The 57,150-nt window shown below is 40.7% G+C and overlaps 3 protein-coding genes across 6 annotated transcripts in view; 1 reads left to right on the top strand and 2 right to left on the bottom strand.

Moving 5' to 3' along the window:
- Positions 1-6,695: 6,695 nt before the first annotated feature.
- LOC308410049 (uncharacterized protein) lies at positions 6,696-7,835 on the bottom strand (the record flags this gene model as incomplete). The annotated part of the gene is made up of 4 exons (XM_080903138.1): positions 7,612-7,835; positions 7,402-7,513; positions 6,997-7,085; positions 6,696-6,883 (listed from the first exon to the last, which is right to left on the bottom strand). Exons 1-4 carry the CDS (start codon positions 7,808-7,810, stop codon positions 6,696-6,698), a joined length of 588 nt encoding a protein of 195 aa, XP_080759264.1. The 5' UTR covers positions 7,811-7,835.
- A 4,034-nt stretch (positions 7,836-11,869) lies between these two features.
- LOC308396381 (uncharacterized protein) lies at positions 11,870-31,031 on the top strand. Of its 4 annotated transcripts, none has more exons than XM_080881638.1 (8): positions 11,870-12,130; positions 13,137-13,224; positions 18,621-18,965; positions 19,056-19,181; positions 19,361-19,693; positions 20,562-20,903; positions 25,854-26,186; positions 29,904-31,031. In XM_080881638.1, the coding sequence occupies exons 2-8, from the start codon at positions 13,188-13,190 to the stop codon at positions 29,990-29,992; spliced, it is 1,605 nt and encodes a 534-aa protein (XP_080737764.1). In that variant the 5' UTR covers positions 11,870-12,130; positions 13,137-13,187; the 3' UTR covers positions 29,993-31,031. The 4 variants fall into 4 exon arrangements, with proteins under 4 accessions (XP_080737764.1, XP_080737763.1, XP_080737766.1 ...); XM_080881639.1 differs by lacking the exon at positions 11,870-12,130 and adding an exon at positions 12,623-12,938; XM_080881637.1 differs by lacking the exon at positions 13,137-13,224.
- A 19,319-nt stretch (positions 31,032-50,350) lies between these two features.
- LOC308410040 (uncharacterized protein) overlaps positions 50,351-57,150 on the bottom strand; it is a 14,670-nt gene continuing 7,870 nt past the window's right edge. Inside the window, exons 6-10 of the mRNA XM_080903129.1 lie at positions 52,946-53,287; positions 52,536-52,871; positions 52,120-52,204; positions 51,716-51,779; positions 50,351-51,599 (exon numbers count right to left, since the gene is read on the bottom strand). Of these exons, the coding sequence (XP_080759255.1) occupies positions 51,737-51,779; positions 52,120-52,204; positions 52,536-52,871; positions 52,946-53,287 (806 nt within the window). The 3' untranslated portion in view covers positions 50,351-51,599; positions 51,716-51,736. The remainder of the gene's footprint in view (positions 51,600-51,715; positions 51,780-52,119; positions 52,205-52,535; positions 52,872-52,945; positions 53,288-57,150) is intronic.

The raw sequence follows: 57,150 nt of genomic DNA, 5'->3' as shown, positions 1-57,150 counted from the left end.
TGTCATCCGCAAACTTGATGATGATGTTGGACTCGTGTTTAGCAACGCAGTCGTGTGTGAAAAAAACATGAATGAGGAAGACTGTGCAAATGTTGTAAAAAATGATGCCAAAAAAAGCGAGCCTGTAGTTGGGCTGATACACGAATTACAAAGCCAAAAAGCAACAACTGAGATCAGACTAAGGCTGCGTTCACACTGCAGGTGAAAGCACTTAAATCAGACTTTTTTGACCCTGTGCGACCCATATCTGATCATGGTATTACAGTTTAAACAGCACAAATCAGATATTTTCAAATCCGACCTAGGCCACTTTTGTATGTGGTGCTGAATCCGATACATATCCGATGTTTTAGAAAGCGACTGCTGTTTGATGGTCATGTCGCATTAAATCCATCTTTTACATCACTGACACAAGACAGACGCCGATTATCAGCGCCGGAGAAGACAAATGAGAAAGCATGGCAGCGGAAACTGGAGACGGAGCGAATCTGGACTTGATTTGTTTTCCCTGATCAGAATCAATTTATCTGCCATAAGATCACAGAAAACATTAAAAAGTTCAATCTTAAAGTCTCTGAAATGTTTTCTTTTATTCTTTCAGTGAAACTGGACCAAACATCCAGTGATTCTTCAGATGAATCAACCGCTCTACAGAAAAATCTCTGTTCCAACCATCATAAACATCTTCACCTCTGACACAAGTTAAACATACATGCAGAAATAAGTGGCTGAAGAAACATACTGACCTAAATCCTCTCAGAGACTCCAGCAGTTCATCTGTTGGACAAACAGCTGAGATAAATCTGTGTAAACTCACCATCATAGCAGAAGAAAGGCTTTCTTTGGTCACATCCAGCAGAGCTCCATCTTCCTGATCTCTCTAACAGAGTCGTAGCACATGTCCTGTTGTTTAGTCCATCATTAAATGAGTCCATGTCCCAGTATCTGAAAGAGAAGTTACTCCCATCTGACCACCTCCAGCTGTCTCTGAACAGGCCGATCCACAGTTCTTATCAACTAATTTGTCTCATTCTTCAAAATGTCACATTTAACCTCCTAGGACCTGCGTCCACATATGTGGACATCACATTTTGGGTTATTTAGACCAGAATACTTAATTTTGCTCTACAAGGGCCTGATATCCACTTACGAGGACATTATGCTGCTACTGTTCTATTAAAATTTTAAACGAATATCCTCATATGTGGCTCTTATTTTTCTTAAAAACAAAACTAAGATAAAAAAAAAATCTGGTAATTTTTTGTTTTTACATTCACCGTTCCCCAATATGCCCGTATATCAAAGAGAAATTAAAAATGCATGCTGTGGAAGAGTTCAGGTCTTAGGAGGTTAAAAGTATATGATATAACACAGATTATTAATTAATTATACAATTGTTAAATATTGTATTATTACATTACTGCCCACACCGTTTTAGCAGATGAACTGAAATGTGTGAGTACATGGGTACATGTACTCACACAGTACATCTGTTTTGAAATTTACGTCTGGTTCTTCTCTGGTGTTCAAGCAGACAGCTCTGCAGTAAATAACCATCTGTACTAACACACTCTCTCTTTGTACTCGGTATTTGAATATGAACATTTCTCCCCCTGACTCAAAGACACAGTATAGGTATGGGTTATAAAAGGACTTGTTTATATTTTGCTATCTAAAAAGGAAACACTGTGGACTGTCCAACAAGCAGAAACAGGAAGTTACATTCTAACATCTAAATATGACATCCTTGTTTGTTTGGTGATGCGAGCACAGGGGAGGGCTATGACAGCAGAGGTGCACCTGAATAGGTCACCATTCTGTGACAGTGATACACTCACAGGCTGGCAGGTTTTTAACACCAAAACCAAAATTTGAAAAAATATCAGCAGCCTCTGTTGGTCATTAATGTCAGACCGTGTTTGGTTTTCTCAGGTAAACATTAACAAAATACAGACACATGGTTTTCTCAGAGCTCTGTTTTAGTAACTGTGGCTGAAGTAATGTTTAAAAACTCTCAAAGACTTTTTGTGTGTCCTGATGCAGCAGTCACACCTGTTCACGCCCGTCCTCCACCATCATCATCACCAGGTCGTCAGCCAACATTGAGGTTGTAGAGCTCAGGCCTCGTCTCCTTGTTTGTGCCAGATAATCAGCTGCAGTACCTAAAACAGTTCAGTCACAACCGTCTGCCCACTCTCACCCAGCGACTTTCTCCTGCTTGGTCATAGATTCAGAGTGCATCCTCCGACACTTGTCTGTGTTTGACTTTGTTGTGGAAAAATTAATGGAGCACTGAAACTACACTGGTTTGTTTGTAGAAACCTGCAAGTCCACCAGCCTGGCTGTTTAAACACGTCTGTGTTCCTCGTGGGTGACTCAGACTTCCACTCTGCACTCACTGGTTGGACAAGGGAGACTTGCTCTGCATCAGAAAATCCACAAGGACAACGTCTGACCATCAGGTCTGAAGGTCAAAGCACTCAGAAAGCAGGAAACACAGCAGCAAGTCCACCTCCGAATGGCTCAGAAAAACCAGTGGCCAAGTCAAAGTGTGGAATTTGAGGCTGAGAAGCTTCATCCTTCCTTAAACCGTCGTTCCTGCTAGGAAACCTCCAATGTGTCCCAGTTCAAACCATACTTCAAAGAAGAGAGGACCAAAAGACATGCCTAGTTGCAAGGTACAAACCTTTGCACACAGGTAGGTTTGGATAACATTTTCCCTTAATAGAATAACCATCTTTTAAAAACAGAATTTTTATTACTCAGTTTTGACGAGGTGGTAGCAAATACCTTTTAACAGCACTGCATGCTGTGTCACTTATAGACTCACAATTACCTTTGCTCCTCAGTAACACCACCTGCATCCATAAATGACACTTCTGCTGCTCTGCAAAGGAGCTGATATCACTTAATTCAATGATGCTCACATTCCCAATAAAACATTCAATCACAAATATTATTTTCCCAAAATGCAAACCCATTTTCTTCACACAGGGATCATTTGAATAGGAAACATTTAAGTCTTTTGAGCCATCATTTTTCAGCCTCCACACAGCGTCCTGTGAAACAGTGAGGCAGAAAAACGTATTACAAACTGATTATTAATAACTGTGATCACCACGTGTTATTGAGAAATCCTCACAAATACAAGGAAATAAAAATATGAGATTGCCACAGACAGAAACCTGTGACTGTAATGATCAGTCGGCAAAATTCTTGCTGTGTTAACATTCATGCTGATAACAATAAAATCAGTTTATGAAGTCAAACACAGAGAGGAAAGACTGCTGTGTTTACTGTGATGACCAATCATAACAATCCATTTCACCCGCATCTTTAACCCTCTACAGCATAGCGTTGCCCTGAGGCAACAAACCACATTTTCATGCCTTACACTGGCCCTTCAAAAAAAACCCACTTTTTTTTTCAGATAATGCTACCAGACACATCTCTTTCCAATAAAATGATGAGTTGAAGGTGGTGTGACTTTCATTTTAGGGGGAGGACCCCTTTCTGCAAGCTGCACTACATGAGGGACATCTCCATTAGGAGTCAAGATAAAGATCACTATTTTACATGTTTATAGTGAAATAAAAATACTTGTATGTGCATGAATATGTTAAGAAGCATATTTGATTGTTTGTTCTACTTTTTAAATTTATTTATACAGTAAAACTGTTAATTTTCATTCGTTGCCTCAGGGGCAACACTGCGCAGTTAGCCCAATTTTTTTCAGGCAATATAATGCAGAAATATAACTGGCCATTTTTGACTCCTTTTGATTTTACATTTGTGTTTCACCTTCAAATTGTGCCATTTTATTTTTTTCCTGCCTTGCTTGGTATCATTTTTTCAGCTCAACCTCACTGTCTGAATTTAGCTGTTTTTCATTGACATACTGTTTTAATATTACTGATCTGAAATCACTCAAATAACTTCCTAGTAATCCTAGTATTTTTTTTACTGTCAAACAACAAACCTGTTGAGGAAATTATTTTTATAACTTGAAATGCAAATATAAATTGTACACTTGAAAACATTTGTAAGCATATTCAACTATTTATCTAAAAATGCAGCTAATACACCTGCCGATTTTTAAATTTTGTACAACCATTTAAAAATATTAATAAAACTAACATAAGAGAACAGTCAGCTGTCACAATAAGATGTCCCACAAATGATGTGTCCCAGTAAAAAAAAATTGTTAGTCCACCACAAGACAGAGGAGAACAGCACAGGGATAGACCTGTAGGCCTGACAACAGGAGGTGTATCACTCCGCTGGTTTTCTACTTAGTGACAGTGTTTACGTTGCAAATGTGCCTTTATGACATTCATCAGTGCCCTCACTGACACACAAAACAAAATGACTACACAACACACTAACTATGCAATCTATGATTAATTGGTTGACATGGTACACCACCGATAGGAAACAGGCGGCTTTATTTCCCCCTTCTTTACTGTTTTCGCGATGTCCTTAGAAAACGCTTGAAAAAACCAGTGACGACAGTATTTAAAACAAAGCATGGCTTTATATATACCCAGATAGCAAGGAAACATTGAAACACTGTTGAGTCAATATCAGGCTGTGTCATTGAATCAACGTTGAAGTGTGACGTTGACCTAACGTCACTCTTGCACCCGTTTTTAATGTTGAAACAACGTCAGGTTTTGATGTTGAATCAATGTTGAAACCTGACATTGATTCAACGTTGTATTTTCTAATACTGTTGACATTGAAACAATGTCAGATTCTGATATTGAAACACTGTTGAGCTATGGTGTTGATTTTCCACCTCTGTCGCACAGTGGCTTTTTATTAAAACAACAGTTAAATCATGACTGGAAATCTACCTTTCTTTATAGGTATTTTAACCAATACTAAACTACTGCATGTTTCCATCAATACTTAAACCACCTAAACACATAATTGTACTTATTCCTCAAATTGGACACCCTTTATAAAAAACAAAAACAAATGTCTCACGATGTATCATGTCAATATAATTATCCTAAAATAAGAAAGCATTGCATGTGATGTAACAGAGAAAAAAAATAAACAAAAAAGGTCAATAGGCATGTTTCGTTTGCTAAATACTTTATTAAAACACAGTTTTCTATTTACATTTATGTTTAACATAAATTTGTAATTTTTTACTCCGGGATGGGGATGCATGATGTGCGTCCTGCACCACCCAAACGATCTGGGGCGTACCGGAGCCATTTCTGCACTGCTTGTGCAAAGACAAACTCGGACATAGAGTTTGCCCCTAACTGCTGCGTCAGGCAATCTAGGACAAAAATACACACACACACACACACACAAAAAAAGTGAATTAGAGCACATGAATAAGCTCATGTTATAGCACATGATAAATACTTTTTTGCCCCACTGTAACTGTCTTCAGCGGGGAGAAAGTATGTAAACTCCTAGGCTGATAAACATGAAAGTCACCAGGCGTAAATCTGCAAACTGCCGCATTTGATTCCCAAAGAGCTATGAGCGGAAAAAGTGATAAGTCTTAGCATGGTGTGCCGTGTATCCTTTAAAACAAAATAAACATGGGGTCCTTGGGCTGTACAAACTACAACCCGAGGACTAAACAAGCCAAAGACCAAAGACTCCATCTCCAGATTAACCGGACATGAAAGTCTTGTTATTAAGAAAGACAAAGTAATATAGCAAAAAAACGGTAAAACTTACCAAATATGCATTTGCAGAGCGCTGTATCTTTAAATGCCCTTTTTTGCTTTGTCTGGTCCTTGGTTTTTTTCCCTGCCCAGTTTAGTACCGAGGCCAGCTCGTTTGTAATGGCATAAGCCATTACACGGCGGACTCGCACCTCCAGTGTGGTCCCTCCAATCAAGGCAAGGCGTCTCACCTATAGACACATTTCAATAGATGGAATTAGCGTGTCTCATGTCTTAAATGTGTATGCAAGTGCTTGTGTGTTTAATCAACAGGCCGTTGTTATGTATTTAAATCACAGCTATTACACTTTATAGTTACAAAGTGTACATAAACTTTATATACTTACCATTGCCTTATTTGCCTCTATTGATTGAAGAGCTGCCTCTGCATTGTTTAGCTCCTCCATGTTGTGCAAGGGCAAATCCAGAGACAGTACCCCAGCATCTACCGAATCATTGCAGCCGGTATTGCGGATGGCTCTGACCTCATCACGCAGTTCGTTCACAGCTCTCGTCAGGTCTGACAGCATAGTTAATATCTTTTGTGAGGTCGCATCTGTTTAAAAAAAACAAAAAAACAAAAAACAATTCTAGAAAGATTAATGGCTTAAGCAGTGAGAGGCAAAAAATTAATATATCCATAAGTGACGGTGTAACATTCTGCATTCAAGTATAAGTTGTTCTAACTCACATATATTTGATATTTGTATACGGTATGTAGCTTGCCATCACCAGTGCGTGAATTATGTGTGAATGGATGGATGAGTGAATGTGTAAAGCGCTTTGGGGTCCTTAGGGACTAGTTAAAGCGCTGTACAAATATAGGCCATTTACCATTTATACCATGTAAAATGTGAAATTCCAAGATTTTCGAACTTGCCTTGTAATAGTGGCCTCACAGAGTCTCTGGAATCTACAGAAAAACAAATCACAACAAGATGACATTCAGGAGTATAAACTGGTGTTTTGAAGATAAGAGTACAATGACATTGTGATTCAGCTTTAAAAGTATTTTAAAAGCATACTGTCTACAGGGAAGTCCTCGACATCAGACTCTGCATGCTGGGGAGATCGCAAAGCTGTGTCGGTTTGCGTGTTGTGCCGTGGTGGCGAAAGGTGCCGGAAGCTGGGTGGGGCATTATGATGCCTGCTGTCAGTGGGCTGGGGGGAAGACTGCGGAGTGGTGAGGGCTGTTTAGAAAAAGATAATTTTTTTTAATTATTTAAGAATACAGACAACTTGTCAAACGTTTCCTTGTGTCACACACAGATATGTACAAAGACACTAGACAGTATTTTATTACCTGGTATTTTCACTCGAGGGGCCTGGGGAAACCGTTTTTTTGTGGGCTGCTCATCCTCTGAGTCACTATATGTGTACACGGGATTTGGTCTAAAGAAAAAAAGTTGAAAACGGTCATAGGTAATTATAAATGTGTGTTTGGAATATTTTTTCCTAAAGTTACAGTTTGATTTCTAACAACACACACATGAAACGGAGATGTGCAAGAAAGTACAGTATACAAGGAATTTTTGAAGTGCACAAGTGTACACGGCTTCGCGTTTTTAAAAAGTTTACAAGCTTCCACTTTTTTGGACTATATTATGTGGTGATATTGCAGTATGCAAGCACCACAGATAAGTATAAAAGACAAGATCATAAATTCTTAGCAATCACAGATATGTTTGTGAAATAAAAAATTTTTTACTTGTGCTTTCTTTTATGACTGGTCGGAGTTTCAGCTTCGGACTGAAGGTCAGACGTATCACAGTGTTCACTTAGATATTTCTGAAGACTGCGTTCTGCTTCGTGAAATGTGTCTGGAAGTACAAAACACAATGTATAGGCAGACATAAATTAGGACACGAAAAACTTGTTATTGTTGCAGTTATACAACACCAATCCAGTTGATACCCACCATGGCTTATTAGAAGTCGGACTGGTGCATAGGTGAGCCATGTTGCACCAGGATGAACTCTCCTCTTTACTGCGGCATGGATCCTGAATGTGTCTCGCGGAGGATATGGAGGCCATGACAATTTCTCCCCATTTATCCATGTACTAGGGACTATTTCTGTACCACCAGTGCTGAACTGCACAATGCACCAGTCTTTCATTTTTATCTTTTTTTTTTGGAGTCCTTTTTGCCCTGTCTAGTATAAACAGGAAACAGATAATTATAATATAAATTAAATTCAAATTCAAATTCAAATTTTTTTATTTGTCACGTACACAGTCATACACAGTACGATATGTAGTGAAATGCTTGGACAACTGCTCGTGACCTAAAGAAAACAAAAAAGGAAAAGGCTATGAATAAGATAGGAAATAAATATGAAAAATTAAAAAGGGTAAATTTAACTAGGAAGGAATAAAATATAAATTAAGGTTAAAAATGAAATAACTGTACAACACAAATTAGAATGAAGGGTAAATTTAACTGGGAAGAATAAGATAAAATATATAAATTCAAGTTGAAAATAAAATAACTGTACAACAAAATACACAATATAGAACTATATAAGAATGTATGAAGAAATCTAAATCTAAATAAATATATACACAATAACAGCAGCTGTACAAGTATTAACTGGAAATGAAGAATATAGTGACCAGTGTTGTGCAAAAACAATGTCCAGAAAGTCCAGTGTGTGTGTAAGAACTGTATGTGTGGGTCAGTACTGTGTGGTGGTGTGATTGAGAGACCGTATCGCCTGCGGGAAGAAGCTCCTCCTCAGTCTCTCTGTGTTGGTCTTCAGGGAGCGGAATCGCTTTCCTGACCTCAACAGAGAGAACAGTCTGTTGTTGGGATATATTTTTCATAGTCACTACAAAACTTGATCTATTGACTGAACTAAATAATAAATAATAGCTTAAAATGTATATAGGCAACTATTACAAGCACACACGATAAAACAAACTTTTTTTTTTATTGACTATGCATGATTGGCAATGCAATGAAAGCTGTGTTGTCTGGACAAAGAAAATATTTGGCAGTAATATTATTGAGCTTTGTAATGCCAGGTCTGCTGTTCAGCTGCGACACTCTGTAGCATCCAATTCTGGATGACGGTAAGGGGTACTGAAAGTAAGACTCTTTGTGACAAAACTTTTGGAAAATAACAAATGTGTCACCATCTACTTTCACAATGTTGCGGATTAAAGCAATGTCATCGACTACCTGCACACAGTTGTCCCCATCCCCAACAGACAAGATGTACTTTTCTGTCACTACTTTCTTGTACTGCTCTGAATGGTGTATCGGAGCCACAAGTGGACCATCATAATGCTGATGCATTAACTTTTGTGCTTTTCTTTGTGGTGCTGGCTTCACATCCGGTTTTTCAGAAAGTCTTTTTACAATTTGTTGTAAAGGCAAGTGAGGCTTTCGCAAGAGATGTTTAATCTGGCCTAAGTAATTTTCATAGGGGAAAGCAGCAATGTTATCTAACGGGCCAAAGAGTCGATATTCTTCTGACAGGTGTGTCAGCTGGTGTACGTTGTATGTGATTTCATCCCTACCATACAATTCGCCGAAGTGAGAAACAAATGACACCAGGAATTCTTTGGCACAATCGACCATTTCATTAGACATAGAGGGGGATAACAGCAGATGCATTGCTACAGAAAACAACATAAAGTTATCATAGAACTCAACTGGAATGCTATTCCTAAGCACTACGGGCCCTGTGTACAACATAAAATTTCGCAACTCTGTTGCTTTCCATCTATCAATTTCAGACAATTCCCTTGGCTTGCGGTTAAACTCATTTGGTGTATAAGGTCGCAGAGCTTTCAACTTTTCTGAAATTTCACCTACTGTTCGACTGGACAGCCTTGTTGCAAGTACTTTGCCCTTTATCCACAAGTATATAAGTTTTCTTGTGACTCCAAGACAACATAGATGCATATAATCCAAGGGAAACATTGTTATCATCTTAACCATACCAGCTAAAGGAGACAATGTTTGATTCAAGTGGTGGTCTTCATCAATCATCAACTGAAAATCTGCATCCATTCTAAGCTTTGCATTAACTTCTGGGTACGTCATTTTGTTCTTCCATTCACCTGCTTGAACACATTTATCACAACCAGAATAACCATTATGAGCCTTTATGTTTTTAATGAAAGCTCTTGCAGGTGCATCACACACAAATGAACATACTTTAACTGTTATCTGGCAGCTATTGTAGATAATGCCATACTTCAAAATGTGCATGAGGTCCTTCACAAATGGGTCCAAGAACTGAACTACACTTTTTGGCTTACCCAGACCACAGTAGAGACCAACAAGGAATGGTGATTTTGTGTAGTCAACATTTGCAATTGCAAGAATTGGCCAGAACTGAAGTTTACTGCTTTTGAAAAGGGGTAAACCATCTATATTAAACTGCAATTTTAAGTCGTTCAACTTGGCAGGCAAGATCAAGCATTTGAGTCGAGAGACCAACCCTTTAGCCAAACCAAAATGATGGTATTCCCCACCATCCATTTTTATTGTGTTTATTTGACCTTGCGTTCTGAGAACTGTCCTGGCATCTTTTGGTAGGTCTGGGTGAGATACACGCAAAATTCCCAAGAGTGCTGTTACTGCCACCAACGAGACTGAAAATGTAGAAGCCCAGTATCTTAAACTTGTTATTAAGAATTCAGTATTTGGCGCTTTGTCATCAGCTTCAGCATCACTATTATCAGAATCAAACGGTGGAGCATGGCAACCAAAGCTGTCAAAACTAAAGTCACAGTCATTATCCTTGTCGGGTGATACATAGGTCTCACATACTTCTGAAATCTGCTCATAGTGACTGGTAAATACTTGACTATCTATACCTGGGTGACAACAGTGGGACACACCAGACTCTTCTGCAACCTGCGGTCGCTTAACTTCGACTTGTGCATTGCTGTTTTGTTTGTGTTTTTCAGCAACCATCTCTTTAAAGTGCCTGAGTATATCGGACTCTGCTGCCTCAACCATTTTCCGTAATTTGCGCCTCCTTGACCAGCGTGATGTCATTGTCAGTGTATATCAGATTAAACAAATAGTGCTATATTTGGAAATAGCCAAAATAAGCAAATTGTTTAACACTAGGAATTTGAGGACGTGAGCTTCTTACTTATCGATGGGTGGATGGTAGTTACCAAATCAGATCTGTAAAAAAGAGGGGAAAAGGGAACAATGTCAATAAAGAGGGAAAACTAGATACAAAGACGGCTCAGAGAAGCTATTTTCTAAAACTCCGTTTTTTGTATTTACGTGTGGACGAGAAAAACAGAAAAAACGCAGCGTCAAAGGTGTGCGCCTTTTTTGACGTCACACTGTGCACCACGTTATTGTTTCGGTGAAATGAATTTCTACAATACTGTTACTGTTAATTGTTCTCTCTGCAGTGTTTACATGCTTACATATACACACACAGTTACTGTCCGTCCACACATACAACTCGGTTCTGCTTCTATGCCCCATCTTTGTTTACCATTTCCCACCGAGGCCTCTAGACTTCTGATTGGCCAACATTTCTACACGGTTAGGAATATAGCGCCACCTGTTGCTTTGGCATGTTCATAGCAGCGTTTTCCTTCATTTCTGCCTTTATGTGTGGACGGGATTATTTTTTAAAACGAAAACGGAAAATCTCAGTTTTCAAAAAGTTTTCAGCGTGGAACGTAAAGTCTGAATTGAGTGCGAATCGAAGCGGGTGCTCACCAATCATTAAAAGTAACAAAGTCATTGAACACATTTATACAGTACCTTTACGTTTATCAATCATATATCACAGATTTACAATTTTTTTGTAGTACTATGCTAAAAAGCAACTACAGAGTGAAAGTCTGGGTCAAGCGCCGAGGCGACGGCAAGAACAAAGGAACCCTCGAAGCGTTAAAGCTAGTTTTGTAAGGGAATATAACAGAAAAGTATGAAACGAAAATGTTTTCTTTGTTGATAGACTTTGTTCGCAGTGCAATTTACTTATCCGCCCCTGCATGACTGGAGAGTATGTGATGGTCTTTATCCACAGTATAATAATAATAATAATGACAGGGTCTTATTTCCCTAGTAATAATTAGAAGCGGTAGCATCAAAAATTCAGTGAAAACTAGTGAACTGGGTGTCTGGACGAGTGTTTCGTAATGTCTTTACCTACACAGGTCTCTACCTGTGCAGTAGTGAGGAAAGAATGCGGACGTCAGAGACTGTGCCCGTGCCTCAGCCCCATTCAGTCCAAACTGTATGAAGACATACAGTTTGTGGTCAAACGAGCTTTTATTCTGACGGTCCAGAATTCGCAGTTCTTTTCAAGTCTAATGTTTGTGTTGTGAATGCAGGGGTGAAAACTGGAGTTCGTTCGTTCACGGGTCAGTCTTTGCGTGTGAGTCCAGAGCGGCTCAGCTTTTTATGAGGACGAAGATGTTGCTGACGTGCTTGCTCCTCGGACTCGGTAAGAACCCGCTCTGTTCCTCTGTGTGTTTGCGTGTGTGTGTTTAAACAAGAAAACTTGTTACAAGCACAAGCATGTTAATCATTGGGAGTAGCAGTTTTTGATATGGGCGGCATCATGGCTTTGGCAAAGAAGTGTCTCATACTGATGCTACGTCATGCCAGCACATTTTGGGGATGGGTTGGGCACCGATCGGTTTTCTATCGCCCATTTGAGGGTAGTAAAGGCGCCCTCCGTTTGCAGGGTGCGCCTGCTTGCTGTACAGGGAGGAAAAGGGCAGGGCGGTGTTCCAGATTAACTGGCGTTGTTGAACAGATGTGTGGCAAACTTGCTTTTTAGGAGCTGCTACCGACAAACCAGCAAATAAACACCAAATCTTTCATCTGTGACCTTTGTGAGGTTACGTCAAACACACTCTTTCAGTCTTGTTGCTGTTTACTTGTAAAATGTATATAAATGCCGTGAGTTTACCTGGTGATATGTACGAGGCTACAGCAGGGGCGGAGCGTGGGGGTGGCTTACTGGGCTTAAGCCCGGGTTGTTTTGTCAGAAGCCCGGGGTCTTTTGGAGTGTAATTTTTTCATAGTTAGATGCCTGGCTGACAACTGTATAAAACAAAAAGTACACACAATATTCGAAGCACATAGTGCACACTGTGGGAATTTACGACTGTGCGTGAATCCCCCCTGATATTGGTATGATCCGAGCTCAGGCACTAAGCGACTGAGCGAGGGGGCGGGGCAGCTGCTGCCTGTCAGTGTTGGAGAAACGGAGCCAGCCATACTAAGGAGAGCTGAAGTTTGACCAGGTACCAAAGCAAATCATTCATACCGTACAAATAATGTAAATATGACGGTGAATCACGAAAGATTGATATCAAACTGATCACTTGACCAATATTACGTTACTTGCTCTTCAAGTGAATCAACAAATGGCGAAATGAAAAGCCGAAAAAATGCTATTTTTTTAGAGTCTTAGCTTACATGTGTTTATTTCATATTTTCAGTTCTTACCCTCCCCGACTAAATCGGTTTCAGTTATGTACTGAAATATAAGAATGGACATTAGAGGCTTCTTTCAAAGAAAAAACTCAGGTAAATGTTATTTTATATATTATGCTTTGTATGTTGTTCAGTATATTTCTATGCAAAACAAGAGGGATTTCAGTACACAGCAGGATATTCACATTTGTAACCAGATATTTACACTTTAGGGAGAAAACATAAAACATTTTTACTGTACAACATCAATTTAGAGTAAACTTTTGTTTTAGATAAATATTGATATATCTTTTGAATTAGTTAAATGTCAGAATAAAGAGACAGAGCTTTCTGTTTTTTATCACTTTGATCAAATTTTGGAGTACATGTACACTAAGTTTATTGTTAATTAATAAGAAACTCCAGATGATTCCATTCTGAGCTGAAGAAGCTTCTGATAGGTTAGTAGAGTCCATGTGAGTAAACTGGTGGCACAGCTGTGGATGCATATAAGGCAAAACACAGAGCCTGTTTCTGTGACATGGGAACATCAGGAGATGTCAACCAAAACACCAGGAAAAGAACTGTGGAGCTCCATAAGTGTGGCTCAATTTTGAATACAATTTGGTGCCATTTGCAATTAAGAAATACAGATAGTTTCTCTCTTTACTCTTAAAGTTAACAAATATGTTTTTTTATATTTATCAATCTAAAAAAATAAACATTTAGTCTGATTTGATGTTACAATTAAAAAAGTGTTTGTGTTTTGATCTGAAGAGTTTGTAAATATCTGTATATTTGATGATTGTCAGCACAAAGAGGGAGAGAGAGAATGAGGACAGAACAGAGATTGAACAAGAGCAGGGCCCTATTTCAGGAAGCCGGTTTAGAAAACTCAGAGTGAAAAACGATACTCAGGGTTGAGTAACCCCGAACTGTCCAACTCGGAATATTCGGTTTCAGAAAGACTGATAACAAGTAGTTCAATCAACGCGGAGTTGCTTTAACCCCAAGTTAAGCGCGCGCACGAGGATACATAAAGCCCTGATTAGTGGAGCACAGATTAAGCGAGTCACCATGGAGACGGAAGGAAAGAAGGCGCGGTCAATGTATTTTACAGCGCTTGAGGCCGAAATTCTGATGGCAGCATATGCCGATAACATGCAAATTTTGCAGAAAAAAAGTAACACAGCCTCAGCTGCAAAAGAAAGTGAGCATGCATGGCAAAACATAGCCGACAGAGTCAATGCGTGAGTGTTAATATAAACATTGATCGAGGGATTTCCACCCATTTAACACGTTATTTTATTATATCTTATTTTTTATTTTATACATTTTATTTTGTGATGTGATGTGAGCGCAGGTGCAACCCAACAGGCCCCAAACGTTCCTGGCAGCAAGTAAAAATGAAATATAAAAATATAGTCCAAACAGGTAAGGTGTAATTGTATTATGAGCCATAGTGCTTGGTCTGTTTGTCCCATGTAAACCAATTGCAGTTAGAGGCTACATTAATTTCCCCTCTGTAAGCACTTATTGAAATTATCTGAGCACATTACAAGTACATATTTGCTTACTCTGTATGCTCAAATGTGGCCCGTTATAGCCAACAGAAAAAAAGCGGAGGCCCGAAAAACAGGTGGGGGTCCTCCACCACCACCACTCACAGAGCCTGGCCACTTGGCTTCCACATTTGTGATAATGTTGGCAGCATCACATATGATCTTCACAGTGCAGAGAACACAAATTAGCATCCATTACTATAATGAAATAATTTGTTAGTTTGAAATGCTACAGGGAACTATGTACCTGTACATTAATGCTGCGGAAAGACTTCCTGTTCACATAGTCTCCTTCATTTACTGAAGGAGCAATGATTGGAATGTGAGTGCCATCTGTACAGCCAATCACGCCTGGGAACCCTGAAAATAAATGTGAAATTTAAGTAGTAGTTCAAATATCACCACATCATGAATTAAGTTTCGTTCATCCTGATACCTGCAATTTTGTGGCATCCCTCTTTGATAAATCTTGTGGGTCTATGACCGGGGAACACCACAAACGAGTGCAGGAGACGTTTCAGTGCAACTGTAACATTCCTGACTGCCCGACAGACGGTAGCCTTGGAAACGTGCTCAGCGTCACCAATATTATACAGAAAGCTCCCGTTTGCAAAAAACCGAAGTGCAATACAAATAATATGTACAGAACTGAGAGGATGTCCGCGATGTGTCACATGCGTAATATATGGCCTGAGGATGTTATTCAAATAACTTAGAGATTGTGCTGAGAAACGGTAACGTTCGCACAGAAAATCATCAGGAAATGATAAAATGTCCAAACGCGCTCTGATCACTCTCTCCCGGCGGAGAGCTCTGCGGAGAATTTGGGCTTCAACATCTACTGGCTCTTCAAGGAAGGAGCACGCCATGTCTGACACTTCCTACAGTCAGGTTTCCGACACAGAGGCGGAGACAGTCAGGGTTAGTTGAAGTAAACCTGCTAGGGGGCAGGTTAGCTTCACGGAGTGTGTCGTCATAGTGACTCACTCAGGATTAATCTAAACTCGCTTTGTGAAACTGAAAACCCAGAGTTTTCGTTAACTCAGGGTATACTTACTCAGAGTTTGCACTAAACCGGCTTCCTGGAATAGGGCCCAGGTGAGACACACATGTTAGTCAAATGGTTGTTTACCAAAAGTATCACCGTATCATAGGTCCTCATGTATCTCGTACCTAGTGTTTCTTTTTAGGTTTGCTATTTTTCAAATTCTATATTTTTTAAGTTATGCAGCTTGTTTGCACAACAAGGATAAATAATTATATAAACTTTTCTCAATCTAAATATTGTACTTTGGTAGAATTAAAAAAATAAGTGTAGTGCAGGTCTATGATGATTTTTAGTGCTGCTATCATCTAGTTCTGATTCTGGTTCTGTCTTGGTTAAATCCTCAGTAGTCCTGATTTTGAACTGTTGTAGTCCTGTTTTAATTCCGGATCAGTTTTGGGTCTGGTTGAATTGGGGTTAGTCCTCGTGTCTTGATACAGGCCTGACTTTGTTCTGCCTCGCTGCTTAATTAAAAAACTAGTTTAAGGTGTCCTGCATATGTGATATATATTTTTCCCTATATGAAGTCATTCTTTTTTGAACAAAACTCAAAACAGAGCCTATTAATCTTTCAGTCATTTCTACCCCCCCCCCAAAAAAAAAAAAAAATCCCATATGCATACTACCCTTTAGGGCTAAGCCCCGGGTGTTTCAAATGTCTGGCTCCGCCTCTGGGCTACAGCAAACTCCATTTGAGTACACACAGTGGCGTGTCTAGAAAATGTTTGTTGGGGGGGGGGGGGGCAGGTAGGGGCACTAATTTGGAGAAGGGTGGCAGATGTAATGTTAAAAAAAAAATTTTTTTAAATTAAATTCTAAAATTCTACCAACCGTTAACCATAATTCAATAATCCTATAAACCTAATAACCGAATGCGCTTTTAACTCTTATTAGAATGAGATTTTACCACTACGATGCAAAGTTTTTAGATACTGCGTTGATAAATCTGTCAGTGTTTACTCAGCATTCAAGGACAGCAATATTTGCATAGTATTTTTACTGACATGTAGTGCACATACGTTTTGGGCAAAAACATTTTTGAATATTAAAATACAAACATTTGTAACAAACAATTGACAAATTAGCCAATGCCAATGCAAAACTTTATCTGCCTGTTAAAAAAAGAAGATAATCTTCTCACAAACTGGTGTTTGATTTTGAAACAGGAAAAAAGTGGGGAAACAAATGAAAAGACTAACATTTGAATAAAACCTGAAAGCAAGTAAATACTTTCTATGCTGCCTTATGGTAAACTTTGGTAATATTGATAAAGAACAACACTGGCTGATGATGAAATACAGTCAGCTGGCATGGTGACACTGCCAGTATTAACCTGCAGGGCTGGACTGGGACAGAAAATCGGGCATTTTGACTACAGACCGGCCCCCCAGGTAGTAAAGCCATAAAGCCTTTGAATGAAAACAAACCCTGTTGTGACAGTGATGTAGTCTTGTTGGTATATGTATGATTTCTATACTTTTTACGTCAGATAAAAACTTTGGTTGTAAGATTCAGATAATTATTTAATAAAAGCTAGATATTTTAAATGAGAATAAGAAAGAAAAGTATTTATTTGTGCCCCCCTCTCCCTGTTAATGCCCTACCTGGCCCCCTGGCAAAACTTTGCTAGACCCGCCCCTGCACAGTTACCAGCTGTCAGCTGCTTAGAAAAGGATCCTGGTTTCAATCCAGTTTCATGATTGAAGTAGCAACAGGAGAAGGAGGGGGAGAGACTGACAGAAGAAGAGGCAGCTGTGCAGCGTAACGACAGAATAAATCCAGCTTTGTGTCTTTTTTCCATTCTAGCTAAAGTTCGGGACAAACTGCGTCTCTTCTCAGCTCAATATGAAACGTGTAATATTTTCTCTGAATGAGGGACCATTCCATTTTTTAAGGAGCCGTTGGCAACTCTACTAACTAACCTTATGAATAAAATAAAGTTCACTATCAGTAACATCATAGCACCACCCAGCTGTATAGAAACTCCGTCATGCTAGCTAGAACGCAGTATGAGTTATTGCAACTGACGGTAAAAAGTCAGCACAACGAAAATAAACTCCACCTAAACTTAGTTTATATCTGACCCAGATAGACTGCAGGTCATAACTTCTTACCTGAAGTTCAGTTCACCTGACACTCGGACCGGTGGCCGCCTCGGGTCTCTCCTCCTCCTGCCTTCCCTTCCCTCATCCACCTGCTGGCCTCTGTGGAAGCCCCGCCATAGCCACCACCAAACAACTGAGTTATTTTCACACATCGGCCAGCATCTGGCCAATCCACCACCTGTTCATGCGTTACAAAAAAAAAAAAGTCATCAGCCCACCGGTATGCCCGGTATGCCCGATGGCCAGTCCAGCTATGTTAGCCTGCAACCAAATCTGCAGCTCCATACAGCAATGTTACGACTTAGATTATATCTTATAACTCATAACTCTTATATTAGCTGCCCTCAGTAACCTACTTTCTGAAATTTTCGACGGCTGCAATAATTCTTTAAGTGTTATTTTTTCCTTGGGATTCTAATTTCACCGAAGTTTACTAAACTCAACAAACTTAATATTACTTACCGGGACATTTATTCTGTCCTCATTTTCTTTCACCGAAGAATTGTTTGCTGTTTTTGCGATAGCCTCGTACATGAGAATGTCACCAGGTAAAATCACGACATTTTTATACATTTTACAACAGCAACAAGACTGACAGAGTGTGTTTGACGTAACCTCACAAAGGTCACAGATGAAAGATTTGGTGTTTATTTGCTGGTTTGTCGGTAGCAGCTCCTTCAAAGCAAGTTTGCCACACATCTGTTCAACAATGCCACTTGATCTGCGATGCTAGTTAATCTGGAACATCGGTGTTTCAGATTAACTGGCACTGACCACATCCTCTCTTTCTCTTGTCAGTTTCATCTCATGCATCAGGAGTGGAGGTATTTGTGGGGGTGGATTCTGTCCTGCTGCCCTGTCAGGTACCAGCTAATGTTTCCAGAAGCTCCACAGCAGTGGTCTGGGACCGTGATGAGTTCAAGATCCCAACAGTCCACATGCGTCTGCATACCGGAGATGATCTGAAAGATCAAAACCAGCGTTACTTCAGTCGAACGATAATGAGTGACAAAGCCCTGCAGACTGGAGACCTCAGCCTCACTCTTAGGAATCCCACAGTCTCCGACAGTGGAAACTACACCTGTATCGTCCGCAAATATGGACAAGATGAGAAGCGCACTGAAGTAGAACTGATGGTCAAAGGTCAGTGCTATAGGTAGACTTCAGATTCAAGTGAATTTATAAAATTATGTTGCGTGACGTTCAGGCTTTTGATGTTTGTGTTGATTTCAGAACCTCCACCAAGAGATTTAAACCTAAAGGTTATCTTAGGTGTCGTGATAAGTTTGATTCTCCTTATTGCTGCTGTCTTTGGTTTCTTCAAGTTCCGCAGAAATCAGAGGAAGAAGAGGGGTGAAGGTAAGTAAGTGTGTAAAGGCAGCTGGTCTAGATGATGTACCTGTGGAAGTATGATGCATAAGAGAAGGCAGTAAAATTAAACACACCAACGATGCTAAGCATGTCTTTGAAGATACTTGTTTTTCTATGATTTTTTAGATAAAGATTGAAGAACTGCAATAATTTCCTTTTTCTATCAGCTCTCCAGGTGGATATGGTGGAAGTGACAGAATGGGAGAACTCTGTCTGGCTGCCCTTTAAAACCACTGTTTGCTTGCCTGATGATGTCACAGTGGAGTGGAAACACAAAGACAGGAAGATATTCGTGTATCAGAACAGCCAAAACCAGCATCTCTTACAGGACCAGGTTTATAGAGGTCGCACTGAGATGAATGAAGAGCCTCTGAGAACTGGAGACTTGAGTCTGAAACTGAATAACCTCCAAGTTACTGATCACGGTGTCTACATCTGCACCGTCTATAACAAGAGTAAAAAACTCCTGAGGCAGAAAGTAGTGACGCTTAGTGTTAGAGGTGAGCAGAAAAGCTGTTTTTCTATGGTCACAAACCATTGAATCAGATCCAAATCAAGCTGCTGAGAAGTCAAAGAACCTGTTTGAAGTTGGACAGAAACAGAAGAATTTTCAAAACTTTAGCTCTAGATAATTTTTATTTTATATAATAAATACGAATTTTACTATTCATTTTTACATTGTTTTATTAGGCAAGATGAGATGATTAAAAAATGGCCTGTAGCCTACACTCTTTACAAGAGTGTGTATGGAAAGTGTTTAATTTTGAAAGAAAGTCACAGTTAAAATGTGATATACTTCTTATTAATATTAATACTGTATAATTAATGCCTATTCTTCATTTTAATGGAATATCTATTTAGATGTATATAAAACTATTTTTTAGCAACATGCGTTTTGAAGTAAAAATATATGTTTTCTTTCTAATACAAGGACTTTGTTAAGGACCTAATAAGTTGAACTAAACATTATGTATGGTGGTGGCAAGGTGGCACAGGGATTAGCACTGTACCTCACAGCAAGAAGGTCCTGAGTTCAATTGTTTGCTTGGGTTCTTTCTGGGAATGCTGGCTTGCAGTATGTGGGGTTCGGTTTACTGGCAATTATAAATTGCCCATAGGTGAGTGTGAATGGTTTTCTGTTTTTATGTCTTAGCCCCCACATAGAAGCAGACATGGAAGAGAATGGAGGGATAATCACTATATACTCTATATACTACCACTAACTGCTTTTGTTAGTGATAAACCAGCTATCATTAGCATCCATTTTCTGCTGTGTATTTGGGCCCTTGTCGGTTTTACTGCAAATTCAATGACGATGAAGGATCAAACTCACTGACATCTGTTTGTTTGTACACTTTATGTTCTCAGATAGACAGGTGGAGATGGTGGAGGTAGCAGATTGGGAGAAGAATGTAAAGCTTTCCTTTACAGCCACAGATGACCTTCCTCAGGATGTCACAGTGGAGTGGAGACGCTCTGACTCCAAACAGATGATGGTCTACATGTATCCGAGCGACCAAAACCAGAGAGACGATCAAGACCAGTTTTACAGAGGTCGCACAGAGATGAACATGGAGCCACTGCGAACTAAAGACCTCAGTCTGACCCTGAAAGACCTCCAGCTTGCTGACAGGGGAGTCTACACCTGTACTGTCTACAACAAGGACAGAAAAATCTTGCTTCAGAAATCAGTTTCACTCAGTGTCAGGGGTGAGTGTAACAGTTGGTTCTGCACATTACAGTCCTCTAAGATAAGTTTTAAATTGTATCTTACAGCTCTTTTTTGCAACCAGCCTGTTACAAAAAAGCATAGTTTGTTCCCATTTCTTTCTGTTGAATCTATGAAAAAGAAAACATCGTGATACTTAAAAAAAATACCAACAGTTGATTCTGTTCATCTGGACGTAGCGTTTTCAGTGGGAGAAATGTTTCGTCACTCATCCAGGTGACTTCTTCAGTCTCAGCTGACTGCAGGTTTCCCCAAATCTTATAATGGGGGACAGTTAAAATTTGACTTGTACCATAAACCTATGCATACGGATCAGTATTTAAGGTTTGATTCCCCTACTCTCTGTGAATCAGGCACGTGCAGAGGGGGGGCTAGAGGGGCTTGAGCACCCGCCCCTTTCCTGATGAGTGCCCAAAGTGCCCTTTTGTTGAGGCAACTTTTAAATTTTTTTTATTTATTTATTTTTTTATGTGTGTGTGTGTGCGGAGTCCTGTCTGTGCTCCTCAACAATAATATTTAACTATCAATCACAGTTTTGCTAAATAAAAGGATCTGGCTTGCATCAGTCACATGATCACATTTAACCAATGATCGCCCTCGACGGCAGAACGCGCTGGTTACGAGCCGGGAACGAGCTCACAAAGAGCACGCGCATTTTTAGCGGTCCGGAGCTGTAGGAGAAACACAGACTGATGCGACACAACCAGTAAGTAGGTGTACAGCGTGCACTGTAGTGTGTAGCACACAGGAGTATTAGCTTATTACGTACACGTTGGTAAGTTGTCTTGTTGCAACTGACGAACTGAAACAAACGAGCGTGCTGTGTGTGCAACAGCGCGACAAACATTACCTGTCCTTTTATTAACTGCACATGTAGTGCTGGTCATAGCTGCTGGCTACCTGTGTAAGGCTGTCATGGGTCTGCAGCTCTGTCACCGTTTTAGGGAACATATTTAGTTTTAAAGTATTTTGAACATATTTAGTTTTAAAGTATTTTGAACATATTTAGTTTTAAAGTATTTTGAACATATTTAGTTTTAAAGTAAGTTTCCGGGCTTTTCCTGCCTTTCTGGGGGGATTATATTTCACTAAAAACCATCTAATATGCATGTCCACATAATAATTATTATAATTATAATATATTAAAAACACACGCTGTATTTTAAAGAACATACATTAAGAAGCAGATTATATTAGATTTATATTTTAAATAAGACAAAAGTTGGATTTTACAGCAGTAAAATGATTGTATCTCTACAGTTTAAACATGTAATAAGCTTTGCCCTGCACAGAGTGGATAGTGAAACAAATGGAATCATCATAAATACATTATTTCATATTTATTACTTCCCCCTCCTCTTTGCTTTATTATTGTAGCTCTAGTAATAAATAATAATGTAAGGATTCTGGATCAGCACCATGATGCCCACAGTATATACAGTATTCTGAAGAAGGTCTAAAATGTCACTGTGTGTGCATGTGTGTGTTTTATTTAGATGGATTTAAAAAAAATATTACTCATGATATAACATGAGTAATATTGGACGGCTTCCTCCCACCGTCCAAAGACATGCAGCTTGTGGGGATAGGTTAATTGGAAAATCCAAATTGTCACTAGGTGTGACTGTGTGAATGAATGTGAGTGTGAATGGTTGTCTGTCCCTGTGTGTTGGCCCTGCGACAGACTGGCGACCTGTCCAGGATGTACCCCGCCTCTCGCCCTATGACTGCTGGGATAGGCTCCAGCGCCCCCCGCGACCCTGAAAAAGGATAAGCGGAAGCGAATGGATGGATGGATGGATGGATGGATGGATGATATAACATTGTCCAGACATGGCTGGTAAGGACATGAGGAGGAAACAGCAGGAGCTGTGTGAGGCTACTAAAGGCAGTGCTATAACATTTTTCTGTCATCATTTTATTATAGATTAAGTGCAAGAGTTGTTAGGTGTGGATAATTAGATTATAGTTTATTGCAATAGCAAGTTGTGCCTTGTTCTCACATAGACAGCAAGTGGAGAGTGATATATGAAATGATGGGATGGAAGGAAGAAGAGAAGCAAAGAGTGATTCACAGGCAGAGCCTAAATTATTTCTCACAGTTTTTGTTGCCTTATGATTCCAAGCGCTGTCACCAATCTTTGCATTTTGTTATTATCTCATGACACTTGTTGAATCAGCTACCATCTCTCCTGTGGACTTTTTAATGTCTACAGTCTCAGATCAACACAGCCCTGCCCTTCCCATATTAGATTCTTGATGAATGTGTGTTGTTGTTGTCTGTGAAGGTTCTCAGTCATCCAGGTCATCGTAGTCAAAGAAGCTTGCAAAGAAAAGCGTCTGGACTTCTTTAAGTTACTTGAAGACGTTTCACCTCTCATCCGAGAAGCTTCTTCAGTTCTAAGGTCAAATGGTCAAATTTATATCTGGGACTCTCCACCATTTGACCTTAGAACTGAAGAAGCTTCTCGGATGAGAGGTGAAACGTCTTCAAGTAACTTAAAGAAGTCCAGACGCTTTTCTTTGCAAGCTCCTTTGACTGTGTGTTGTTGTTATTCAGCCTGGCTCAATGTGCCCCTTTTTAACTTTGAGCACCCGCCCCTTTAAACCTCTCTGCACGGCCCTGCTGTGAATGGTACTCATGGTCATTGATCAGTGAGCTTTGGTCAGTGGTTGTTGATCAATGGTCATTACAGTATGCATATTAATGATCAAGGAACTGACCTCCCAGCCCATTGTTCCTTCAGTGGGCTGGTTTCCATCACTATGCAAATGTACTGTTTATAAGGTTGGGGAAACCTCAGCTGACATGATTTTGCATGATGTGCAGTGTGTCCATAAGAAGTCTGAGAAATTCAACAAGTGGAATATGAAAAGATAAGAGACAGATCTAAAAATTATCTACAGCAAATGAACAGTGACTTATCATAAGAAACAGGAAGCAGTTTGGAAATTACAAGAAAGCTTGCCATAGGCTACGTTCACACTGCAGGCGAAAGCGCATCAAATCCGACTTTTTTGACCCTATGCGACTCATATCTGATCATGGTATGACAGTTTAAACAGCACAAATGTCATGGTCCTGCGGCCATGACTCAGTGACTTTGTGTTTGTGTTCTTTATTGTTATTTATTTCATTATTATTCATGGCTGTTTTGGGATGGTTTGTGTTTTGGGATTTTAGATACTGGGTTCTGGGTTTGTGCTCCCTCTATTGGTCCCTGGTGTTAGTGTTCCCCTGTCTCGTCAGGTTAATCAGGTCCAGCTGTGTCTCCCACCTGTGTGTGATTTCCCAGTGTCTCTCTGTGTACTTATAGTGTGTGTTTGCCTCTGTTCCTCGTCGCGTCGTCTGTGTTGATACTCTGTGAAATCCCCTGCGTGCTCTCCCTGCTGTTCTCCCTTGATGTTCTCCCTTGATGTTCAGGTTTGTTATTCCTTGGTGTAGTTTCTCCCAGTTTAGTTCATCCTTAGTTCTGTTTTGCCATCTCCACTTTATGTTTGGTATTGTTAATAAATCGCCCTCACGTCTAAATAAGTACTGCATTTGAGTCCTCCTTTCCACTCCTCACACGGCCACTGACCCGAACCGTGACAACAAATCAGATATTTTCAAATCCAATCTGGGTCACTTTCGTATGTGGTACTGAATCTGATACATATCTGATTTTTTAGAAAGCGACTGCTATTTGATGGCCATGTCGCATTAAATCCATCTTTTACATCACTGACACAAGACAGACGCCGATTATCAGCACCGGAGAACACAAACGAGAAAGCATGGCGGCGGAAACTGGAGACGGAGCGAATCAGCGGACAGAAACTGAAGTTTTGGACTTGATTAGCGTATGTGGAGACAGAACTCTGTTGGTTACGACTGTGCAGAAATTGATAGACTGCTGCAACAACAACTACTAGCTCTGTAGCCGCCATTTTTACTTCCGTAAACAGAGCGCGTTTGTGTGTGACGTTTTCTTTTGTGCATGCAGGCTGCTTTGAGGGCCTTGAACCGTTCACACTAGAGCGCGTTTGCTGTCACATTTTATTTCTAGTGTGAACAACCAGACAAAAAAAATCAGATTTGATCAAAAAATCGGGATTGAGCATTAAGACCTGTTGTGTGAACGTAGCCTAAGAGAATTCAGGCTCTGTGATTAAAGGTGGTCATATCAAGTATTTACTTTAACTTTCTATATTATTTTTCCATGTATGCTTGCAATTTTCCGTCAATTACTCCTCTTGTTTCCCATTTTCTAGCAACATATGAAGAACTGACAGGGGTTAAAGAAATACTTGAGCGCTTGACTCTGGTCCCCCCCCTCACCCTTCAGTTAGTCACAGCACAAGGCCACCCGTTCCTGGTCCTGCTTCTGTTGGAAGCTGTTTAAATTCATTTTTTCTTTCCACTTTTTCAGATCATTGTCTAATTGTTAGGCTTTTCTCTCATTACCTTACAGCAGGGGTGTCAAACTCAAATACACAGTGGGCCAAAATTCAAAACTGGAACAAAGTCGTGGGCTAACATTAATATTTATTGAAAAAAAAATCTTCCTCCAGATATAAGAATGAATCTTTTTTTTTATGGACTCAAGGCAAGGCAAATTTATTTGTATAGCACAATTCAACAACAAGGTGATTCAAAGTGCTTTACAGAGACATTAGAAACAAAAACAGATAAAAAGCATGATTTAAAATTGACTCAAACACGTTTTGCTGAAAAACTGAATATGGAACAAGCAAAGCTTAATACTAAACAATATATATATATTAGCTGTATAATACCAGTAGGCCAGCTCTAATAATAATTTGGTATGGCTTCGCGGGCCAAATGTAATTAGGCTGCTTGCCAAATTTGGCCCGCGGGCCAGAGTTTGACACCTATGCCTTACAGCTGCATAATGCAACTGTTGTGACACTATATGTTTTCTTTCCAGTTGCTCAGCTGCAGGTGGTGGTGCTAACAGAGGGTGTAGAGTTTGTTCAGCTGCCCTTTAAAACTACCGATGATCTTCATGAGCACATCAAAGTTGAGTGGAGACATCAAAACATGAAGGTCCACGAATATCAGAGTGGCCAGAACCAGCCTTCCTTGCCAGTTCGGGATTACAAAGGTCGCACAGAGATGAGTGAGGAGGAAGTGAATAAAGGAGACTTCAGTCTGGTCCTGAAACAACCCAAACTAGAAGACTGTGGTGTCTACACTTGCACCGTCAAGAGCAGAGATGGAAAAATTCTGAGAGACAAAATAATTGCCCTCGGTGTCCAAGGTCAGTAAACACATCTGTGAATGTGTCTGCTTATGTGCTCTGGTCTGACTGGCATAACTTTTGTAAATAGCAGACAGATTTTTTTTTCTAAGCATACATCTGTGTCCCCTCAAAATAAAGTTGCTTCACTTCAATAAACCAAATATGCATGGAGACTATAAATATCCATCCATCCACCTTCGTCTTAAGCAGCTTAAGCAGAGAAGCCCAGACCTCCCTCTCCCCAGCCACCTCCTCCAGCTTATACGGGGGGACACAAAGGCGTTCCCAGGCCAGCTGAGAGATATAATCTCTCCAGCGTGTCTTGGGTCTGCTCCGGGGCCTCCACCTGGTGGGATGTGCCCAGAACACCTCACCCAGGAGGCGCAGAGGAGGCATCCTTGTTAGATGCCCGAACCACCTCAACTGGCTTCTTTCGATGTGAAGGAGCAGCGGATCTACTTTGAGCCCCTCCCGAATGGCTGAACTTCTCACCATATCTCTAAGGGAGAAGTTAGCCACCCTTTGGAGAAGGCTTATTTCCGCTGCTGGTATCCACAATCTCGTTCTTTCAGTCACTACCCACAGCTCATGACCATAGGTGAGGGTAGGGATGTAGATCGAATGGTAAATTGAGAGCTTTGCTTTTACACTCAGCTCTCTCTTCACCACAATGGACTGGTAGATTTGGAGGTGCTGATTCTCATTCCTACCGCTTCACACTCTGCTTAACCCCATATTCCTGAAGCATCTCCCACAGAACACTCCAATTTGCCAGAATCTCTTCACAAAGGGCAACTCCCCAGAAGACTGGCTTCAGAGCCCAAAATGTGGGTTGAGGTGAGCTCGACTATATCTAGCTATCTATGTCTGCTCCGATTACCACTGGGTCCACTGTTACCTTCATGCTCTACATCTTCTCAAGCTCTTCTCTGAGCCCTTGGTACTTCTCAAGCTTTTTGTGTTCCTTCTTCTTGATTTGGTATTGCTACAAGTATCACTACGGCTGTCTTCTTGTGCTTGTCTACCACCACTATGTCGGGTTGGTTAGCCATTAGCAGATTTTTTTTTCTAAAAGTCTCATAGCATCTTAGCGTGGTTACTCACAACCAACCTATTTTGACCTCGGGACTTCCAGGCCATACTCAGCACAGATGTTCCTGTATACTATGCCTGCCACTTGGTTATGGCCTTCCATGTATGCCCTGCCTGCTAGCATCTTACAGCTACTGTCATGCGCTTGATTGTCTCAGAGGTATCTTTACACAGCCTGCACCTGGGGTCTTGCCTGGTGTGATAGACCCCAGCCTCTATGGATCTTGTTCTTAGAGCTTGTTCTTGTGCTGCCATGATTAGTACCTCTGTGCTGTCTTTCAGTCCAGCTTTGTCCAGCCACTGGAAGGATTTCTGGATATGAGCCACCTCTGCTTTCTGTTGGTGATACATACCATGCATGGCCCTGTCCTTTCATAATGGCTCCTCCTTTTCCTCCTCATTCTTGGGTTTCTGCTGCCTGTAGTATTCACTGAGCACGCGATCGGTTGGAGCCATCTTCCTGATGTACTCATGGATGTTCGTTGTCTACTCCTGGACTGTGACGCTGACACTCACTAGTCCCTGGCTTCCTTCCTTCTGTTTAGCATACAGCCTCAGGGTGCTGGGCTTAGGGTGAAACCCTCCATGCATGGTCAGGAGCTTGATGTTGGCTGCTTCCATCTCCTCCTTTGGCCAGCTTATTATTTCAGCAGGGTACCTGATCACCGACAGGGCGTAGATCTTGATAGATGTTGATTTTTCTTCCCATTCTGCTGACTTCTCAGGACATGCCTTACTCACTGTAGGTAATTTGTAATTGCAGCTTTCCTAGCGGCCACTTCGTTGTTCTCATTTGCCTGTGGGATCCCCAGGTACTTGTAGTCCTCAGTGTCTGCAATGTTGCCTTCTGATAGTTCAATCCCCTCAGTTCTGACTACCTTCCCTCTCTTTGTTGTCATCCGACTACACTTCTCCACTCTGAACGACATTCCAATGTCGTTGCTGTTCATCCTGGTGGTGTGGATCAGTGAATCGATTTCTCGTTCACTCTTGGCATACAGCTTGATGTCATCGACGTACAGGAGGTGGCTGACAACTGCTCCATTCCATAGTCGGTATCCGTAGCCAGTCTTTTCAATGATCTCACTGAGGGGGTCTGGCCTATGCAGAACAGCAGTGGGGAGAGAACGTCTCCCTGATAGATTGCAAATTTCATGGTGACTCGTGTAATATACTTGAAGTTGGCCTCTAGTGTTGGTCGCTACATACCCATTGAGTCCCTGATGAAGGCTCCAACTGTCCTTTTGATTCTAGGCATTCAAAGGGGCAAAGGTAAGTCTGGGCTTACAATCTCGGGCAACTGCTCTGTCTGCCAGCACCTTGTGTTTTGCACCTCTGGTATTCTAACCTACCCATAGGTTTTTTGGCCAGTGCTGTCCAACTCTTCATACTGAATGTTTGCCACTGTGATGGTGACTGGAGACCATGTTTAGGGAGGTTGCTGCCACTAGCCACTGAGCATGTTTATGGGTTAATTAAGTTATGGGTTAAATACTTCTCACATATGCTCTTCCAGTATTGTTCTGTCTCTAGCTTGGGTGGTGGTGTACTCATATTGTTCCCCTCCCATTAAGTGTGCATCTTGGATGGTTCAGTGGAAAGGAGCTGGTTTATTTTCCTGCCATTTATTTATCTGGTGTACTTCAAGCCAGGCCAAGTCTTTGTTTGGCAGTTTCCAAGGCCTCAGGTATGGACAGCTTAAGAACCTCTCCATCGCACTCTTTCCGCAGCTCCAATACTTTGCTATCCTCCCTCCATGTTACCTTGATCTTGGCCTCTAGTTTCCTTCTCCATGAAGGGTACTGCTCCTTGTTGCTTTTAATCTTGTAGCCAAGCATCTCACAGATCACTGGTACTGTGGTGTAGATCAACTGATTTTGTGTCTCGTTGATGGTGGCAATAGGAATTGTCCATAGTGGTGGATTTACATAATCTAGTAGACCTTCAGAGTATACTTCACATAATCTTGGTAACCGGCTACGGTGGGTCCAGGTTCCAAGCTGCACCATGGTCCTATCTTTCGGGTGTGTTCCTCTCGCACTGAACACTCCACTTTCTATCATGCTTGGGGCTTATTACCCAATTTCGGGTGGGGGTGGTGATGATGTTATGTCCGCCCTTTTAGGTAGACTTAATTTATTCATCCATGTGATGCCACTGAAACCCTGCTAGAAAGGGGGGGGAAAAGAGTTTTCCCATGAGGTGTTTGGAATGAAATTCTGAATTCTGTCCGTGAACAACAGTGTTCCTTTTGAATCTTTCTACAAAAAAAGTCATGAAATCACTATACTGGTTCTTTTTTAAAAATCTCGATGTTAAAAACAGTGTATGTTACTCTTGTTAAAATGGCTCTTAAAATCCCATGTTGATCTGCGTTGAGTTTGACAACCAGTCAGAGGATATTACAGACATATGATTATCAGAAGCTGACCATAGTGTGTAGCTGATTTCAAGGTTCCCTGAAAAGTTTTCACATGAAATTTTAAGAAAATCTTTGACAATTTTGTGTATGATCTCTGATCTATAATATAAATTACATGTGGGGGAAAAAGACATTTCCAAAGTCACAGGATGTGTTTATGTGCCTGATGTAGAAATGACATCAAGAGAAGTGAGACTTGCTTTTACTTTTCTCCTCTGCAGGAAGCTTAAAGAGAGGCAACACAGATTTGGACTACATCATGAGACATATAGTATCATCAAGTCACCCACAAGTTTCTTCTACTGAGTAATGTCTTTTTCACCACTCTTCATCTACCTCCGAATTTGTTTTCACATTCTTCCAACTCTTCTGTTCACTTTCACTCAATCTATTTTCCTCTCATCTCCACTTATCTGTTGTTAAAGTTCTATGACCAAAGGCTTGAGAACAATTTGAAGAAATAAAACTCTTGTTGAACAGGAAGAAAACCTGGCTCCGGATTGGGGCTATTAACATTGACTGACACATGACTAGAGGGGTCTGAAAACTGAAGGCTTTCCCCCCCATTCTACGTTTAAATACTCTAGTAACAACAAATAGGCCTGCAGTGTGATAGTGAAGTGCTCTAATAGGGTGATATGGTACTACAAGGTCATTAAAATAAGATGGGGCCTGATTATTTAAGACCTTGTATGTGAGGAGCAGGATTTTGAATTGAATTCTGGATTTAACAGGAAGCCAGTGAAGGGAAGCCAAAACAGGAGAAATCTGCTCTCTCTTTCTAGTCCCTGTCAGGACTCTTGCTGCAGCATTTTGGATCAGCTGAAGGCTTTTCAGGGAGTTTTTAGGACATCCTGATAATAATGAATTACAGTAACTGTCTGTCCTGAATCAGTCTTATTAGGTAATGTTCAAATAATGTGATCATCCCAGTGTTTCCAGTGTGGGAGAAAGTACTCAGGGCCTTCAAGTTACACACTATGAAAGGCAGCAACAAGTTTAATGTTCAGAAACCTAAAGTCTGTATCAGCAGCAGAATGGAGCTAAAAATAAATGTTTGTTCCAGTTCTATGAAGCTTTGAGTATTTTGGATCAGTAGCTGCTGTGTTTGTTGCATCATATTGCTGTAATTGTTTATATGCTTTATATATTCTGAGCTAAGTTGATCTATAGTGTTACATCATATTCTATAAGGATGTTATGTGTTTGTTTACTTTCTGCCCAGTTTGACCCATTTAGCAGACGTCAGCCTGTTTAAGGCTCTGATATCTATTCTGTGTGACTTACAGCAGTTATGACATGGTCTGATTTTCTCACCCAATAAAGGAATATTTCATATATCAGTCTACTCTTCATTCTATCAGAAACAGTTATCACAGCTTGTACATTTTCTTTTTATAAATATATGTAAGCAATGAGCCAAATTTAGTAATGCCAACATACTGAAGGAACAACATTTGTCTCTTATATATGATACACCTATATATACACTGTCAAAGATACTTGTCTTTGAGTGAAGATTTAAGGTGATAAGACATATAAATAACTGCAACTTGAATCTGTACTGAAGCTCAGTATTTGACACAGAGTTCATGTTCACTGCTGTAATAGCTAATAATGATTAATATAATAACTTTAATATTGGCCATATTATATTTACATTACCAAAGTGATATGACTTTAGTCTCATGAACAACATCAGCTAATTGTTATTTACTAGCTAATCTTAAATAACTGTTCAGTACAGAAGTGAAGCCCAACAATCATGTTGTAGAAACAAACAAACAAATGAACAAAATATGTTCTCCTTCATTTCTGTCAAACCAAGTTGTATGACACGTTTCCAGCAGTTAGTATCATGGTTGCTGGGCAACCTGGGAAGCGCGACGGAGACTAGACCGTCCCATACAGACAAACTTGCCGTTTATTTTGCAAATCGAGCTCAACACTGCCCCTAGCGTCCTGGAGCACTTCCGTTGTGTTTTGGGGTTTGCAAGTGTTTTGGGGTTTGTATGTGCTTTGTTTCTAGGGGCCACCGTAAATGGCAAAACTGAACTGAAGCTAACCTATACTGAAACAAACTAAACTACAGAACGGCAAACCTGGACATGAAGGAAAGTGGGTGAGCAGCAGTACATGTAGGTGGACAGCAGGGTGAACACAAGGTGGATACACAGTAGATTCACAGACAGACCAGCAACTAGTACACAAGTAGACACGACTTAAATACACACAGAAGAACACAGGGAGATTACACACAGGTGGGGGGGACACAGCTGGAAGTAATTGACAAGATGACAGGGGAAGCAAAACTGAATACACTCACATGAGACACGGACCTTCACAATAAAACAAGAAACAATTCACAAGAACGCAGACTTGATGCTGACCTAAACCTGCACTAAACACAAGACACAAAACCTAAGAACTAAAACCCTTAACCAGAATGAACTGAAACAAAAAATGATATTAAAAGAAGATAACAAAGGAAACAGAACCTTAATTATAATATAGAAGAATACCAAAATATAAGTAACTGAAAATGCTGGGTCAAAATGACCCAGAAACATGACAATTTCAGTTCGATCATCTGACATTTGACATTTTGTTGATGCACTGGTTGGTTCTTTATGACTGTCTAGGTATTAGAATTGCATTCATTTGTTAGCATGTACACAACAGATGAATTGGCATTGTCCACGGTATCATGCTGGTGAACATGGGTAGAGCTATATGCTTGGCAACATGCTCCCATCCCCCTCTATCTTTCGGTTTGGGAACAGGATTTCTCTTCTCATGCTTCTAAAGTTAAAGTATGTAGATGAGACTTTTCTTTTTTCTGAAAAGTAGGCAGTCAGGTTGGGGCAGACCCAAAATCAAAAGTAGTCAAATTGGCCAATGATACCCTGGACCCCAGAGGGTTACACTTTTTTTTAAAGTACCGCAATAGTTACTTTTCCTTGTAATTAGTTACTTTTGTAACATTGTAACCTTATTACTTTTTTGAACGAGTAACTAGTAATGATAACTAATTACTAAAAATTAAATAACTTGCCCAATGCTGAGAAGCACAGAGGAAGCTGCTGATGGTCAGATTGAGCAGAGATCACCACAGGAAGCAGACAGACAATCAGCACTTTACACTGCATCAAAGTCAGCAGGGTCACCACCAGCTGATGTGATAAAGATGTGGATCTCAGACTGCACCAGTGTTCCTCTCCCACTCATCAGGATCCACCCTAAAGGCTGCAACATGACTGGAACAGGTTATTCTGATCATTCCTCCTCTGCTGCAAGACCAAAGATGATCATCATGTAGCTGTGAAGACAGTAATGGAAATTTTACAAATGACTGAAATCACCTTCCTGTAAAGACCGCTGACCTTCAGCAGCAGAACAAACACTGGTCTGACATCCTGCCAGCTGACACAGCTGGATTTATACCTGTGAAGTAGTCAGACTCAAACATCAAGGAAGGTGGTAGGGAAGCAGACTTTGCAGACATTTCAGGTTTTCAGAGGTGAGCAATTTATTTACAGTGAACTTAATTTAATGTGTAACTTAACAAACCTCAAAAGTGCATGTATCTGGTAACACAGCTCACCTCTCCTCGTTGTCGTCTTCTTCTTCTTCTTCCTCCAGTTTAACGGCAGCTTGCATCCATCGAAGTTGCATTGCTGCCACCCTCTGGTGTTACTTAGACTGCACTTAGTTCTTTAAATCCTCTTAAACAACCCCGTTCTTCTCAGAAACCGAAGAACCACTCCTTTCCGTTCATGATATCCTAGCCAGTCAACCACCTTTTCAAACCTGAGTTCCCCCCTAATTCCCAATTCTACCCTCATCATTCCCCTGTGGTTATCATACCTTCTGCAGTTAAGAAATACATGCTCAATTGTTTCCATAACACCACACCAATACACAGCCCCACTAAATGTTTCCCCATCCTAAAAAGAGTGCCATTCAGGTAACAATGCCCAGTTCTTATTCTACACATGACAATCTCCTCCCGCCTATTCATTTCTTTATTTCTTTTAACTTCTACTGTATCTGTATTTTGTACGTTATACAATTGTCTCCCTTTAGTTTCCTTATCCGATGCCATTTCCCACAACTTCTTACTTACACTCCAAACAATACACATTCCCTCAGATTTAGATAATGGTATCTGTACCTCAATGTCTACTCTTTTAACAACTTCCGTAGCCATTCTATCTGCTCTTTCATTCCCCATAATGCCTATATGAGCTGGTGTCCACATTATTACTACACTTTTGCCCTGCTCACACACACTATGGTGAGCAAACATAACTTCATACAGAATGGTCTGATTACTACTTAATTTCCATTTTCTGTACTTAACACAGCTGACAATGAATCAGTGCATATTATTACTTTTGGAACTCTGCTGTCTTCCACCCATTCTAAGTCCATCAATATGGCATACAACTCTACTGCATACACACTCAAAAAGTTTGATGTTCTCTTCCCAAACTTGATATTTAATTCCGGAACTACCACTGCCAAACCAGTTGCTTCACTATCCGGATCTCTCGATTCATCTGTGTACACCTGCACATAACCACTGTACTTGCCTTCCAATCTACAGGGTGGGCCATTTATATGAGATACACCGTAATAACATGGGAATGGTTGGTGATATTAAAGTCCTGATTGTGGCACATTAGTATATGTGCAGAGGCAAACTCCTCAAGAGGGGTGGTGACCATGATGGCCATCTAAAGTTGGCCATCTTGGATACAACTTTTGTTTTTTCAATAGGAAGAGGTCCATGTGACACATCAAACTTATTGGTAATGTCACAAGAACAACAATGGTGTGCTTGGTTTCAACGTAACTTTATTCTTCCATGAGTTATTTACAAGTTTCTCTTTGTTCACAGCCATTGACATGTCGAAGAGGTTAACATGTGAGGAGCGGATCAAAATTGTGTTGATATCTGGTGAACGCAGTAACCAGGTCATTGCAGCAGATTTCAATGCACCTGACCCTCATGAAGACTGAAAAGAGAACAAACTAAGTATGAACAAATGACGTCTGTACAAATGATGTGGGACATCTGTAACATAATAAAAAATAAAGAAACATGTAACTGAGTATTTGCCTTAATTTTCAACAGAACGTTTACACAAACAAACCCAGGAAAGTAATTGCAGCAATGTTACTTGAGAAACAGCAAATCAAAGCAAATAAAGAGAAATAGAATAATGTGTATAATGTGCAAAAAAAAAGTCAACACATGTGGGACAAATGGAGAGCATTGCAACTGCTCATCCACTTTGTCACAATACCCCTGACGAATTTCATGTTCACAGAAATGACAGAAACGCAATAATAACACTGAGATTGTGATTTAATTGTGATGTCATCTGCAACACAGAATCATTAAGCAAGCCTGATGCGACCTTTGATAAAACTGAATCTGAACCATGCTGTGTACATATAAAGCCATCCAAGAACAGTGTGGTGTTGAGTACTGATTCAAGGGTTTGCTTTATCAGGTTGTAACCTCTTTACCACGTTCTGTAGTCCTCCAACTTTTATACAGTATATAATAACTGTATTTGTGTAGTTTTTATATCTAAACATTTTCAAAATTTCTTTTAGTAAAAAGGAATAAAGTGATGTCTGTACTCTATAAAGTCAAGGTCCATGTATTGTTTTCTAAAAAGCAGTATTGCATAACATTTGAGACTATGGTTGGCTGGAAACCTGCATGATGGCAAGAAATGGTAGGATGTGGTCTGGCCTTGTGGTTCGTCTAAAAAGCATAGCTGCTGTTTCTCTAAGCAAGCTGCAGAGTTTTGATGGTCTCTGAAGAGAATTCTGTGAAAAGACAAGTTTAGTAAAGAAGTCCCCACCCCCCTCAAAATCTGAGTGAATACAGTTTTTTTGTTTTTGTTTTGTTTTTACTGAAGTAATGCATTGGCTTCATTGAAGTAAGTGGTAATAACACTCAGTAGCATATCTGAATAAAGAACTGTGACAAAGCAGACTGATTAGACAAATGTGTCACTTCAAGCTGGGTTCTAGACTCACTTTTAAAACAAAAGTTGATGCCTAAAAGTCAGAATGACTGACTTTTTTGACCATCTTTTGTTAGCCTCACTATTTAGAAGGCAGCCCAAAGTTATCTGATTTCTGGTGTCTGTTATCAGTTTTTGGTGATGCTGTGTGTATGCAACCTTTTATTCTGAAAAAAACATCGTGAACTTTAGAAATGCCTTATCTTTGGCTTAACCCTGTCACGATCCTGGGTCTTATGACCCAGTGTTTTGAGTTTTAGTTCTTTTGATGTTTATAGTATGTTTAAGCTTATTAGGTTTCCTATGTTCATTTGCTCATTAGCTCCCCCTTGTGTTTTCAACCCCTGTGAAGTCTCCCTTGCGCTTCGTGTGTTTCATGTCTGTTGTCTTATGTTGTCATGTGTGCCTCTCATGTTTCCCGTTTTATTTTGAAGAGATCTCGTGTTTTTATATTATGGATTATGTTTTGAGTCTTTTGTTGTACTGTTTCCTGTTTCCCTAGATTTCCGTTATGGTTATCATAGGTTTAGTTCTTTGGCTTTGTAATATGGCTTCCCTGTGTTCAATGTTGTGTCTGCTGTGACGTCTTTATACCATGTTTCTGGTCCCTATGTTCTGTCTTCTCAGTTGCTGTTAAGTTTGCATGGTTAGAGTTCAGTCAGTGTGTTTCCTGTTTTACTTTGAAGGTCCATGTCTCATGTGAGTGTTTGTAGTTTTGCTTCCCTTGTCTCGTCCAGCCTGATTACTCCCAGCTGTGCTCTCCTTCTGTGTCTCATTCCCTCGTTATCCCTCTGTGTATTTAAGCCCTGTGTTTCTCTTTGTCAGTGTCGTAGTCTCCCTCATGCTGTGTGTGATGCTCCCCGTGTCTCCTGGTATACTTTATGATTAGCTTTCCCAGTTTAGTTTTGTATTGCCTGTGTTCTATTTTTCCAGCAATTAAAGCTGTGCTTTTGAGTTCAAGTTCTGTCCCCGTGAGTTTGCGTTTGGGTCCTCTCCTGCCTGCCACACAGCCGAAACTGTTAGGTGACGGCTGTGTGCGGACAGGGATAGGACCCAAGATGCAGACTCCAAAGACAAACTTAAACCAAAACAGCTTTAATGCTGAACGCAAACATAACGTAACTGGAAAAAACTCAAAATAAACTAACACCGGTGGATTGGCAAAACACACAGCAAAATAAACGGTAGATCGCAACACGGACACAGAGAAACACAGGGCTTAAATACACAGTGGGAGCAATCCGGGGATGGGTAACAGAAGGGAAACACAGCTGGGGCAAATAAGGCCTAACAAGACAAGGGGAAGCAAAACCAGAAACATTAACATGAGACATGGACTTTAAAAGTAAAACAGGAAACATAACACAGACTCACAGGCAGGCACTATAACAAAGGGAACAGAGACGTGGGACCAGGGCAGACACAGACATTGACTGGATGTGGGGATACAGCAGACAGGGGAGACAGCAACATGGAACACAGACAGAAAACCAGAACACTAAAACTCTAACCAAACCCCACCCAGAGAACCTAAACTAAGAATGATCCTAAAACCCATAAAGCAAAGCTAGAAAATAATGAAATAACAAAATCAAAGAACCAAAAACACAAAACACTGGGTCAACGACCCAGGGACCCTAACAGAAACATGACAAACCCGGCATAAAAGAGTGAGGTGGTCAAGAGGAGTGCAGCAGGTATAAATATTAAGATAGCATAAGAAGATAAGATAACCCTTTATTAGTGTCCCACACCTGGGAAATCTGTTGTTACAGCAGAAAGTGGACAGTGCAAAGTTACAATATACAATAGATTTTTTTATTCTATGTTGTCAGAAAAAAAACAAAAATAAACAGCAAACTTTCTGATTTTTTTTGCTGAAATAGTTCAGTAATCAATATAACATTTAATTGGACATTTTGGTTTGCAAAATAAAATACATCATAAATGTCTTTGAATATTTATTTTAGTAAACTGAAACCAGTACTATCAGTTGACCATTGTTTTAGTCTATATATGATTGCATTTACAGTTTCAAAAGCGAAACTAACTGTTTTTATTATAGACAGTCTTTAGAGAACTGCTTAGTGTTGTACTTTAGTGTTTAAGTTGTTTTATTGACAAAGTTTTTTTTTTGTGACATTTTTAGGTTTGTTCTTTTTTTTTTTTTTTTTTTGGTTTGGGTTTTTTTTTATTTTGTTTAGCAAAGCTCCAGCCTGCAGGTCGTTTAACCAGGTTTCATTCTGAGACTTCTGTCTTTAATGTGGTAACAGGCTGTTGTTAAGGGCTGAAGTGAGATTCTGTTGCTCACTTTCTTCTTCAGTCATCATCCAAGCAACATGGAGACCACATCCGTCACACTGCTCTTTGGTGAGTCACACAGAGCTCCTACACTTATTTAGTTCAGCTCCCACAGAGATCAGAGTGTGTCCAGCTTAAGGACAGATACTCTGTGAATGCTGAGTTTTCTTGGTGCTACAGGAGGTAAAAACAGGAAGTCAGCTGGTTTCTGTACACAGGTGCGAAGTAGAGAAAGCTGCACCAGAAAATGAGAAAAAAATATCTAAATATATATTTTTTTTACTAAGTTTAGAAACTGGAAAGGGACACATGCTTCACCCTTTTTCTTGTTTTGTACAATTAATATGCATGTTAAAAGTGGATTAAACTTTATGTCTCCTGTTTTTATTGGTTTAGTTTCAACCATACTCATGGTTCATGTTAAAGATGTCATGCTGTTTTAAATCAAACCACAAACTCGTGGTCCTTGATTATAACAAACAGTAAACAGCCTCTGAAATTACATTAACATTAATACTGTGCTGAAACTGTGCTGAAATGGTTTTTCTGCATGAAACATGAAAAGTAGACAACTCTGCTCACAGCCACATAACGAGTCCTCTGATTACATCCAACATTAGCGAGTAGTAGGAACGTTTAGAACGAATGAAAAAATAATTATCTGAGTACACAAACCAGAGGGAGGCCCTCATCTTTGATGGGAGCATTAAAATTGAAAATGTTTTTCAGAATATCTGTGATCACAGCATGACTCAACGGGTGAGTTAGGAGATGAATTTCCTGGTTCCTATATAGCCATATCACATTATAGCCAGTTCATTAAGTTAAGACAGATTTTTCAAGATTAGGGATCCATTAAATAAATGGATGATCCTGGTCAACGTTCCCTCTAATGTTTCATGTGTCTGAGCGAACACACAAACTCCCTGAGCGTCCCCTGGACCACTGTGAGCAACAGCAGACGTGTGCACTGTGGTCACGCCAGCATCGAATCCATCCAAGTTACATGTTTATTAAAGTAATCAGATTACAGCATTTAAGTTGGACTACTTTTAATTAACTGCTTTAGCCCACTTACAATGAAAATTTAAAAAACAATCTTGTTCATGACCTGTGTAGCATGTTAACAGTATTGGAAGTAAAAATAACTTGAACTCCAATTTTGAAAACACAACTTTCACTTTTTATTTTATTTTATTTTTTATAAAGCTCTGACTTGTATTATGAGTCTGTGGTCTGGGAGAGAGTCTGTAACTCTTTGTCTGCAAAATACAGTAAATACAGACCAATGCTGGACAATTAATCATATAGTTACTTCTTCAAAAAAGTTACTCAGTTATGCAAACAACAGGATTTTTTGCAGCTATTTTTTTTAAATGCAGCCAAGGCGTTTTTTTAAACAAACATTTCAAACTATTTACAGAACAATCAGCTGTTCTGTATCAAATCTGATGCCACACAAATTATTTGTGCCGCTCCAAAAAATAATTTCTGTCCACTATGAGATGAAGGAGAACAACAGCCTGATACCTGCAGGCCTGACAGCAGCAGATGTGTCACTGCTGTAACACCTGTAACACTCAGCAGTCGCCTCATTGTTCTGACACTACACTACACACTAACTACACAAGATTTGCACTAAACGTCGCAAATCACTCACGTCTCAAAACCGCCGTCACTCCTAAAACTTCCCCCCGTTTCTTAACAACTAAATGCCATGTTTTGATTGGTCAACATGGTACATTTTTCGACCAATAGGAAAGGCTGGGGGTGTTTTGGTTTTGCCTTTGCTCACAGGCGGAGATTACGTTCGAGCGTTTTCCTTATAAAACGCAGTTTTTACCATTTCATGAAGGAAGGAAGAAAACCAAACAGTGCAGATATTTTTATCATAACGTTGGTTTTACGTGGCCGATCAACACAATTTAAAAACTGGTATAAAGTCCACACTTTGTCCGTCAATTGTTCCGCCTGTCCTGCTCACATCTCCAATGGTTGTACACATTGTCAATAACGTGGCTTCACTCCACATCAGCCGCTTTGCTAAAACACCGGTGTCGGCACATAAGGACGCTGTCATAGCCTGTCAACGACGTTGATTAGCTGCGTATATACGAATGTGAATCACATCATTGGTTGGACTATGAGATAAGGTGGTACCGTTCTAATCCCATAGGGGAGCAGCCAGTCACTCACTGACTAACACCGCAAAACAGAATTTTTAACGTATTTACTTTAATTTCAATTCAGGTTAGAATTTTTTTTGTGTGTGCAACGCAGATTTTTTCTGCGCAGAGACCGTGCCAGCAGTGCGCAATTTAGAGGGAAGATTGATCCTGGTGTCGCTGACATCAGTGGGAAAAGAATTAAGCCCTCTGGGATAACTTTGAACACAAAGCGATTCAGAAGACCCCTATGAGGAGACCATCTGGGGAACAGTTCCCCCTGCCTGAGATAGGCTTACTGGGGCCCCAGGCCTGGAGACTGCTCGAGGGTGAGCATTTGGTGGCTGGGCTTAAATCCATGAGGCCCAGCCAGGGACAGCCGGGCAGCGGCCAGGAGCGGAGTTCCTGGTAGACCAATCCCCAGCTACCAAGACTGGCAACTGGGACATGGAATGTCATTTCTCCGGTAGGGAAGAAGCCTGAGTTCCTGGGTGGGGTGCAGGAGGGTGCTCCACCTGGGGACTCTATTGTCTTACTGGTGTGATTTCAATGCTCATGTGGGCAACGACAGTGAGACCTGGAGAGGCGTGATTAAGAGGAATGGGCTCCCAGATCTGAACCCGAGCTGTGTTTTGTTGTTGGACTTCTATGTAAACCACAGTTTGGCCATAACGAACACCATGTTCATTATAAAAGTGTCCATAAGTGCAGATGGCACCAGAATGCTCTAGGCCGCAAGTGGATGATCGATTATGTAATCGTATCACCAGACCTGCGGCCATATGTTCTGGACACTTGGGTAAAGAGAGGAGCGCTCTGAGTTTCTGAAGGCTCTTGAAGTTGTAGGGCTGTCCTGGTTGACACACCTCTATAATGTTGCGTGGTGATAAGGGGCGGTACCTCTGGATTGGCAGACCGTGGTGGTGGTGCCCATCATTAGGAAGGGGACCGGAGTGTGTGTTCCAACTATAGGGGATCACACTCCTCAGCCTCCCTGCAACAGTCTATGCCAGGGTGCTGGAAAGGAGAATCCATCTGTTCCAACCTGGGATAGGAGGAACAATGCACTTTTCGTCTTGTTCATGGAACACAGGATCAGCTCTTTATCCCCTCAAAGATACTTGAGGGTGCATAAGAGTTTGCCCAACCACTCTACATGTGTTTTGTGGACTTGGAGAAGGCATTCAACCGTGTCCCCCAGAGTGTTCTGTGGGAGGTGTTTTCTGGAGAAGAGCCTCAATAGATTTTTTTTCTGACGACATTAAGAAGGAGTTTGAACTTTTAACTCTTTGGATTTTCCTCCTGTTGCAGGTGTGTGTGTGCTGCTTCTGTCTGCACCGACTGTTTCTGCAGGTGAGTTGATGGAAGTGAAAACAATCAGTGAAACTCCAACAAGAACACAAATTGTCATGGTCCTGGGTCGGTGACCCAGCACTTTAAGTTTGTTATTATCTTTTTCTAGTTTATTATTATGATGATTATTATTGTTTGAGTTCTCTTCGGTCTGCCTCTGAGTCTGCGTCTGTATCTGTCTGTCTATGGTGTCACCCCGTCTGTTTGTGAATCTGTCTGTTCAGTTCAGCGTCTTGTCTGGTTCCCTGTGTCTGAGTTTCCGGTTTTATTGTGAAGGTCTGTGTCTTATGTGAGTGTGCTCAGTTTACGTTTCCCCTGTCTCGTCAGCTGTGATTTCTCCCAGGTGTGTTCCCCTCCTGTCTCTCATCCCTTGATTACTGCCGTCTGTGTATTTAAGCCCTTTGTTTCTCTGTGTCAGTGTCGCGCGTACCCTCAACCTGCTGTGTGTTTGTAATGTCCTGTCCTCCAGCACCTCGGTTTAGAGTTTTGTTTTTCTTTCTTTCTTTTCTAAGTTTTATTTTGTGAATCATTCCTCCAGCAATAAAGCTGCGTTTTTAGTTCATTCCCGTCTCCAAGAGTCCTGCAATTTTGGGTCCACCACTTCTGCTTGCCTGCCACACAGCCAACCATGACACAAATACACTTACTTTGTGTGTGTGTGTGTGTGTGTGTGTGTGTGTGTGTGTGTGTGTGTCCTCCAGTGTCTCTGTCTGTCAGTCCAAACCTTCAGCAGTTCTTCAGTGGATCTTCAGTGTCTCTGAGTTGTGTTGATGATGGACAGACAGCTGATGGATGGACAGTGAAGAGGACCAGAGGAGGACTCACTGAGGACTGTGGAGCAGCTGCAGGCTTTGGGAATGTTCATGGTTTCTCTTGTGTTCTGGACTTCACAACAGTTTCGAGTGCAGATTACTGGTGTGAATACAGTTCTGGACAGAAGACTGATGTTGTCTCCATCAGTAGTTCAGGTACAGACAGTGTTCCTAAAGGTCTCTGTAAAGTTACCCTCACATATAAGTCTGCGCTGAACTTTTCAAGAATTACAAATCATCTGTCAGATCAGACATTAGATAATTTTAGCTCTCACTGTAATCTTATATCACTTCCTCTTGCTGTTGCAGTGCACAGTGGTGTTTTGTTTTCTTTTGACATGTCCTTCAACATATATGTTAAAGAAACCATTGAAAATCGGTTATTTATCTGTAATTCATTATTATGTCCTAAAACTCCCTGAAAAGCCTTCGGTTCATCTAAAATGCTACAGCAAGAGTACTGACAGAGACTAGAACGAGAGAGCATATTTCTTCCTTCACAAACAAGGTTTTAAATAATCAGGCCCCATCTTATCTTAATGAGCTTATAGTACCATACCACCCCATTAGAGCACTTCACTCTCACACTGCAGACTCAGAGGCAGAGCCTTCAGTTTTCAGGCCCTGTTCTATGGAACCAGCTTCCAGTTTGGATTCGGGAGACAGACACTATCTCTCCTTATATAATTAGGCTTGGGTCTCAGTTCTTAGTTTCAGTGAAAGGAACTCTTAATGCTTCAGCATGAACTGTAAAAGTAAACCTTTATTCTGTATTACCAAAGTTTTATATTTGTGTCTCACTAAATAAACCATATGCACACCACTGACCAGGTTCTATCATGAATCTGGTTGTTTTTAAGCGTACGAAAACAAGTATTATGCTCTATTGTTAGGGATAGCCAGTCACTCTACCTTGCTAAATACCAAAACAACACTTTAGAACAGCACATATCATCACCATACATAAGCAGGCAGAGTAAATTATGGGATCGTCGCACACCCCATGTTCTCTGTTTGCCATCTGGGACAGGGGGCCCAAGAAGACTTGGCCATCTGGTCGGGGTCTAGGCTGGAACGAGATCCCAAGGAGGATCGCTATCCAGGGGACTCTTTTCTAGGTGGGTAGTGGGATTGCCCCTCTGGTGGTCCTCCTTGGGCTCTCGTACTCACGGGGTCTCTAGATGTGAGGGGCCCAGGTCTCCTCCATGCATGCTTCATATCCTGGGGTCAGTGCTATGGCTGCCCGCAGCCACTTTTATCTCTATCCCTCTTTTGATAAATAATAATAATAATCATTATTATTATTATTATTATTATTATTATTATAATAAATGCTAATAAAAATCTAATAAACTATGACAACCAAGTGGATCAGTATAGCAAAAAGTCCACTTGGGAATGTAAATCTGTTGGGCATTTTGTTTGGCCTTCGGACAATAATTCAAAGTTGCTATAGTGACGGACAGGACAGGCAAAAAAATACAAATACACTCTTTCCTGAGTTTGGATGTTTCTGGAAAACAGCTCCAAATTCGCTGTACTGCCTGACTGACCCCATCAGGTGACTGATGCTGTAGCTTTAGCTGTTGGTGTAAGTCTCTTTATTAATTGTTCTGCCTCTTATACAGAAAAAGGAGTGATCCTGGAGATCCCTTCACTTCCTGTGATGACAGGAAGTGATGTCACTCTGCGTTGCAGACAAATCAATGGTGACATGGTGGCCGCTTACTTCTTCTTCAGTGGACGTCTTCTTGGATCTGGATATAAAGAGCACACCATCTCCAACGTGCAACAGTCTAATGAGGGTCTGTACTGGTGTGCTACTGATCTGGCTGGACCATCTCCTAAAAGTTTCCTAAAGATCAGAGGTCAGTACACTGACATCATTTCATGTCATTGTGGTTAAATAGAAAACAAGTCATCTGCTTTGCATCTTCATAAAAATTTTCCTTGGCCTCGGTGGAAAACATCATGAGGTGGAGGAAAGGTGTACCGTGGTCTAGAAAACCCAAAATGTGATGATGACACATGTGGACGCCAGGTCCTAGGAGGTTAAGACAACAATCGGTTTCAAAACACGAGCAGTGTTTCTGAGGGTGCAGTGCCAAGTTTGGACCAAGTCATTTTACTCAGACTAAACCTTCCAGAGTGACAAACTAATTTAATAAACTGAAATCGCTCTTCCTACAGATCCTACTACAACCGCTGTCAGATCTTCTGTGGCTCCTCCCCATCTTGAAACCATGCCCTCCAGTTCCTCTGTCCCCTCTTCTTCTCATCCAACTGACTCTACCTTACCTCCTCCTGCTCCTCAACCACCTCCTATCTCTGTGTCTGTGTTTAGACTTCTTTTCCACCTGCTGGTCTTCTGTCCATACTTCATCACTACGGGTCTGCTGCTGTCCATCTGCTTAGATCGGATCTACACCAAATGCTCAGGTAGATACCCGCACACAGGTGCAGCACTGCTGCTGTCCTGGGTTATGTGATGTTTTTATTGTTCTTAATTTTGGTTCATTGAGCTTAAATACCGGTGTTTTGAGTTTACATTATTATAGTTATTATTACTGTTGGGGTAGTCCTGTTCATGCTTTCGCTGGATATTTGCTGGATGTTTTTGCTTTGTATTTGTCTTTGGTGTTTCTATGTCACTGTACTTTTGTTATTGTTGTTTTTCATTTGCCTTTTCTGTCCTCGATTTACTTTTGTTTCCCTTGTCTCCAGAGATGGGCAGTGACAGGTTACTTTTTTCCAAGTAACTTAACAACTCTGCTTGTCTCAGTGTCCCTGATAAGTTTCAGCTGTTCTTGATTTTCAGGTGTTTCCCTGATTAGTCTTCATTTTGTCTGTGGCTGTGTCACAATTCAGGGTCTGCATCCTTGAAGGACCCGGCCTTTGCTTTCTACGTGGGCCGCGTCCTCGAAGACGGGAAGGCCAGAAGTGCGAGGCTGTGAAATGGGATGGTTTAGCCTCCGTTGTGCTGCTCAGGTTGCCTAGCAACCATGTTGCTAACTGGTGGAAACGTTTTATATAGCATTGGTTTACAGAAATGAAGGAGGCAAAAAAAGTTTTTTTTTTCTGTTTGTTTGTTTTTATATGAGCTTTGTTTGATTAGTTGAGTATCTGAGGCTGAGACCACAGGACAGTAAAACATGATTGTTGGGCTCCATTCCTGTACTGAACAGTCATTTCAAGATTAGTTAGTAAATAACAATTAGCTAATGTTGTTCATGAGACTAAAATCATCTCACTGTGGTATTGTAAATATAATATGGCCAATGTTATAGTAATTATTAGATTATTATGATTTATTACAGCAGTGACCTTATTTATATTTCCTATCACCTTAAATCTTCTTAAATGAAATATCTACTTTACAAGTATTGCAAGTTGCCCTGTTGTCATCCGTTCTCGTAAAATAGTATAACCAAACTTTTGAGCGTTTGAGCCACCGTGTTTCCTGCTAGGTAAATGACGCTCCGCAACGTGGTGACGTCATTTGGGGCGACTGGAATCGATAAGGGAATCGTTTGCAAAAATGGCAACCAATTCCAAGGAATTGAAACAGTGGGAACCGGTTCTCAACAAGAACCGGTTTTCGATACCCATCCCTAAATGGGATACAAATAATATCAGGCTGATCCTGCCACGATTTGTATTATATATAAGAGACAAATATTGTTTGTTTAATATGTTGGCATTACTACATTTGTCTCAATGCTTACATATAAGTGTAAAAGGAAAATGTACAAGCTGTGTCTGATAGAATGAAGAGTAGACTGATATATGAAATATTCCTTTATTGGGTGAGAAAATCAGACCATGTCATAACTGCTGTAAGTCACACAGAATAGATATCAGAGCCTTAAACAGGCTGACGTCTGCTAAATGGGTCAAACTGGGCAGAAAGTCTACAAACACATAACATCCTTATAGAATATGATGTAACACTATAGATCAACTTAGCTCAGAATATATAAAGCATATAAACAGTTAAAAAAGTCATCACATTCTCTGTAAGATTAAGGTTAAATATTGAACGGCATATATTTTAAAGTAAAGGCTTTGAAACCAAGCTGATGCTGAAAGTACAAACATCACTAATGTCACATAACATGTGGCCAACAGTAATGTTTTAATGTTCTTTATTATTAAACATTTGCACATAAATAAGTGACATCATATTCAGTACTTACTTTTAAAAGTTTACTCTTCGTCATTTTATTCGGAAAGAATTTCCCAAAAAACACCCACACTGTGCTATAAATTCTGGGATATGTTGGGCCACGAAGGATACACCTGACCCATCCTTCAAATTGAAATGAAGGATGCATTTGGAGCAGCCTTCAAGGTGGCCCTCGTCGTGTCGCAGTGACGTAATTGGCCTTCAAATGCGGCCTTGAAGGATGCAGACCCTGAATTGGAACATGAATATGAACATATTACACACATAACATGAACATGGAATATGAGTATGTCTAACACCAGTTTTCAGTTGTCTTTTGTTTGAGCACCTGTTTCCTCACTTGTCCTCCTGTTTACCCGTCACTTTTGTGTCTTGTTTCTGTTTAAGGTTTTTGTTGTTTATGGTCTTTGGCATTAAGAGCCTATGTTTTAGTGTGTGTGTCTGTATGTGGGTCTGTTTAGTATATTGTCAAGAAACAACAAGACAATCAGGTGTTATGAGACAAAGAAAGTAAAACCTTCCTCACTTTCCTCACACTCATACCTAAGTTGATAACCAGCTATATTAATAACCAGCTTTATGTGAGTGCTAATTACCATTGTTGGGGTGAAGTGAATCCAAGTAACCTAAAGACACTCTGGGTATGTTGGACGTGTTTCATCGTACAGGGCACTGATGCGTTCACTCTGTTCACAGGAAACACAAATGTCGTTTCCATGGAGATGAGCCACCAGGTTGGGCAGAATGACCGTGTTGCTTTTGATGTCACCACTGAGCGTGACTTCTCCGAGTGATCCGAATCAACATTTCAGTGCAGCAGGGACCTGAAACATGTCACTCTTCTTGAACTCTGGTGAAAATTTATCACACACAAGCAGGGAGAGCGAGCATCACACAGGAAGCTTCAGCTTCTCATTTCTCAGAAGGGAAATGTAATTCTGGTTTCCCCTCTTTCACTTCCTGAAAGCCCACTGAAGCTGTTTCATCAGAGCCTCACTGATACTTGTAATAACTTGTTTTATATACTTTATGTTTATCATTAAAAACTATGACTAAAGATATATTTCCCACACTGACCCGACCCGATATATATATATTATAAATCAATTAAATATGTAAATGACCCGAACTTTACTGAGGTACACATTAATCAGTCATGTTTATATGAATACAAAACTGTTTATGAGGCATAAGTAATGCACGTATGTAAAAAATCATAATGTTCTGAACATCACTGAAATAAAATGATGAAGCAATAAACTGTTAGAGTCAGCTTCCTGTCTGTAAGGCAGTTTGTCGGTGCAGGTGATTCTTTGGTAACTGTGTTTTAAGACAGGTTTGCAATCCACCACCTCTTTCTTATACAGACATTAACAGCGACAGCAACACTTTAGGTAAAAGTCTACTTCAAAGTTCAGAGTAGTTTGTAAAAAAAGAAAGAAATCAAACTAAGTACATATGATACAGACAAAAAGTCACCTGACAGTAGAAAGCACCACTTGGTAGAGGTTGGCTGGTTCATGGGTCATAATGGCACAGTACAGTTGTTGGGTTTCCAGTGTCCAGAAACCCAGCTGAGGGGGTTGCACAGATAAACCATGTGCATGTTTTGCTTGTTTCATATTTCATTCATTCACAATATTTTCAGTTTACAAACATACATTTAAATAAATAAACACAGAGTACTATTTATAAACTGCTTCGTTAAAAAAAACAAAAAATGTCACCTGATCTGTGGTGGTCATTTTTAACACTTTGTTTTTATTTTTGTGTCTCTGGTCTGACCAGAATCCTGAACTGAGTAAATCAAGCTTGTTTCCTCGTATCCACTTCTCTGGTCAGTGTCTCAGTTTCACTATCGGTCATTGTCACATCTTCTTTGCTTCAGCATTAATGGTCATTTCTGATAACCTGCTGTACAAACATGAGCTGGAACTGTGAATGTGCAGAAAGATGAAAGTAAAAGTCAGGTTCATGCACTGCCGGGTGATCAGTGGGCAGAGCCTGTGCCAGAGCATATGGACTGGATTGATAGCCAACTTTTGACAGGGCGGATTTCTCTAAAGTCTCTCCTTTTTAATTAAATAAATCCATGAAAATAAATTAAAACATTAAATACTAAAAGAGCTAATCTAACGAATCTGTATTGTATAAACTGGACCATCTTCAGAAGCCAGACAACAAAGTCACTCTTACACAGGTTACTTTAAACTGCATCGTGAACTGCTTTGTATATTTACTTCACAGACAGCAACAGATATAAGAATGTAAAAGTATGGCTCTTACAAGTCACAGTGTAATAAAGAGGAGACACTTTTCCTCCAGGTGCAGACTTGATCAATGAACTCCCCTCACACTGGAGCATGTCTGTGAGCACACTGAAGGTCTACACATGTTCATTTGCATTGACAAGCAGGAAAGCTAGCCTGACCTCTTTTTAGCTCCAACAGGGACATGAAGGGTACCTGACGAGGTCGGTCAGACAATCAATAAAGAAAATCAAAAGAAAACGTGTCAGATGTATGCACTAGGAACTCTCAAAGCTCGAAAGACAGACCGTCTTTAAACTTCTAATCAAATCGAATCACTTTTATTGTCACATCCCATTACTGGTACACTGGAACAGCACATGAGAGTGAAATTCTTGTGTGCAAGCTTCACAAGCAGCAGGTGTGCAAAATAAAAAAACATAAGAACAAAGAAAAATGTAAGAATGGATAAATGCATGTACAAATATAAGAGTGTATGTGCATTATTGAATATGTATTCTAAATATGTATATCTACGTGTGTGTGTGTGTGTGTGTATACATATATATAAAATTAAATAAAAAGAAAATATACGGAGGTCAGCAGTTGGAAATGTGCAAAACAAATGACATTTATGTACAGTATGGAGTGCATAGTGTCGAAATCGACAATTACAGGAATGTCGACCTGTAGATGTCCTGGAGGGAGGGAAGCTCACCTCCAATTATCCGTTCAGCACACCGCACTACTCTTTGGTGAGCTTTGCAGTTGTAGGCGGTGCTGTTGTCATTCAGGTGGCGATGCATCCAGTGAGGATGCTCTCAGTTAGGGGTGGGTTCTTATAATCGATTCATCGATTAGAATCGATTCTGGCTTGGATAACGTAAAATCAATTCATTAAAATCCTGAATCGATTTTTTAATATAAATTTATTTTGTCCGAAATGCCAGAATCTCTGGTGACATCTCACAAAATTTCAAGAACCACCAAACAGTAAATGAGAGCAGGAACAGGGATTCTGCACAAAGACTTAAACACACAGCGCGACCTGCGGATCAGAATCAGTTAGATGTCGCCTTTCTCACAGTCGGGGCTGAAAGCCGACAGCTCGCTGATTCTGATCTGTGGGCGGGTCCGCGCTTTGTGTTCACGCCCTTTATGCGCTGATTCTAAAGCTGTTAGTTTGATGTCTCTCCAAACAATATTGACCGAACCAGCAGCAAAAGAAGATCCAAACGCTTCACATAAACATCGTCATGAATTCACTCTGACTTTTACTGTTTTGCTTCCACCACGATGTACAGCTCTCTCTCTCCCTCTCTCTCTCCCCCTCTCTCTCTCTCTCTCCCTCTCTCTCTCTGTACTTCAAGAACAGTTTCGCTTTCTTCATTATTCGCTTGCTTGTTACGCACAAGTCTACTGTTGCTTACAGCGCTGTCAGCCGCTGTTTTTTTCCCTTTTACATTCTTCCGAAATGAAAACCTCATTTCTGCCGTTCAATACTGAACAAATTTAAACTTTTTAAAATTATTCAAAATGCAAAATGCTGTGTCTGTAATAAAACCGCTGTAACTTCAGAGGTGATGTTCATATGTTGATTAATGGTTTTCTTTCGTTTTTGATGTACTGCAGAATATTTTTATAAAATCCCAGAACAGGAAAATCACCTTCATGTTCTTCTGTGTTTTATCTTCAGCTACTTTGACACAAAGGCATCTGCTGTGACGCTCACACCTGTGATAAAGTCTTGCGTGTGTCAGCTTCCTTTTTATTGATACAAAAATATGTAAATGTACTGATCTGAATTATATTTCTGACTGTCAAAATTTCCCAGATTTAAAACGAATTGAATCGAATTAAATTGAATTGTGGATCGAATCGATTCTAGAAATCAGTGACGATACCCAGCCCTACTCTCAGTGGCACAGCGGTAGAAGGTCCTGAGGATGTGGGGGCTTACGCCAAATCTTTTCAGTCTCCTGAGAAAGAAGGAGACGGTTTTGTTTTGGGGTGTGTGCTTCTCTGCACCTCCAGAAGTCCACTATCAACTCCTTTGTTGTTGCGAAGTTGAGGGTAAGATGGTTGTCTCGGCAACAGTGACCTCCTCCCTGTAAGCCATTTCATCACCTATCACTGTCCCTCAATGGCACAGCGATAGAAGGTCCTGAGGATGCGGGGGCTCATGCCGAATCTTTTCAGTCTCCTGAGAAAGAAGAGGCGCTGCTGCGCCTTCTTCACTGTTTTGTTTGTGTGTACTGACCACGTAAGATCCTCAGCCAGATGTACTCCAAGGAACCGGAAGCTGCTCACTCTCTCCACAGCAGCGCCGTTGATGGTGATGGGGGTGTGTACTTCTCTGCACCTCCGGAAGTCCACTATCAACTCCTTTGTCTTTGCGACGTTGAGGGTGAGATGGTTGTCTTGACACCAGTGGGTCAGGGCGCTGACCTCCTCCCTGTAAGCCGTCTCATCACCGTTGGTGATAAGACCCACCACTGTAGTGTCGTCCGCAAACTTCACAATGATGTTGGAGTTGTTAGTGGCTGTGCAGTCGTAGGTGTAGAGTGAGTACAGGAGAGGGCTCAGTACACACCCCTGTGGAGCACCAGTGTTCAGTGTGATGGGGGATGAGGTGATGCTGCCCAGTCTGACCACTTGGCGTCTGTCAGACAGGAAGTGAAGGATTCAGGTGCAGAGAATGAGCAGGTGTCCATCCGAGATTATGTTTTCTAAAAGTGGAACCAAAGAGGAGTATACAGGGAAAACTAAGTGGCCCCAATATAAAGGTAATCCGAAAGATCGTCCTTTTCCAAAGGTGAGAGAGAACAGTCAGTCAGAGATACACACTGGATCAAACACAGATCTGCATGTAATTTGAATCAAACATTTGTGAGAAGGACGGCTGTGCACAATGACCTACCTGCCAGCTCTTCTCCTCCATTTAACTTGCTTCTTTAGTAGTGAGTGGAACAGATTCATGAATCCTGGTCCAGAGAAGACAGAACAGTCAGCCAGGAAGAAGCAAGCGAAAGATCAACATATGTAACATTGTTATTTCCAGTTTGACACCAAGATCCAAATAATGAGTCACATGATTACACTTAGATATTTAATATAAATAAAACAAACTTGATCAGTAAAGAAGATTGAAAGAAGGATGAATGATGCTTTCAGTATTCAGGTTCTGATGTGAGTTGAGGTTTTAGCAAATATTGGATTTAAACCTGCAGGATGTGCGCTGAGTTAAAGATTCATTATAAATGGTCCAGCTCCAGTCTTTACATTTCACACCAACTTTACAACAGAAGAGGAAGAGGACTTTACGCAGTGGAAGAAGGTCCATCAGTCATGGGTTTTTTCTTATTTCTGAAGCCTTGAAACTGCTCTGTAAAGCTTGCACCATGTTTTCCTGCAGAGGAAACAGACAACATTGATTCAGAGTCTCATTTAACTTGTCTTCAATCTCTGGTGCGAGTTATCAAGAATATTTGAAACATCGGAATCAGGACTGCAACCATTACTCAGTGATATCAAAGAAAACTATGGGAACCTTTCCTCATTTCAAGACAAAGCAGAACCATGAAATTACACTAATGGTTAACATTTAAATATTGTTTCAGAATGACTGTATTAAGTGAATCTATTTGGCATCTGACACTCAACAAAAATGGACACTTCATGTTTTCACAGCAGTTCCTCAACTAAAAGAGCAGTAGGTGGAGGAAGCTACATTCACTGACCTCTGACAGTAAGCATCACAATTTTCTGTGTCAGGATGTCTTCACCCTGGGAGACTGTGCACATGTAGAAACCACTGTGGGTGTTTTGGGGGTCTTTCAGGGTCAGACTGAGGTCTCCAGTCCTCAGTGGCTCTTCATTCATCTCTGTGCGACCTCTATAATCCTGTCCCTGTTCTTCTAGCAGGTTTTGGCCGTGCTGATAGGTGTGGACTGTGTCTCTGGAATCATCACGTCTCCACTCGATTGTGACATCATCGGGTAAATCAAGAGTGGTTTTAAAGGGCAGCAGCACAGACTTCTTCCCCTTTGTTACTTCAACTATTTCCACCTTGTAGCCTGATAAAATACAACATGAGCTGTAAATACAGACACAAGTTATACATTTACTGACCTCAGATGAGTTTACTGACCTCTGATAGTGAGTATCACTACTTTCTGTTTCAGGATGGCTCCATCATTTTTGTAGACGGTGCAGGTGTAGACTCCACTGTCAGTAAGTCGAGGGAAATTCAGGATCAGACTGAGGTCTCCGGTTCTCAGTAGCTCTTCATTCATCTCAGTGCGGCCTTGATAGTCCTGGTGTTGCTCTTCATGCTTGTTTTGGCTGTTCTCATAAACAAGGACCTTCACATCTTCAAGGTCTGAACGTCTCCACTCCACTCTGATGTCCTCAGGCAGGTCAGCTGTGGTTTTGAAGGGAAGCAGAACACGCTTCACCCCCGGTGTCACCTCCACTGTCTGAAGCTCGTAGACTGAAGAAAAGAGAGACAAGTTGTACAGACAGGCAGAAGTTATGTGCTGCAGTTAATTCATATCAGTTTGATTTATGTAGCGTCAGATCCCGACAAAAGTACATCCGAGTGCTTTACAATGAAAATAACTCTAAAATACCAAAGAGAGAACCACACTGATCAGGTAATCTCATTCATTTTAAAAGAAGATACTTCCAATAGAAACAGGATCAAGGAGGTGTAGCCATCTTTTGGCTGGTGAGGGGGTAGAGGAAGAAGATCAGAGAGACCACACATAACAAACAGGACAAATAACAAACTGCAGCAGAGAGAAGACAAAGTTCAGGACATGAACTAGTGGCGTATGAACATACGGGGAGTGAAATATGGGCATGAAAAAAATTGGTTTAGTGCATCATCGGAAACCCCCAAAGCCTGTAGGAGGAGCCTGTATACAGGGAGTGCAGAATTATTAGGCAAATGAGTATTTTGTCCACATCATCCTCTTCATGCATGTTGTCTTACTCCAAGCTGTAGAGGCTCGAAAGCCTACTACCAATTAAGCATATTAGGTGATGTGCATCTCTGTAATGAGAAGGGGTGTGGTCTAATGACATCAACACCCTATATCAGGTGTGCATAATTATTAGGCAACGTCCTTTCCTTTGGCAAAATGGGTCAAAAGAAGGACTTGACAGGCTCAGAAAAGTCAAAAATAGTGAGATATCTTGCAGAGGGATGCAGCAGTCTCAAAATTGCAAAGCTTCTGAAGCGTGATCATCGAACAATCAAGCGTTTCATTCAAAATAGTCAACAGGGTCGCAAGAAGCGTGTGGAAAAACCAAGGCGCAAAATAACTGCCCATGAACTGAGAAAAGTCAAGCGTGCAGCTGCCAAGATGCCACTTGCCACCAGTTTGGCCATATTTCAGAGCTGCAACATCACTGGAGTGCCCAAAAGCACAAGGTGTGCAATACTCAGAGACATGGCCAAGGTAAGAAAGGCTGAAAGACGACCACCACTGAACAAGACACACAAGCTGAAACGTCAAGACTGGGCCAAGAAATATCTCAAGACTGGTTTTTCTAAGGTTTTATGGACTGATGAAATGAGAGTGAGTCTTGATGGGCCAGATGGATGGGCCCGTGGCTGGATTGGTAAAGGGCAGAGAGCTCCAGTCCGACTCAGACGCCAGCAAGGTGGAGGTGGAGTACTGGTTTGGGCTGGTATCATCAAAGATGAGCTTGTGGGGCCTTTTCAGGTTGAGGATGGAGTCAAGCTCAACTCCCAGTCCTACTGCCAGTTTCTGGAAGACACCTTCTTCAAGCAGTGGTACAGGAAGAAGTCTGCATCCTTCAAGAAAAACATGATTTTCATGCAGGACAATGCTCCATCACACGCGTCCAAGTACTCCACAGCGTGGCTGGCAAGAAAGGGTATAAAAGAAGAAAAACTAATGACATGGCCTCCTTGTTCACCTGATCTGAACCCCATTGAGAACCTGTGGTCCATCATCAAATGTGAGATTTACAAGGAGGGAAAACAGTACACCTCTCTGAACAGTGTCTGGGAGGCTGTGGTTGCTGCTGCACGCAATGTTGATGGTGAACAGATCAAAACACTGACAGAATCCATGGATGGCAGGCTTTTGAGTGTCCTTGCAAAGAAAGGTGGCTATATTGGTCGCTGATTTGTTTTTGTTTTGTTTTTGAATGTCAGAAATGTATATTTGTGAATGTGGAGATGTTATATTGGTTTCACTGGTAAAAATAAATGATTGAAATGGGTATATATTTGTTTTTTGTTAAGTTGCCTAATAATTCTGCACAGTAATAGTCACCTGCACACACAGATATCCCCCTAAAACAGCTAAAACTAAAAACAAACTAAAAACTACTTCCACAAACATTCAGCTTTGATATTAATGAGTTTTTTGGGTTCATTGAGAACATGGTTGTTGTTCAATAATAAAATTATTCCTCAAAAATACAACTTGCCTAATAATTCTGCACTCCCTGTATGAGGGATATAAGCAGTTCCAGGTACAATATTTATTTAATGTGAATGTTCACACAGGCACATTTGTTGGCCCTTTATGTGTATACATATACAAAGAAAAGTACTCCATCTTTTGCTTTACTTTCAATGTACTTGCCAGAATAGACAAACAGACAATATGACAGATGCTGGGTCTGCGCTTCCACAGGCCCCGCTGGTTAGAAACTTATTCTTGTTAACGGCAAACAAGACGAACATCTTTTACTTGCTACCAAGGGAGGCCCGCTTGTAAAACCCCCCTATGGTTACAAAAGACAAGGCACTATGTGTGTATGTGTGTGCACTTGTAAGCATGTGTATGCATGTGATTGATGATCAAGCTGAAGCCGAATGTCTTGGACGCTGTATGCATTGGAGACCTGGCGCACCTAAATATATAGTAAGGTTTCTCTGGGAATGCCTGGCAGAAGTCCTGGTCTCTAAGATCTTCAACTCCCATCACCTACAGCATTCTGTCTGAGACATCAGGCAGAAGAAAGAGTCCTATCGGGCTCTGTTTCCCTGTGGGACTTAGGAGGCAGGTGATGAGTACCAACAGGTTAAGCAGAACGTGGCTTGGGTGGTAGCTGAAGGAAAAACTAGGATGTGGGAGGAGTTCAGAGAAGCCATGGAAAAAAAAAAACTGTCTTGTTGGGATTCTGTCATGGGCCTTGTGTGCAGTTGGAGTCAGCAGGACTCCACTCCAAGAAGCAGAGTCTGGTTGGCTTTAAGATGGTTAACCTCCTAGGACCTGGCATCCACATATGTGGACATCACATTTTGGGTTATTTAGACCAAAATACTAAATCTTGCTCTACATACAGTGGGGCAAAAAAGTATTTAGTCAGCCACCGATTGTGCAAGTTCCCCCACTTAAAATGATGACAGAGGTCAGTAATTTGCACCAGAGGTACACTTCAACTGTGAGAGACAGAATGTGAAAAAAAAATCCATGAATTCACATGGTAGGATTTGTAAAGAATTTATTTGTAAATCAGGGTGGAAAATAAGTATTTGGTCACCTCAAACATGGAAAATCTCTGTCTCTCACAGTTGAAGTGTACCTCTAGTGCAAATTACTGACCTCTGTCATCATTTTAGGTGGGGGAACTTGCACAATCGGTGGCTGACTAAATACTTTTTTGCCCCACTGTACCCCTGATATCCACTTACGAGGACCTGAGGGTGCGTTCCAGCTATAGGAGGATCACACTCCTCACCCTCCCTGGGAAAGTCTGTGCCAGGGTGCTGGAAGGGAGAGTCCATCCGTTAGTCGTACTTTGGATAGAGGAAGAACAATGTGGTTTTCTTCTAGGTCACTGAAACTGGACCAGCTCTTCACTCTCTCAATGATACTCTAGCTGCAGGTGAGTTTGCCCTAGCAGATGATTAGAAAAATTCAAATAAATAGTAAAATACCTTTAACAGCAGGATTTAAATGAGTGCTTACAGAGAAACTCAAAGAAATTTCAGCCCTTGCTTTTCAAACCCATTGATTAAAATAAACCACACATTTTTTTTACTCATTACTGAAACTGAAAGATCAAAGTTTTTGGCTTCGATCCTGAACCCACACACACAGAAACCTCACACGGGCTGAGCACACACAATGAAATGTTTCTCCCACTGAAAATGTGACATCCAGATGAACAGAAACAACTTTTTGGGATTTACTATAAACAGTGTTGGAAGGTTACTTTTAAAATGTATTCCATTACAGATTACAGAATACATGCCCCGAAATGTATTCTGTAACGTATTCCGTTACGTTACTCAATGACAGTAACGTATTCTGAATACTTTGGATTACTTAATATATTATCATGTTGTTTACAACTACGTGAATG

The sequence above is a fragment of the Rhamphochromis sp. 'chilingali' genome (genome assembly GCF_963969265.1).
Source record: "Rhamphochromis sp. 'chilingali' genome assembly, chromosome: 1".
Taxonomy (NCBI): domain Eukaryota; kingdom Metazoa; phylum Chordata; class Actinopteri; order Cichliformes; family Cichlidae; genus Rhamphochromis; species Rhamphochromis sp. 'chilingali'.
Note: the sequence above shows the minus strand (reverse complement) of the source record. Positions and strands in the feature narration are given on the sequence as shown.

Excerpts from the sequence above, each read along its gene's own strand:
- LOC308396381 (XM_080881637.1), top strand. The coding sequence starts at position 12,088 with ATGAGGACGAAGATGTTGCTGACGTGCTTGCTCCTCGGACTCG. Across the intron at positions 19,694-20,561 it reads AGTGACGCTTAGTGTTAGAG|ATAGACAGGTGGAGATGGTG; the intron begins GTGAGCAGAAAA and ends TTATGTTCTCAG. Across the intron at positions 26,187-29,903 it reads AATTGCCCTCGGTGTCCAAG|GAAGCTTAAAGAGAGGCAAC; the intron begins GTCAGTAAACAC and ends TCTCCTCTGCAG.